Source organism: Rhinichthys klamathensis, unplaced genomic scaffold (assembly GCF_029890125.1).
Source record: "Rhinichthys klamathensis goyatoka isolate OS25496 unplaced genomic scaffold, OSU_Roscu_1.1 h1tg000111l_1, whole genome shotgun sequence".
NCBI lineage: Eukaryota > Metazoa > Chordata > Actinopteri > Cypriniformes > Leuciscidae > Rhinichthys > Rhinichthys klamathensis.
The window spans coordinates 3568185-3628125 of record NW_026606649.1 but is presented as its reverse complement, the minus strand read 5'-3'; the positions used below and the strand labels follow the sequence as shown (position 1 = coordinate 3628125).

Genomic DNA, 59941 nt, shown 5'->3' with positions numbered 1-59941 from the left:
CCATATCTTGCAGAACCCTAACAGGGTTTCATGACAGATTCCTGTCCTAACTGTACATGTGCATCAGATACCTGTGTGTTTACAGGGGTTTTATGAGAGATTACTGTCCTAACTGTACATGTGCATCAGATACCTGTGTGTTTACAGGGGTTTCATGTGTGAGATTCCTGTCCTAACTGTACATGTGCATCAGATACCTGTGTGTGTTTACAGGGGTTTCATGTGAGATTCCTGTCCTAACTGTACATGTGCATCAGACACCTGTGTGTTTACAGGGGTTTCATGACAGATTCCTGTCCTAACTGTACATGTGCATCAGACACCTGTGTGTGTTTACAGGGGTTTCATGTGAGATTCCTGTCCTAACTGTACATGTGCATCAGACACCTGTGTGTTTACAGGGGTTTCATGTGAGATTCCTGTCCTAACTGTACATGTGCATCAGACACCTGTGTGTGTTTACAGGGGTTTCATGTGAGATTCCTGTCCTAACTGTACATGTGCATCAGACACCTGTTTGTGTTTACAGGGGTTTCATGGGAGATTCCTGTCCTAACTGTACATGTGCATCAGATACCTGTGTGTGTTTACAGGGGTTTCATGAGAGATTCCTGTCCTAACTGTACATGTGCATCAGATACCTGTGTGTGCTTTTATTTTAACTTGTCTAAAGTCTGTGAGCTAATTAAAGCAAGCAACTTTATTTTTATAGTACATTTCCAAACAACAGACGTTGCTCCAAAGTGCTTTACAAAAATAACATTAAAATCATACAACAAAACAAACATAACTTATTTATTTTCTTTAGCTTTTGAATAAGTTTTTAAATAAGACTGAAAAGTGGCAATTGATGGAGCTGACCTCACGTGGAATGGGAGACTATTCCAGAGTTTGGGACTTACCACAGAAAAAGCACAATCTCCTTTTGATTTTAAATGACAACGAGGGACCTTTAAAAGCTGTTGATCGGATGTAAGGAACTTAGCTATAGGAAATATTAATAATCAATAATAACTTGTTATGATTAATTATGAATATTTGGATCAGTTAATTGGATTAACTTGACATGGCTAAATTAATATTACAATCAATTACTCAGTTCGTCCAACAAACTGTTTTGATTATTAATTTATTCTAAGAAAAGGGTATCTTCCATGGTGTCTGATGCACATGTACATGTTCTCACATGAAACCCCTGTAAACACACACAGGTGTCTGATGCACATGTACAGTTAGGACAGGAATCTGTCATGAAACCCCTGTAAACACACACAGGTATCTGATGCACATGTACAGTTAGGACAGGAATCTGTCATGAAACCCCTGTAAACACACACAGGTATCTGATGCACATGTACAGTTAGGACAGGAATCTCTCATGAAACCCCTGTAAACACACACAGGTATCTGATGCACATGTACAGTTAGGACAGGAATCTGTCATGAAACCCCTGTAAACACACACAGGTATCTGATGCACATGTACAGTTAGGACAGGAATCTCTCATGAAACCCCTGTAAACACACACAGGTATCTGATGCACATGTACAGTTAGGACAGGAATCTCTCATGAAACCCCTGTAAACACACACAGGTATCTGATGCACATGTACAGTTAGGACAGGAATCTCTCATGAAACCCCTGTAAACACACACAGGTATCTGATGCACATGTACAGTTAGGACAGGAATCTGTCATGAAACCCCTGTAAACACACACAGGTGTCTGATGCACATGTACAGTTAGGACAGGAATCTCACATGAAACCCCTGTAAACACACACAGGTGTCTGATGCACATGTACAGTTAGGACAGGAATCTCTCATGAAACCCCTGTAAACACACACAGGTATCTGATGCACATGTACAGTTAGGACAGGAATCTCTCATGAAACCCCTGTGCATCAGACACCTGTGTGTGTTTAAAGCTTCCGTAAGCACTGATAAGATTCTTGTAGTTTTCTCCTGGATGGTCTTTGGGATTGCATCACCCAGCTCAACACAGTCTTAATATCAGGGTCAGCATGCTGCATTGACCTAATGTCTGATAAGCTGTGTGACAAAACATTCATGGAAGACATGCAGTCTGAATTGTCATGTGAGTTGACAGCAGTCGCATCTCCTGCCGAATCAGTGACTTCAGAGGAACATGGAATGTTATCTGTTTGACTAGAACTCACCACATTCACTTCCAGTACCTCTTTAACACTGGCCTCTGCCTCGCTAGGGCCAGGTGTCTCAGGGCGGCGAGAAAGCACGTCCGCATTCTGATGTTTTTTTCCTTCTTTGTGTACAATGACCCAATTCAATGGATCGAGCTCCAGAATCCACCTCCCTCTTCTTACTGTTGGATCATCATCAATGGACATACGCCGAAGCGCCAAGAGTGGTCGATGGTCTGTGATAATGGTAAATGAGGCAAGTCCAATGTAATGCTTGAATTCCCTTACTGCCCACACGATAGCCCACAACTCACGATCAAAGGTGGACCAACGCCTTTGTGTGGAATTCAATGCCCGGCTGGCGTATGCGACCACATGTTCGAGTCCATCTCTGTCCTGGGCAAGAACTGCACCGACGGCCAGGTTGGATGCATCAGTGTAGATTTTAAAAGGCACACTGAAGTCAGGCAATACGACTACAGGACCGCATGACAACACACTTTTCAAAAGGTTAAACGATTTGTCGCACTCAGCATTCCACACAAAGGGCACATTTTTCCCGACGAGATGGTTTAGTGGAGCAGCAAGTTTAGAAAAATCCTTGACGAATCGTCTGTAATAGGAACACAGTCCCACAAAGGCTCTCACCTCAGAAGGAGAACAGGGAATTGGCCAGTTCAAGACTTTCTCTGTGTTCTTTGGATCAGGATGAAGACCTTTTCGAGAAACGACATGGCCAAGAAAGACCACGTGATCTCTGGCAAGGTGACATTTGCCTGGATTTAGTCTCAAACCAGCAGATTGTATTCTTGAAAACACCTCTTTCAGGCTAGACAGGTGTTCTTCAAAAGTTTTGTTATAAATTAAAATGTCATCGAGATATACCATGCAGATGTGCCACGGGAGCCCTCTGAGGACAAGCTCCATTAAGCGTTGAAATGTGGCGGGGGCGTTGGATAGGCCCATTGGCATGGACCACCACTGATAGAGGCCCTGTCCTGTGGTAAAGGCCGTCTTTTCTCTGTCCTCTTCAGCAACTTCCACCTGCCAGTAACCATTAGAGAAATCTAGCGTGCTGAACCACACTGCGCCCGATAACGCATCCAGTGTGTCATCCACATGGGGTAGAGGATGAGAGTCTTTAATAGTCGCACTGTTTAATCGCCTGTAGTCTACACAAAAACGCCATGTGCCACACTTCTTTTTCACCAGAACAACTGGTGATGCCCAGGGACTACAGCTCTCCTCAATGACAGGCCAGCCACTTGTTTCTCTATCTCAGCACGTTTTTCAGGGGATGCACGATATGCACGCTGTTTGATAGGCGTCTGCTCACCAGTTCTGATGGATGTTTTACTATTGTACACCTACTGGAATTCCGTTTGGAGGAGCTAAAGATGTCATTGTATTCCAACAGCAATGCTGAAAGCGCAGCTCTCTCAGATTCAGAAATAGGTGACTCATCCAACGACACAGGAGGCTCAACCCTGGAAAAGGTTGCTGCAGCTACGTCAACGGGAGCATGAAACAGCTGAACATCTGAGTCATCAACTGTGTAAAACTCACCCAGGTGCATACCCTGTTTCAATGAAATGTCCTGTCCAGTAGGATTCAAAATCCGAGCTTTTGTCAGTCCGTTGTGAACCATGGCAACTGTGTGAGCAACCACTAGACCGGAAGAATCCGCCACATTGGGTTCCAGATAGCCAACAAAGTCACTCACCAAATGGGCTGCGTTGGGTGTACACACTTTAACTGCCACAACTGACTCACTGAGGGGTGGTAAGTTCATAGCGGTGGCCAGTGACACGTTGCAGCACAGTGGAACAAAATCTTTGCTGGTAAGGAGAGGAACTGAGATGTCCCACAGTTGTAGCTAAGCATGGCCGAGATCCAGTAAAGCATGGTTCCTCAACAGAAAGTCCCAGCCCAGCAACACAGTCTGTGTGGTTTCTCTTAGCACATGAAATACATGCTGCCACGACTCAGTTCCCAGCTGAAATGTTATTGTGATGGTGCCGAGTGTATCTAGCATTTGTCCATTCACAGCACGGGCTGACACATAGTCCTTTTTCAATGGCCGATTACGAAGTGTTGGAATTGACATACGAAAATCGCTACTCATGAGAGATACACTGGAACCAGAGTCCACTAACATCTGAACCTCCACACCTTCAATTACATCTCTCACATACGACACCAGCTCCTGGCCAGCATCCACAATCACATTGATGTCTCTTGAAATTGAGTCACCATCATCAACATTGTCCATTACAGGGCCCGAAGGCAGCATAGCTGGTGTTTGGGCCGCAACATCAGCTAAAGTCTGTTTCCCGGCCCATTGCGGCGCTCCACTCCGCCAGGAGACATGAAACGCACTCCCCGCTTTCTCGAGTCATCCTCATAGCTGTTCCATCTGCGAAGACCGGGGCTAGGGCTGCGTCTCGCAGGGGACTGAGCAGAGTATGAGTCTTTATAACCACGAACATCCATACCTGATGTACGCTCATCAAAATGTTGGAATGATTTCCTCTCAGGTGAACGGCCCCTCCCTGCACTGTCAAAGACACGCGACTGGCATCCACGGCCCCCGCAGACACACTGGCACATTCCACTCGACTGAGAGCGGCCTCCATTCCACTCATCCATTGCTCTAGGACTCACACTGGATTTCAGTCTTAGGTTTTCATCACCCAAGCGCCTCAGTTCCATTCTCATATCTCTCATTTCTTCTGTCAATCTATCCACTGCTCTGTATAGTCCTCCATTATGTCTGCCTCCATTATGCTCCTGTCTGCCTCGCTGCCTGCTGTGTGTTTGTTTGCTTCGAGGTTGTAAGCTCCGCCTGAGCCTCGTATTTCTTTCTGTTTTGAGCCATCATTTATCATTTACTATCATTTTTAGTTGTTTATACTACTAAAATACAGCTTACCCAACATCTGAGATTAACCTTACATCTCTAGCTTCCGTTATTGTTAACACAGCACGCTAACTCGCTAACGTTAGCCTGTTAACGCGCCACCCGTGCGATTTATTTATTTATTTTCTCTCGCGCGCCCGCGCCTTTGAGTTCATAAGTCCAGGTAAGTAAGAATCAGTCAACAAACACGGTGAGTAATGTCTTGTCCTGTTATTGTCACCTGTGTCACGTGTCATATGTTTAGTATAGCCTTCTCCGATGGCAATATAGGATTTATATGTGATAAATGCAAGGAGACAGTCAGGCTGACGGAGAAGATTTCAGAACTAGAGACACGCATCCAAACTTTAATTGAGGATGGTAAGAATGCTAGATCTTTAGATAGTGTTTTGGATGCGCCTAGCATAGTGAACTCTTTACATGATTCGGTTCCGGCTGAAGTAGAGCCCGTGCAGCAGGGCAGATGGGTGACTGTGAGAGATCGCCGCTCTAGTCGCGGATCAAAGAACCACTCTTCCGTTCCGATTCCCATAACAAATCGATTTGCCCCACTCAGTGAAAAACCCACTGAGAATTCTGTTGATTGTGCCCTGGTAATTGGTGATTCGATCACACGGAACGTGAAAATAGAGACACCAGCCACCATAGTCACATGTTTGCCGGGAGCCAGAGCGCCTGACATAAAAGCAAATTTAAAAGTGCTGGCTAATGCCAATTGTAATTTCTCTAAGATCATTATTCATGTCGGCACTAATGATGTTCGACTCCGCCAGTCGGAGATCACCAAAATTAATATTAAAGAGGTGTGTGAACTCGCAAGTATGATGTCAGGCACTGTAATTTGCTCTGGCCCTCTTCCTGTTCGCAGGAGTGATGAGATAGTTAGTAGATTGGCCTCACTGAATCGTTGGCTGTCTGAGTGGTGTCCGCAAAATAATGTAGAATTCATAGACAATTGGAAAAGTTTTTGGGGCAAGCCTGACCTGTTGAAAAGAGATGGTATTCATCCCTCCTGGGATGGTGCTGCTCTTCTCTCTAGTAATTTGGCTCATAGTCTTAGAGCTAAAACATGACAATCTGGGGCTCAGGTCAGGAAGCAGACAGACTGGCTAAACCGACCGTCTGCTAGCGGCCTCACGTCACCAAGGTCAGATAAATCCCATCACATAGAGCCTCTTTCACCTAGATATCATCATATGGAGACTGTGTCTGTTCCCCGAATTTGGAAATCCAAAAAACGTCAGGTTAAAAATTTAATTGATGTTCAACAAATAAAAAACAGATATAATACAGATGAGCAAATGATAAAGCTTGGGTTGCTGAATATTCGATCCCTTACTCCAAAATCACTCATAGTTAATGATATGATTTCAGATTATAATCTAGATGTGCTGTGTTTGACAGAAACCTGGTTAAAACCAAATGATTATATTACTTTAAATGAGTCAACCCCACAAGATTACAGTTATAAACATGAACCTCGTCTGAAAGGCAAAGGGGGAGGTGTTGCTGTAATTTATAGTAATATTTTCAAAACCACTAAGAAATCTAGTTTTAAATATACTTCTTTTGAAGTGTTGGTTCTTAATGTAAAAATATATAGTGTAAACGATAAATCACATTTGAGAATTCTGCTGGCTACTGTATACAGGCCACCAGGGCACCATAAAGATTTTATCAAAGAATTTGCGGACTTTCTATCAGAATTAGTATTGGCTGCAGATAAAGTACTAATTGTTGGTGATTTTAATATACATGTAGATAATGAAAAAGATGCATTGGGATTGGCATTTAAAGATATTGTAAACTCAATTGGAGTTAGACAACACGTGTCGGGACCTACTCATTGTCGTAATCATACTCTAGATCTAATTCTATCACATGGAATAGATATTGATGCCATTGAAATTCTGCAGCAGAGCGATGACATCTCAGATCATTATCTAGTCTCATGTAAATTACATTTAGCCAAGGCTGCAAAGCCGACTCCGTGTTATAAATACGTTAGACATATAACTTCCGCCACTAAAGATTGCTTTATCAAAAATCTTCCTAATCAGTTTCATCATCTCAGCATCCCAGATAGCTTAGAAGAACTCGATATTGCAACAGAAACTTTTAACTCTCTCTTTTCCAGCACTTTAGACGCAGTTGCTCCATTGCGCTTAAAGAAGATTAAAGAAAATAGTCCAACTCCGTGGTACAACGAGCACACCCAGGCCCTTAAGAGAGCAGCCAGAAAAATGGAGCGCAACTGGAAGAAAACTAAACTAGAGGTATTTCGGAATTCATGGAAAGAGAGCTCGATTGCTTACAGAGAGGCTTTAAACGCTGTTAGATCTGCTTATTTTTCAACCCTATTAGAAGTAAATAAACGTAATCCTAGGTATTGATTTGAAACAGTAGATAAACTAACGAAAAAGAAAGCTTCAACCCCAGAAGTGTCCAAGCAACACAGCAGTAATGACTTTATGAACTTCTTCACTTATAAGATCGATAATATCAGGGACAAAATTATAACTATGCAACCGTCTACCACAGTATCGCATCAGACAGTGCATTGTAGTCTCCATGAGGAAAAATTTGATTCATTTGTTGCCATAGGAGAGGACGAATTTTCTAAACTTGTTAAATCATCTAAATCGACAACATGTATGTTAGACCCTATACCGACTAAGCTACTGAAAGAGATGCTTCCATAGGTCATAGATCCTCTTCTTACTATTATTAATTCGTCTTTGTCTCTAGGATACGTACCAAAAACCTTTAAGCTGGCTATGATAAAACCGCTTGTTAAAAAACCGCAACTTGATCATACAAAATTAGTCAATTACAGGCCGATCTCGAATCTACCTTTTCTATCAAAGATATTAGAAAAAGCAGTATCCTCACAACTGTGTTCCTTTCTAGAAAGAAATGATATCTGCGAGGATTTTCAGTCAGGATTCAGACCGTACCATAGTACCGAGACAGCTCTCATCAGAGTCACAAATGATTTGCTCTTATCATCTGATCGTGGTTGTATCTCTCTATTAGTGTTACTTGATCTTAGTGCTGCATTTGATACTATTGACCACAACATTCTTTTAAATAGACTCGAAAATTATGTTGGCATTAGTGGAGTTGCACTAGCATGGTTTAAATCATACTTATCTGACCGTTATCAGTTTGTAGCAATAAATGAAGATATGTCTTTTTGATCACAAGTTCAGTATGGCGTACCACAAGGCTCAGTACTAGGACCGTTGCTGTTCACTCTGTACATGCTACCATTAGGAGATATCATTAGGGAACATGGAATTAGTTTTCACTGTTATGCCGATGATACTCAGCTGTATATTTCTTCACGCCCCGACGAGACTTACCAATTCACGAAAATTAACGGAATGCATAGCCGATATAAAAAATTGGATGACTAGTAATTTCCTACTACTAAATTCTGAAAAAACAGAGATTCTAATTATTGGACAAAAAACTTCCACACGTAATAACCTAGAATACTGTCTAACACTTGATGGCTGCTCTGTTAAGTCTTCGTCGTCGGTTAGGAACCTGGGTGTGCTCTTTGATACCAATCTCTCATTTGAAAGTCACGTGTCTAATATCTGTAAAACCGCATTTTTCCATCTTAAAAACATATCTAAATTATGCCATATGCTCTCATTAACAAATGCAGAACTATTAGTTCATGCGTTCATGACATCAAGGCTAGATTATTGTAATGCTCTACTGGGTGGTTGCCCTGCACGCTTAATAAATAAACTACAGCTAGTTCAAAACGCAGCAGCTCGAATTCTTAACAGAACCAGGAAATATGACCATATTAGCCCGGTTTTGTCAACACTGCATTGGTTGCCTATTAAACATCGTATAAATTTTAAAATATTGTTGATTACTTACAAAGCACTAAATGGTTTAGCTCCGCAGTACTTGAGTGAGCTTTTAAAGCATTATAGTCCTTCACGTCTATTGCGATCTCAAAATTCCGGCCAGTTGATAATACCTAGAATATCAAAATCGACTGCAGGCGGTAGATCATTTTCCTATTTAGCACCAAAACTTTGGAACAGTCTTCCTACCATTGTCCGGGAAGCAGACACTCTGTCAGTTCAAAGCTAGACTAAAAACACATCTCTTTGACCTAGCATACACATAATACATTATAGACTTCGATAATTCAATGTTAGGCTGCATAGATTAGGTCAGCCGGAACTGGGAACACTTCCCTTAAATCCAGATGTACTCGTTACATCATAAGAAGAATGGCATCTACGCTAACTTTAGTGTCTTTGTTTATCCCGAGGTTTTCCTGCAGCCTGCCGGATCCAGGCCGTATCCAGATCTGACGAAGGAGATTCGCCTGGACCCGATGACAATGCAGTGCTGAAGTGTCAACTATCCTCTCCCTATGGAGGATCCCTTTCCCACTCTACAGATAAAGCGTTGTTGAAAATCCGGTTCACGTACCCCGAAGTGATAAAATAAAACTCTGTATCAAATTTATAGGCAAGATAAGTAGTTTGTTTAGGCATGGTTTGTAGGGAAATTACAAACCTGCGCACACATATTCAAACGAATATAACTATAGAATCAATTTTTAATGCGCATGTGAACGCCATCAGGTCACAGGTTCGCGTTTAAAGTCTGTTTAGAGAGAACGCCGTCGTCTTAGTGGCCCCTAATGTAATAACAAATGATAATTTTGCTGGAAGTGAATCAATCAAAACCAACTTAAGCTGGAAATAACATTATTCAAAAATCGCTATAAAGCCAAAGCAATCTCTGTTACCGTAAATTGTATGTTTATCTCTGTAAAGCTGCTTTGAAACAATCTCCATTGTTAAAAGCGCTATATAAATGAAGATGACTTGACTTGACTTGACATTATCAGTCACAGAGTGAACAGCAGCCACTGCACCACCATCATTATTACCATAGGCAGCATTAACAGGCATGTAATCAGTCTTTATTGAGTCCCTGGCATTTTCGCACCGACCTGCAATTATCACGGCCTCCTCCAAATCTGTTGCTCCCTGTTCATGGCATTTAGCTCCGAGCACAGGATCCAAACCGGCCAAGAAACGACGAAACTTTTCCTCTCTTTGGGCCTTGTCGCCATATTCAGGAAAAGCCTCGTCCACTAACCTGCTCATCTCCGCCGCATACACCCCAAACTTTCCCGCGGAGCACGAGGGCGGGCTGATAAACTGGCTCTGAAGCGATCCATAAACTGCCTCTGCCCGAAAGCCTCCTTTTTAGGAAGGCTGTCCCACAGAAGAAATGCCGCGTTGCTTAAACGTGTCGGCAGAATCCTCACTAGCTCATAATTAACCGACGCAGGGCTGTAATGGAAATTTTTATATTCTTATTGATTTTAGCTCCTTATTCCTTTTATTCCTGAGTTACGAGAACAGAGAATCTTGTTTTTCTAGTATCACGTTTACACAGCTGAAAAACCCACGAGAAGAGATCTAATCGGGAGAATACAGGGCGATCCCACACCTTCTGCCCCAGGGGAGCAGGAGGTAATTTAGGTTGTAAATGAAGACCTTTTGACTTTTCAAGAACAAAGGACAATTTGACCTCCTGAGGAAGAGGAGGGGTATACGGCTTCTCAAGAAAAACTGTATAAAATGTGCTGTTTGTGGAAATCAAGCGGGTCTCCTTTTTTTCAAAGCTGGGTGGCTGCGGCTTTGAAAAGGGTCCTCAGAGAATAAAACCTTTTCTCTTTATTACAATTTGCCTCTTGAAAGTTTCTTGACCTTTTTGATGCTGTTTTTTGTTAACCTCTGAAAATTGCTCTTACAAGTGGTGTCAGAAGTGGGATCCCGTGCGGAATCATCTTCTCCTGGTCCTGAGCGGATTTGACGGAAAGTGCACAAAACCCCGGAAGCAACAGGCGGCCGGTCTTATACCTCGACGGTTTGAGATAGAACTCAACAAATTAAGGGAGAGAGAGATAATTCCCGCACTCAGGACGAGAGGAAGAAATCCCACTAGGATCAAAAAGAATCCGTGGCAATTACAGAAAAGAAAAGGCATCTCTGGGTAAGAAAATGCAAATTGGTTTATTGATGTTAAGTGTAAATTGATAATTGTGAGTGAACATGAACCATATTGGCTGAGTTTGTCTCTTTGGTACGAGCAGAGTAAGTTTTGAGGGAGATTGATCTGACAGAATCAGACCGGTCTCTACAAAAAAACTAAGCTCCTGTAGGTGGGAACGGAAGTACCATAATTGCTCGTAGGTGTACAGGAAGAGACACCCAGTGTCCGGAAGAGACACGACTGAAGTATTGGTTTACTAAAAAAAATCTTTGATTGTAACTTAATTAATTCTAGTAAAAGCGCTTGAGTTAATTGTAAAACAGCGGGCGGAAGAACCGCGCTTGAAATTAATTTTTGTGCACGCTTGATTGATTGGATGCGTGGAAAGATTGAGTAAACCATAATTACAGAGCAAATTTGCTACCCTTGTCGGTCCAAGGTGACAGAACCGGGTCTGTTGAAGACGTTTGACAGATTGTTGACGCGCGTTGAAAGAAAAAATCCAAGAGAGGAGATTCAGCCAAAATGGGGTCATCTAACAAAAAACGAGGTAATTTTTACACACCAGTTTTCCAAAATGAAACCGAGATTGTCTTTGTACTGAGAGCCCTGAAACTGGAGCACGATCTCGACTGCTCTCCATTCCGAAGACCAGCACAGAAAGCAGCATGAGACGCACAAGCGCGAGCAGCGGCAGAAGCAGCAAAACAAACCTCAGACCGAAAACAACCCGAAATGGCAGTTGTGCAACGTGAAACAAACAAGCCTTAAACTAAACAAAAGAAGGGAAAGAAATGACGGTGCTTTGTGTGTGCTACAAACAACCATACAGTCAGAGACTGTACCGTATGCAGATTGTGCAAGAGAGACGGGCATTGGAGCAATGCGTGTCCGAATTTGAAGTCGGATTGAAACGGGAGGAACAGAGAGCAGGAGAGGGTCTGGTTCGGCACGGAAAGCGAGTGTCCGCAAGACAGGGAAGTGAAATTATTTTTTTCTAACACACACACACACATACACTGATTTACTTTCTACTATCTGCAAAGAATCTGTTTGTAAATCTTTGTGTGTTTTGAGTTATGTTGTGAATGATGAATTTTTTAGCAGTGTTTTCCGATGAATGTTTGAAAAAGTGAAAAGCAGTTATTGTGGTTGTATTCGTAATGCATATAAAAAGTGTGAGTAGACTGTAAGTGAGAGATTTGGTGGAAGAAGGAAGTGAAAAACCAAAGGTTATTGTGTGAGAAATGTGTCTGTGGGGATTGTATGCAAACAATCATGTACTGGTTAGATAATGAAGGAACTGGCATGTAGAGAAAGAAAGTAGAAGAAAAGAAAGAATTAGCATGTAGAAAATTCATGAAAACCATTGATAAAGGCCTGTTAAGGATAAGAGTTCTGCCAGTCCTGTTCTCCCTATTGTAAGTTAAATGAATCAATTGGACTGATTGAATTATCATCAAGATGTGAATGACACTGTTATGCTAATGAGATCAGGACGGGGGAGATAGGCTGACTCCGGATACTTCATGCATTTACATGCTGAGGGGGAAGACGAAGTTGAAAAGGTTTTATCAAGTAGAATGGGGAAAATTCTACACGTTTAGTTATAAAATAATGATGTGAATGCGTTTTATTGTATTAATGTTATGAAAACAAGGGTATTGAAGATTGCCATATTTTTAGAGTTGAAGGTGCAAGCAGCTATGTTAGCGGTCTGTGTAATTTAGGGACTGAGATATGAGTAGTATAATCCTGTGGTTTCTGTGAAACGGTAAAGGTAAGTGGGAGGAATAATGATAATGTTAAGTTGAATCGGCAGACTTACCATTTGATAGAAGAATAAGCTTTCAAAACAGTGTTAATGAAATTGATGACATGCTAAATTTCTTTATACTGTATGAATAGTAACTGAACAGTCATGATGCAAATAGTGGGACAGAAGAGAACAAATGCTGTAAGCATGTCTGCTCTGAAACTCTCACTTTAAAGAGATTTGCAGGTGATGTTTAGTTTTAGTTTGAATAACCATTGTGTTTTTCTTGAACCTAAAGGGTCTGTAATTAGTGTTAATGATAGAGACAGTTATGTCTAAAGATTCTGGAAATCAATAAGATTGATATTAAGTCATTGAAGGGAAAAAGATATTGTCTGTTTTATAAAGGAAATTATGGGTCAGGGATAATTTCCCTGGACAAGCAACTAAAGTTAAACAGAAACTTTGTGAAAACAACTTAGAATATTTTGAGCATTTCGATGCAACTTATGAAAATTCATTTTTCATTTTCTCTTTTATTCTTTTCATGAAAATGCATTATTTATACCAATCACATACAATTCATTTGAAATTTCCTTTACATTTCCATGATCAGAAAGGAGCAGATGGAAGAATAATATTCTTATATTTATCTGCCCCCTTTATAGACATCAATAGTAGATGGCATTAACATTGTTCCCTCCACCATCACCTAAAATGTATTAACATACATAATAGATATCATTAGCACTGTTCCCTCCACCATCACCCAATCTCCAACATATCTGATATTTATTTAAACTTTTATACATTGACCACATGCAGTCCAATTCAAAATTCAGTTTGATATAATTCAAGTTGTTTCTTTTTATAACTCTTTTTAAATTCCAAAATATTTTTACAACTTTTTAAGTCTTTCCTTAGAAGATTCCATGCTTTTACTCCAGCAACAGACAAACACATTTGTTTCAGGTTTGTTCGTGCTATTAGATGTTTAAAGTCATACGGCTGTCTGTGATTTCCATCTTCCGAAGTAAAAACAAATAACTTTTGTAAGTCACGTGGAAGAGCTTTGCTTCTAGCTTTAAACATCACTAATAAAGTTTGTAATTCTACAATGTCTTTAAGTTTTAACAATCCTGACCTAATAAAGAGTGGATTTGTGTGGTCTCTATATCCTGCTTTGAAAATAATGTGAATGGCTCTTTTCTGTAAAATAAATAAAGGCATGTTACTATGATATGTATTTCCCCATATTTCTACACAATAGTTTAAATAAGGCAAAATCATTGAACAATATAACATTTTCATTGTATTATACGGTAAGCTGTATTTAACCTTATTCAAAATAAAAAGGCTTTTTGCCATCTTATTTTTAACATGCATAATATGACTTTTCCACGTCAATTTTTCATCTAAGGTGACTCCTAAAAATCTAATTTCAGACACCTTCTCAATATTTACATTATTTATAGATAAGCTGACTTCCTCTTTTCTTTTATTGTTGAATATCATAAACTTCGTCTTATTCAAATTTAAAGATAATTTATTTACATCAAACCACAATTTTAGTTTAACCATTTCATCTTCAATATTATTAGCTAAAGTTTTCAAGTCATTTCCTGAACTGTTTAAATTAGTATCATCTGCAAATAATACGTAGTGTAATTTTTTTGAAACCTCACAAATCTCATTTATATATAAAATAAAAAGTTTGGGTCCTAAAACTGAGCCTTGTGTAAGTCCACATTCAATATTCCAACATTCTGACCTATGACCATCAAACTCAACATATTGTTGTCGTTGTTGTAAATAGCTGGTTAACCAATCCAGTACAACTCTATCCATAAGTATATAATTTAGAAATAAGAATTTGATGATCTATAGTGTCAAATGCCTTCTTTAAATCAATGAACCCTCCTATTGTGTATTTATTTCTGTCTATTGCGGTTGTTATGTCTTCAATAATTTTCGCGATAGCCAAGCCTGTAGACCTATTTGACCTAAATCCGTACTGATTTTCATTTAATAATTCATGTTTTTCAATAAAGTTATCTAATTTATTAACAAAGAGTTTTTCAAGCATTTTGGAAAATTGAGGTAGGAGAGATACTGGTCTATAGTTATTAAAAATATGTTTGTCTCCAGTTTTAAAAAAAGGTATTACCTTAGCTATTTTCATACTGGAAAAACTTCTTCTGTAAAATAATAATTAATTATATAATGTAATGGTTTTATAATGCAATCAATTGTGTTTTTTCTTATTTTCATGTCAATACCATTACTATCCGTTGAGGTCTTATTTTTTAGCTTCTGAACCACAGATAATAATTCATTTTCAGTCACCTCACCTAGATACATTGACTGCATGATCCTATTTTCCCTTTTCCAGACTCCCCCTAACTGATCATTTGATATTGGTATTTCGTTTGCTAAGCTAGATCCTACTTTTACAAAGAATTGATTTAGTTCATGGACCATTTCATCTTTTTTATCTATTACCCTATAATCCTTTTCAAAATATTTAGGTAGTTCCATTCGTCCAGTCTTATTCCCAATTACCTTATTCAGAATATAATCATAATCCTTTAATTTCAGATTAACCCCCTTGTCTGTCTTTATCCATGTTTCAGATAAAGCAATTAACTTAAATCTTCCTTTAAGTGTCTCCAAAAAATGTTTGATTTCAGAAAAATGTTTCGATAAACTTCTACAATTGAAATGAATAAAAGAAAATGCCTGTTCTATTTGTACCTCCTCAAATTGTTCTTCAGTGTAATACTGACAAGAGTTCCTAATATTATTAAACAAATTAGTCTCTGGATCCACATTATTTTCAAAATCATATGTATCACGTTCTATATAATCAACACTTGCCGCAAAGGCTTCAGTCTTATATGAAAGAGTCAGGAGTTCTTTATAAAAGATCCAATAATCAAGCCGAAAGAAAAAAACAAAAAAAACTTACTCACTATTGTCATTTGTACAGATCCAAGTCCTTCATTTTTCTCACCACCATCACCTTAACTTGTTCTGGAGGTCCATTCGTCCGGACGAAAACCTTTCCATTCCTGGTCCAGGTTGATTGAATTTTGTTTTCCTTTTTCAGGGTACGGCTGGTCCATGCAATTTCTGCATTTTTTTTTTTGTCAAGTGCTCATTTATATACACTCCGGTGCCTTTAAGTTTCTTAGCTTCCTTCAGGATTTCCACCTTGTGCCTTCTGCTTGCAATCTTGACAATAATTTTAGGTTTATTTTTTTTGTCCTTACTTGGAAGAATGTAAATTACTGAAATTTGCTGTTTGTCCAGAGGAATGATTTTACTCTTCATGAAGCGCACCACTTGTTGCTCCAGGGTTTCCAGCTCCTCAGATGGTGCATCCTCACCTTGTTGATAACCAGATAGGCCTGTAGCCCGGGCGTAACTTTGATGCCTAGTCTCTAGACCGGTGATTACAAGGTCATCAGCTCTGGAATATTGTTCCAAGTCATCCACCCTTTGTTCCAGGAGTTCGATACATTCATCCTTCTGTTGGATAATAGTTTTTAGTTGCCTGATCTCCTCCATAAGGCCTGTCAGTTTTCTTTGTTGCTCCACCACTTCACTTATTTCCCTTGACATAAAATTCAGGGAATTTTTTATTTCCGCCATTTCAGCTACTATTTTAGCAGTAGTGGCCATTGTACTCCAAGCAGTCTTGACTTTTGTTGGATGTCAGTGCAATTTGATGATTTTAATGGATTTCATCAGGCCTTTGAGCAGAGAGAAACTGATGCAGCCATCTTACTCCAAGCGGAATGATATGTGCTGCCACATTAAAATTAATGTGCTGCCAATGATAATGATGAAGATTATGATTTGGCTATTGTAAGTGAATCCACCATCGGTGGACTGTAAGAAGAATAAAGAGAACTGCTTATCAGTGGCTCTGTTTGCATTCCTGATTGGGACACACTGCTTCGGGGGTGTGCAGTGAGTTGGAGTCGTTTGGAAGCTCAAAGTGACCAAACATTGGGCAGGGTCATTTAACATGTAGCTGTGGATGCCTACTGAGAAGGTGTTTTAAAAATGTGATACAAATTTGAAGAAAATTCTGTGTTACAGTTTTTCTCGATTGTTTAAACACTATAACCAGGCTTTTGAACTAAAATTTCAAAACTATAATGGCATTTATCAAAAAGCACACCCATTTCACTGAACTATGAACACTATTCCCCTGTTTTGACACATTAGTCAGATTTGTTGAACTGTCACAGCAAAACTCTACACACAAATCCCTTCATTTCTCATTGCCTACACCACGTGGTCATTTAGAAAGCACTAGCATTCAATATTGTTCACTCAAGTCAGCACAGCTTCAGCTCAGTTAGCACACAATTACCCAGGTGAAAACACTAAGAGTCAAAATTGAACACACATCAGTCAGATCCTTCAATAGATAGATAAAAGGTTATACAATATTTTATAAAAGATAATCAGTTTACTGAGTTTTGGAACAATGGATCCACAGAGAAATTAAGCAATAGGTCGAGGAGGAAGAGGAAGAGGAGGAGGAAGAGGAGGAGGGAGAGGAAGAGGAGGAGGGAGAGGAGGGGGAGGAGAAGGAGGAGGAAGGGCAAGGGCAAGAAGACAAGCAGTCTCAGATGAAATTCAAGCCACTTTAGTTGGCCATGTACTTGTCCATGGTATGACTATGAAGGAGGCTGGGCAACGAGTACAGCTAAATTTGAGTCGCTTCACCGTCGCCTTCATCATCAGAACCTTCAGGAAGGTGTGGTGGCAAACAAATTTCTATCACTGAATAAGAGACAAACATTTCCAATTGTCTTTGATGAGGTTTATGTTCTTGCAAGAAAAGGCCAGCAGTCGTACAGTCACGCAGAGTGGCTGCAGAGTGTGACAGTGAAGGGAGGGCATCCTTTCTCCTTTATAGTCTTGACTCCCAGAATGTTATCTTTCTAGGCCAATGATGGTATTTCAACCATATGTGGAACATTCTTAGACTTGTTCATCATATTGTATCCTTGAGTGGAGGCATGTACCAACACTCTTTACCATTCCAATACAATTCCAGATTTGAATAAGGTTTGTGTGTGCTCTTTTACTGTCATATGATGCTCACACACATCTTACGTAAGAGTAGGAGAGAGTAAAAAAAAAAGATGGGGGGATGGGGCGGGAGGGGGGACCACAAGCAACATGACTTACCAGTTTTGGAAATGTTGTTTTGAATTTATAGCACCAGTGTGTAAGACTATGTTGTAGTGTGTGTATTTTTGAGGGCTTGTGTGTCCTGTCTGAGGGCAAAGTTTGGTTTTTCAGCAAGAGTGAATGGTTTTGAGTGTAAAGCTTCATTTTGACCTGAAAATAGGATGTTTGGGGAATTGGGTGAGACGTTATGGATTTGTGTTTACTGTTTTGAGAATACGAGGCATAGTTTCAAGAAATGTGTTTAAGCAATCGAGAAAAACTGTAATATGTGTTAGAAAGCAGATTGATGTTAATATGATGAAATTGAAGGTTTAATTTAAGAATTTACAGAAGATAAAACAATGTCATAAGATTGCACACAGTGAAGGCCAGGGGGGGGTCAGAAGGATTATGTATTGTTTTGACTTCACAGGGGTGAGGACAGTAAAACGCCCAGGAAGGGGGGTTAAAGGGTGCCTCTAACCCCCACTGTTTAAATTGCATTTCTAAAACCTGATAGATCTGATTTTTAGTGGGAAAATTACAGATAAAGAAATGAGTTGAAAATACTTTTAAAAGTATTGCTAATTGCTTAGAAAAGAAAACATGAAAGTCAGATATTAAACTATAGTAATTGAGAACCTGACAACTAAAATTTAGATGAAATTTGAAACATCATTATTTTTCTAAAGATAAAATAGGCTAAGCATAAGTAGTGTTAGGGGATTAACAGTTGCTAAATGTAAATGACATTTGATTAAACAAAAGCTTGTTAGTTTTGACCATGAAAGAACTAGAAGCTGATGTGTTGATTTTAGAAGATTTTAGCTTGTGATTTGGCTGAAACAATTTGATTATCTGAATCTGATGTGTGCTGGGGCTGAAACTGCCAGTATGACAGAGACTCAATCTGAGTTGAAATTTGTAATGTCTAATGTCCCTGTATGGGCAAAAGAAAACTAAAAAATTGTGCCTGTATTGAAAACACATGCAACTTATGGAAAAGATGCTTTAAGCTGGGCTAAAGTTAAAAGATGGCAGATAAAGTCTGAAATTCTTAATGTCTCAGGAGTCTCTCTCTCTCTCATTCAATGTCAGCTAAAAGCTGTTACCTGAGCCTGTGTCATTGATAAGCTATTGATAGTAAAGCACAGTGTTTCAGTTGAAAATCAAAGACACAGAGATGATAAAAGAAATCATTGCCATTCAGAGGGCAACTTGTATTTTAAATGTTTTAAAAGTAAAACTGAATGACTTCAAAGAAGTCTTTAAAATAATAATACAGACCTCAAACGATAGAGGTGACATTTTGATTAACTTATTTTAGAACCAGTAACTCCTTTGTCTCACTTTAGCCTCCACCATTCAGGGCCGATTACCCAGACTACAGATGAAGTACACTGAATGTACATTGTGATCTAAATTCACTGAGTATAATCTAAGCATTGCGATTTTGCTGAGGATGTTTAATAGATTGATTTGATTAAACGCTGTTGTTATTGTTTAGGACACTCCTACTGACTGTGATGGTTCTTGAATGTCTTCTCACTCACACCCAAGAAAAAGTTTGTATATCATATTGTCAAATTTTAGAAAAGGTTCTCTTTGATAATTCTGCCCAATTGGATGGAGATGTACCAGTGTGCATGAGATGTCTGTGCCGACGACGGGTACGACTTTCTGATGGCCATAAGAGAACAACCTAAGCCAGGGCGGCATCGCCACTGGGCACCTGCCCACCAGGCTGCGGAGGTGTAATCTGTGCGAAGGGAGTGGATTGATGCTACTTTGGGCCAAGAGCATCAGAGAGGGGACTGTAAGGAATTTTAGTCTGCCTCGACCCCACTCCCAAATATACTTTAGAATGAACTCATCCTCCAAAATGGCTTAATTATCATAGAGATAAAAGAAGTGAAGTTATTCTGTTTCTTCACCATTGGGATTCAACACATTCTGAGCAAATGGTAGACAATTGTAGAATGGGGCCGGTGTGAGACACAGGGAACCATATCAGACAATGGGGTGTTTCAACGTCATTAACATACAGACCACAAGTGAATGCAATTATATGATGTTAGTTGCCTTAAGGGCAAGGAAAATGCATAGATGTCAGGGTATCGGGACAAAGGCATGGTGGTGGCTTAAGATGAAGACAACTCAAAAGTCTGAATAACAATGGTCAAAGGTTAGTGTAAGGAATTTACATTCTGTCTAAATTACAGTCATAGGAGGCCGTTGAAAAGATTATTTGTTTAAGGTGAGAGACTGCTTGAGTGGAGGAAGGGATGGTAACTCTGTCTGTCTTTCTGTTATCAGTCAGCCAAAGCAAGCTGAAGCAAAGTAATGAATAATGATCCAAACCAACACAGCTTTTCTAAAATCAAATGAATAATGAACAGAAATGTTTTGAAACTGGTTAAGAGGCTATTTAAAAAAAAAGTAGATAAAAGATAGAGGAAAAAGTAAGGTTTTTAAATATAATTTAAAATTTAAATATTTTTAGAGAAAAGATATGAATAAGAAATACGAGCAGTTCATAGATGTGTGCATGTTTGATGATGACTGCATTTTATGTCATGGTAAGTGCGAGTTTAGAGAAGTTATTCCGTCTGAATAGTGTGTGTGTCATTAATGAAAGAAAAAATATGCATGCACTAAGCCATATGCATGCACAACCCAAATGTTACTTTTTGAAAATGTTCAACAATCAAAGCCACATACACTGAAGAAAATAAATTACTGAAATTTAATACTGGCAACTTTTTTGTTAAACATTTTTTTGTTATAGTGGATTTCAAGTATTCATGGATGCAGAAAGTACCTTTCAGAATACATTTTAAAAATGCTAACAGATTTGTTCTTCAAAACACAAACTAATGCATCAAAACAAAACTATTAAATTGGCAATTATATTATTAGAATTTTGGCACATAATTCATAATTTTTTCCTCTACAAAATTTGCCATTGTCATAGATCTTATGAGATTTCATTACACAGATATCAAGTATGAGAGAAAATCAAGTGCCAAATATTTCCTGAGTCTTAGCAACTGACTCTTTTTTTAATTTCTAATTTGAACTCAAAGGAAATTCTTACTATAAAATGATTTTGATCTGTTAACATCCTTCATCATAACTTCATTGAGCTGCACAGTAATGTAATTAACATGCACAATTTCAGTGACATGACAAAAAATAGGACAACACAGCATGTTTGTTTAAATATAATTATACACAAACCTTGTCAGTAATTATTTCGATATTGACTCAACATTGCTTAAGTGACGTCCTTTTTTAATGGTCTCTCTCATAGTGGTAAAAAAAAAATCAAAGGCTGAAACTATGCAGTAGTGCAACTTCTATCTAGCTGGGCCACAGTGTTTTGGACTAGATAACTTGATGTGCACAGTATTTTTTTCAACAATATGACAAACTTTTCCAACAGACAAAATGCAAATGAAATAGTAAAAGAGGAAAGAAGTCACATTATTTACATGAGATTGTATGGTTCCCTTGCTGTTTATACACATAACATCATAATACATTATAAAGTGCACTAAAACGGTCTCCTGAATAGGTTTCATAAGTAACTAAATTAATATTATATCTTGCTCTTTCAAACTTCAAAATAAATGTCACAACCATGCAGACACACACTTTTATGACTGTTATGTCTCGTTTCCACTGAGCGGTACGGTACACAATTATTTGCGTTTCCACTGTCAAAAGTTGTGAATGGTACCAAAAAGCCGAACCGTACCGTACCACTTTTTGGGTACCCTTCCGTTGGGGTACCTAGCACAGTGGTAAGGTACTAAAAGGTGGAGCTAGACTCACTGCAGAACGCTGATTGGTTGACAGAGTATCGTCACTTGCGCGTGCTACAAGGGCATTAGAAGCGCCATTTTTTATATACAGTTGAAATATAATACTACTGTTATTGTGTCACGAAATGTAGTTTTAAGAGTTTTTAAGGCGAGAATGTAGTTTTTTAAAGCTCAAATCTTGGGTTTATTTATAGATTTATGATAATTTGACTGAGATCCATTCCAAGCAATCACCGGGTGCTCGGCGCTCAAGTACCCCGCCTGGAACAGCCTTTCCTCGGCCAGTCGTTCTGATGTTTGCCGCTGACTCTGACGTCTCTGTCTGTAGTGGTTAAACATGCGATATAATTCATCTTGTATAGACCTAACAGGCGATCTTTGGTCTCGTGAATCTATAATTCGTTCCCTGGCCAATAGTTTTGGCAGAAGGCTAAGTGAAGTTTCATATATTTGAGCGCTGAATTTGTATATTTGACTGAATTGTTTGCTTTATGTTATTAAAGCTTTACTGTATAGCTTTTTGTACCTTTTACTTATACTTTTATAATGGCTATTATTGATAAAACTGAAATTTAACAAAAAGAGATAGGGTTGAGTTTTGTCATTTTTTATTTTATTACAAGACAATCTGTAATGTTGTTTATTGCAACATTTGTACCAATGCACATATTGCCTGGAATATGTTTAATATTTTTAAATTTAAACGAAGAGGCAGGGTTGTGTTTTATATTTAGTTTTGTTATAAATATAGGCTACATGCAGTGAATATAATCGATATACCCAGCCGCGTTGCCTGAACCACATTTGTGTGCTTATAATCTTTAAAATGTATTTAAATGAAATCGAAAAGAAGCAGAGTGGTGTTTTTATAACATATTTCGTTTTATTCTTGCCTAAAAATGTACATACAGAGATAACCGGAGTAGCAGAGCGAGCTGAGTGGCGCTTTCAAGAACGCGCTGTTCCATCAGCAGAATTACTGGACTCGCGTCCTCGGGAGTCATTCTCCTGAGTCGGACTTTGCGCAGGCTACTTGGTATTGAGAAACGCCTAATGCCGGCGCTTGTTTCTTGTGACAAACATGCCGAGAAGCAAGAACAAGATCTGCAGTATGTCATCCATAGTTGTTTACTATGTCGCTTTCTTCTTCGCGCGAAAATGACGTCGATCGCTTCTTTCCGGCTAACACCACGCCTATCAAGTAAGGGTACTGTTGGCAGTGGAAACGCTAGCCGGATCATGGTTTTACAGACCCGAACCGTACTGTACTGTACCGTACCGTACCGTACCGCTCAGTGGAAACGAGCCGTGCCATTAAAAAAAATTAAATTTGACAAAGATTGATTAGCACAACTGAGAGGTGCTACCCATCAATGAAAATTTCAATAGAATTTACTGTACAGACAAAATGCTAGAAACACTGAGCCACAGCAACTTCCTTCTAGTGAACAGTGTGGGAATACTACAGTAATATGTCATCATATCAAATATGTTCAATAAAACTTTCTGCTACAAAGCCAGAAAAGTCTTCATGTATAATTTGGAGGCTCTATGTCTGCAGGAAACATTAACAACCTCTATTTCAGTTGGAATGTCTTTAGACGGGGGTGTAATCTGCCAAAGCCACAGCACATCTAGAGTTTGAAGGGATAAGCCACGGACCCTCTTTTGTTCTTCTGACTTTGTCTCCTATCTTCTGAAATATGGAAGTGTTCAATTTTACTTCTGCCCTGCTTTAGTGAGAGAGAGAGAAAAAAAATTAGAACAGCAGGAACTATGTTTTGCTTAACCGATGAGCAGAAAGTGTCTATGTTTTTCAGCATGCTTGGTAATTTTGAAGATAGCGTGACACGTGACAGGGATGACCGGAGACTGTGAAGAAGTAATAGTGACAGTAAAAGCACATTTGGGGCAGACAGGGAGATTCCTAGAACAGGTACCTTTTTCCATCACCAAATTCACCAAACCAAACTACATATTTACAGCCATCAGCAACATGGCACTCTCACTCCAATTAATAAAAAAATGAGAACTGTGGAATGATTATTTTCCGGCTGCCATGAGTACATCTCATCACAAAGGACCTGTTCTATAATTTCCTCCTTACAGACCCACATGAATTGAAATGCTAGTCTATGACATTCATTCATACTACAAGACATCTACTTGCATCATATAAAGAGAACTAATGTGTGGTGGTTATCCTGAAATGTTGCCATGTGAGTATGCTCACGTTCACCGCTCTCTCTCAGGCCGATGGACTTCAAGCAGAAGGACACACATACAAAAACATGCATTTATCTTTTTCACCATCTCACAGTCACTCCCACACACTCACTCGCTCTCACACTGACCTGCAATGTACTTTGCTCCAATTAACATAAACATGCTACCCAGAATGTAAAAGCCCAAGGGTACACTACTGAAGATACTAGTCTCCTCTGTTGGTTGTCCAGAACACAGGTCCATGTTATGCAAGGCAGTGAAAAGAAAGAGAAAAGAAGTGGGACAATTAAGTAACTACCGATTTTGTGAAACCGAAAAACTAGTCACTTCTCCTGGAGGTTTGCTTTACTGGAGAGTTTAGTTCTAACTGAACCAGGTAATCAATAACTTTGCAGAAAAGTAGATCACCAGAAGGAAGACTTTGACCCCTGATAAAAACAAAAAACAAACAAGCTTTGTGTTGTTCCAAAGTTCTGAACATCCATTCTCCCTGACTTTAGACATTCTGGGTCAATACCTCTGGTTATTTATTACTACAAACCCTAAATCAATCTTTGACTACTGTTGTGGGCCTGGTTGTATTTTTTGGTGTGTATTTTTCCTTTTGGAAAAAACATTGAAATAATTTGAGCAAAAGAGATCAGATAATTTTCCAGATTTTTTCTTTTTTTACTCATTTAGATATAATATGCAATTACTGAATTACTTGTATTTGCAGAGTGTTTCTTTGATTAGTTGATTGATAAAATTTACAATCGAGTCAAAAAAAGAAAGGGAAATCCCACACACACACACACCATTTCCATTGTTGACTGGCTCAGTGGTTTCCCAGTTCATAGCCCTCTGTACAGCTTTCTTCCAGCGAGCATATCGCAGTTCGCTCTCTGCGTGTATAAAAAAAAATGAAAGTTTCATCTACAACTAGAGTGCTAATCAACAGTTAGTTATTACACACATTACAACACAATGTTATGGCCTGGAAGGTTCCAAAAAGTTTGTCAGTATTACATTGAACAAGGTTACAAATTAAATAAACAATTATTTTAATGCAAAAACTATATATTGTACATACAATTTACATTAGTTATGAGCTGTAGGGTGTTGGATTTTAGATTCCTTTACCCTCTGGGTTGATCTGAGGTTCAAATTTTTCTGAAGTGACCTCTGTGAGATCTTCTGGGTTCAGGCTCCACACACTGACCCCCTCAGCTGCTCCTGCTGCCATGGCAGCACCCAGAGCTGTGGTTTCAGGCATGGATGGTTTTACTGTAAATAAATACAATTTACATCACATATCTGCCCATTTCTAAGCATTTATGTACATCCTCATATAAAGATGTACAAGTAAATCAATAATACTTCATCCTTTCAAAAAGTGATGCACTTTTTCAGACCCTTTGTATGAAAATGTGTATCTTACCAACTGGGATACACAGTATGTCGGCCTGCAGCTGCATCAGTAACCGGTTGGATGTCATCCCTCCATCAACCTGGAGCTGAGCCAGATGAATACCACTGTCCAGGTTCATTGCATCCAGAATCTGAAACAAATTTTAGCATCCTTTAACATCCTACAAAAACAGTTTTTATAGTCACTTATTTATTCAGGACATACAGTACTCAATTTTAGAAATACACATCCAGCCTTAAGACTGTAAAAAAAAGAAAAGAAAAAGGGATAAATGTACAATAAAATAGACGCTGCAAAATAAACCACAACAGGGTGATCAGGACATGAAGTCTGTGGCTGACTAAATTGTCCTGCTTATTACATGTTCATTTGCAAATCAAATGAACATTAAATGAAGATTTGAGTTGAAATTATTTTACTAGTTTGTAGAGACCACAGAAACGCTTTGGACAACGTTTAATATTCATCTGTCAGAAATTATTTTAATTAGGACATTCAATCATGCAGACCCATGCCAATTCATGGAAGATACCTCTCGTGTCTGGAAGCAGACAGCTTCGAGTGCTGCAAAAGCCAAATGACTCCTATTGGTGAACTGTGTTAGACCACAGATGATTCTGTTGTAAGCAAGAGGCAGATGTTCAATGTTGTACTCATTTCATATAATAACACAGCACTGAAACTGGACTTAAAAGGAAGAAAGAAAATGCATTAATATCACAAGTATTCTCGCATGATAAAATGTGCTATAAGATTTACATTTATAATTAAAATATAGTGCCTTATGCTCATTGCACTCGGGCTTTAGAGTTTTTATGTCACTTACAGAGATCAGCCGAAAATGATCTTTTAAATGGACGGATCAGTTACTTACCCTCTGGCACTTGGTTCCCAGTATGGCGCATATAATCCAGAGAATGCAGGGACAAAGTAACAGCCGTATGATGTGCCAACATCAGCAGCTAATTTTTCTGAGGTGAAAAGTGAAGTGTTTATACTGAAATATTCCCAAACTGGGTTGAATGCTTTTATATTGGGTATAAATATAATTTCTATAAAAACACACCAAGTTCTGAAGAGGTTTGTATAATTCCAAGGTTATCCTTTAGCCAACGCACAACTGCTCCAGCAATGGCAACAGAACCCTATAAATAAGCATTGCAGATGAATAAGGTTAAAGGATTGGCTATATCACTTTAAATTACAAAGTGATTGTGAGAAATGAATAGATTTAAAAAATATATATTTTTAGAAGTGGTTTTGAAAAAGTTGCCAGTTCTAATAAATGTAAACAATAGGGATGCAACGACCCGATATCCAGTATCGGTCAAGTCTAGTCACCTTTATTTATATAGCGCTTTATAATACAGATTGTTTCAAAGCAGCTTTACAGGGATAACAGGAAAAAAATTAAATGATGCAAACTGTTCATTTCGACTGTACAGCACCTCTAAAAGAAAATAGTGTCATTGTTCAGCTGAAGTCAGTTTAGGGTTGATTCAGTTCCGTTGTAAAGATCATCAATTATTAAATGGGTTCATTTTATCTATAAAGCAGTTCTGCAGGAAAAGAGTAATGTTGTTGTCCAGCTCAGTTCGCACACAACAGCGCAAGTACAGTCAGATCAATAATATTGTTGAATATTAAGTGTCCCCAACTAAGCAAGCCAGAGGCGACAGTGGCAAGGAACCCAAACTCCATCAGGTGACAGAATGGAGAAAAAAGCTTTGGGACAAACCAGGCTCAGTCGGGCAGCCAAGTTCTCCCCTGGCGAATGAACGAACATGGAGTGATTATGATTCCATCTTTACATTCATGAAAACAATTTGTAGAAATTACTTCAGTTTTCTATAAAGAATAAAAATTCAGTTTTTTATTAACAATTTATCAGATTTAGCACTACACTTAAATCCACCTGTTTTTTTCACCACTGTTTTTTTTCCACTAAACGTTTAGATTTGATAAAATTATTGTGCATTTTTCAATAAATAATTTTGCTGCTGAATGATCCACGCACTAAGTTTATAATTTATTTTTGCAATAGATTACAATTATATATTTTTAATCATTTGTTGTCTTTCTCTATAATGAACTAGTGTGTATTTAGAGGGCTGTGTTTAACACATAAGACTGATTATCAGTTTCACACAGATATATAGATATTCTACAATGATCAAGAAAACAAAATGCATTGGTAATGGATCGTTATCATTTAAAATTACCTCTAGTGCGTAGTAGGCTGGCTTGTCACGCCCTAGTTTATATGCGACTGTTGTCAGAAGTCCATGGTCCGACATTACAGGCTTCAGAAAAAAAACAAAAGAAAAAAAAAAACATAGGAAGATTAAATGAAAAAAAAACACAATGCGTTTTAAAAGCTATATGTAAATTGAATACCTTTGTTCCTACATTCTTAAGAAGGAAACAACCAGTCCCATAACTGTAAATATAAAAACATAACATTTACATAATGTGAGAAAATATATACAATCACAAATAACATCATTCAATCTCAAACATTTTTGCATGTTGACACATTAGTGATCAGTGATCCTGCTGGATATGAAACAAAAGACAGATTAACAAAACTAAGTCATACGTATTTTTGGCTTGTCCGTCTTTGAAGCACATCTGTCCAACCAGCGCAGCAGACTGGTCACCAAGACACTGTAAATAGATGTAAAGTTACTTTAAAGGACTACAGAAAGGATTGTGAATAAAAAAAAAAAAAACAATGTATACAATCAAAAGTTGGCTAAATAAGAGGAAGACAGAAAGAAACAGTTATTGTTCTAATAGTAATCTAATAATCTTACCCCTGATATGGGGACACCAGTTAAAGGGCCAGATTTCTGTAAGAAAAAAATAGAATATTAAAAAGTAAAACAACAGGGGAAGAATTTAATACAGTAATATACTGTATTATACAAATTAATTTAATAATTAACATGCATTACACCACTCCCTGCTTAATGCCAAAACTCAAACACTTGAGCTAGGTTAAAAATGATAGTCTACTTTTAGAGCATTTTTGCATGTCAAAATCATCTGCTGCTGTGTGTTGTAAAGTTTCTTCTCTAGACATACCCCACAAATTGGTAAAACCACACAGAGGAAACAGTGACTCTACAAGTATGTGTTGCAAACTGAGTAATTGAGCAGCTTCATTTTTATTACTGCAACTCAAGATGGTGCGTCCTAAGCCATAGAGAAAGAATGAAGAAGAAAAAAAAGAAAAAAAGAAGGCAACATTGAAGAGGACCACAACCAGAACACTAAAGGAAAAAGTTTCTAAATTGGATAAAAACTTCAAGAGCTGTTGGAAAGGATAAGCAGTGCACCTGGCATCAAGCCAAAACACAGTGGAAAAACAATGACATGATCAAAATCCGGTACATTTCCAATAAGACCCCTACAAAGTATAAATTGCATTTATAACCAATAGGAAAAACATGTTTGCGCCATATTGGAAATGCACGAACTTCTGTGATGACAGGACACAGCAAAGTTGTCTCAGACATGACAGTGTGTAGACAGCTAGAGAAATACTCACCAGATTAGAGCTGATTTTCTATCAGTCAGCCCAAAGAGATCACAGGACACAAAATATAATCATGATAAAGAGGGAGATACTAAACTATCCAAAGGGTGAAATGACTGCTCCAAAGCAAAGTTCAAATTTGGATGGAAACCATTTTTCGGGCTTGTGGATTTTGTGTATGTACAGTTAAAGTACAAAGGGAAAACAGTTGCTGTTTGACAAGCAATGCTCTGGAGCAAAGATCATCTCTCTGTTGCACAGCATGCAAATAAATATTTTTATTTCACCCTGAGTAGGACACATTTTAAAGCAGTGTGACAATTTGATTTCTGTACTTGTGTTACATAATGCATGATTAATTATCTCTTTGGTGTCAAACACTTACCATCAAACCATAAATCTCTGAAGAACTTCTCACTTTTGGCAGAATTTCCATTGGTATATCAAAATATCTATTTAAGAAATATATATTATAAATAAATCTTAAAGGCTGGAATCGGTGAAGGCTGTAATACACTACACTGTTTTGCCCAGACTTCTGCATTGTTTGCAGTCTGGATGCATCAATGCTAATTGCCAAAAGACAGAGCCAACCTGCAGATTTGGTTTTATTTGATTTTTTACAGATTTTGCAGAAAACTCAGTAATACTCAGTTTTACTGTATGATAGCCAGTTTTTCCTCTGTAACCATTTACAAGTCAACAAGCGTTCAGATTTTAAAGTTGTGTAGTCTAGTGTACTCCAGCCTGAAAGGGATACTTCACACAAACATTTACATTCTCTCATCATTTACTTACCCTCATGTCTTCCCTGAACTTTTTCAACTATAAACTATGGACGCACCACTTTTCCCAGAATGAGTACAATACTTTTATTTTTAATACTTGCCGAATCAGAGTACTGATACCTGTATTTTCATTGCATTTTTTATTTTTTTTAAAATATTGGGCAGGGAAAGCAAAAGAATATGAAACAAATTAGTTGGCTTAGCAAATAGACATTTCCTTCAGTTAATTTCATGCCTAATTATGCCTGTTAAAATGTATTGTAGGAACTACTGTCACTTTCACTGTTCATATTATTGCTCTATCATATTTTATCTTTAATTTAATAGCACAGTGAATATTTAGAGCAGCTCCAAAAGGCCTCAACCAGTCAAGGGAAGCGAGTGGTTTTCTGTCTTTCGTTGTTAGATTAACATTAAAGACAAAGACAGCAGTAGGTTTATTAGGCTGATGTCACGCGTTTTTTTTTCAACTGTTTACATTCACTTAAGACCAAACCAACTATGTTACACAAGGATACTTGCCTATACGGGCATTTTTACATAATTTTTTGTGAATTTGTTAAAGAACAAGATGACATGAAATAGAACTATTTAATAGGCTATTCGTGCTAAGAGGGAGCACTCTGGGTGCGTGCTTCGGATGTTTGTCCACGGAAAACTTCTTGAAAACGTCATGTGATTACTGTACCGCCTTCCTGTAATAATGTTGGGAACCCCTCGTTATACATAAATCACGTAACAGTTCATGTTTTTACTTCGTTTTAATTCAAATGGTGCATGTGTGCTGAGTGAACGATCAACAGTTAAGAGCATGCAACAGTGCACTCTCTCTCTTTACGTCAGTTAATGTTAGTAATATGCATCTCATTTTATTTTATTTGCTATTGCCATATCCAACCGAACTACAAACTTTTCAGTGATGTCTATGAAAAAGGGATGTCAGCTCAACAATCTTCCGCGTCTGTGCCGCTGCAGCTATATAGGCGTAAATATTTAATTTGTTTAACATTCTATTAATTCTATAAATTTACTTCATAGACATCCTTCTCTGATTTATCCATTCTGCTTTCTGTTTGCTCTGTTGTCTGTGTTTCTTTGTCACAAGCACTGTAAACGCTGCATGGTATTGGTGCGTTTTAATGAGTACGAGTACATCAATGCAGTATTGGTATCGTTGCATCCCTACTATAAACCTAGCTTCCAACAAACTGTCATATGCGGGTTCATGAGAGTGTCGTAAAGTGCTACGTAAGCACACTGTGAAGTGTGACGTAAATGTGTTCTGAAGCTCAAGCGAGAACCACAGAGGACATCACTTCTTTCAGAGTTTCACAGCGCACTAAAATCAAACTTCACAATATGCGGACATTTATGTCAAGCGTAAACTCATGAACCCGTGTAGCCAGAAACTATGTTTTATAGTAAAAAAAAAAAAAAAAAGGATTTCTGTCATGTCAACTATGGGGTACACTTGTATTATTTGTACTCACAGAGAATGTGATCAGAGATTATTTTTCTAAAAATCTTTTGTTCATCTGATGAAAGAAAGTTATATACATCTGTGATGGCATTAGGGTGAGTAAATGATAAGAGGATTTAATTTTTTTTGTGGATTATCCCTTTAAGTCACATTCTTTTTGACTAGCTACTGCATATGCAAGTTAGCTTTACTCCAGAAAGATTTATAAAAAGAACTATGTAAGCAAATGTATAATTACGTGCAGAGCTCTGGATCCCAGTCCATTGTGTGAATATTGAAGAGCATGGTCCGGCTGGCATTGGTCACATCTGTGCAGTGAACACCTCCCTTCTTCCCCCCTGTCAAGCACTGAAAGTAAGGGGTTATAACCTATTATTTTAACAAGCTTAAATATTTACATCATGATCACTTCATACTGATCAGAGCCAGTATCAGCAAGCACGAGTTTATTTTGCAGTATCAGCAAGCACGAGTTTATTTTGCACTATGCAAGCATGAGCATTATTATTTAGAAGCCTGATGGCATTGGACTGCCACAAAGCCATGCACTGATTTCTTTTACACTTTAAAGGATTAGTTCACCTCAAAATGAAAATTTCCTGATAATTTACTCGCCTCAATGTTCATGAACCAAGATGTTCATGTCTTTCTTTCTTCAGTGGAAAAGAAATTACGTTTTTTGAAGAAAACATTTCAGGATTTTTCTCCACACAATGGACTTCAACGGTAACCAAATTGTTGAAGTCCAAATCAATGCAGTTTCAAAGGGCTTTGAAGTGCTTCAAAGGGCTCTGCACGATCCCAGCTGAGGAATAGGGTCTTATCTAGCAAACCGATCAGTCATTTTCTAAAAAAAATATAAATATATATACTTTTTAACCACAATTGTTCATCTTGTGCTGGTCTGCGATGCGCCAAGCATTACGTAATCACGTTGGAAAGGTCACGCTGGACGTAGACTGAAGTACCGCCCCATTGTTTACAAGCGTGGAGAAGGAGGATCGTTCAAATTTGATTGTATGTTGAATTACCTATTTATGTCTTTGTGTCAGTTTATTGTTTAAAATGGTCCTTTCGTGTGCACATCCTGGATGTTTAAAACAATGGGGCGGTACTTCCGCCTACATCCAGCGTGACCTTTCCAACGTGATTACGTAATGCCTGGCAGACCAGCACAAGACGAACAATTGTGGTTAAAAAGTATATACATTTTTTTTTTTTTTTTTTGAAAATAACCAATCGTTTCGCTAGATAAGACCCTATTCCTCAGCTGGGATCGTGCAGAGCCCTTTGAAACTGCATTGATTTGGACTTCAACTATTTGGTTACCGTTGAAGTCCATTGTGTGGAGAAAAAACCTGAAATGTTTTCCTCAAAAAACATAATTTCTTTTCCACTGAAGAAAGACAGACATGAACATCTTGGTTCATGAACATTGAGGCGAGTAAATTATCAGGAAATTTTCATTTTGAGGTGTGAACTAATCCTTTAACCCCAAACTCATATACACAGTCCCTATATATCACATAAGAGATACCTCACTGCCACTGCTCTTACCCAGATAAGCCAGGAGTCAACAGTTCCAAACATTGCCTTGTGGGAGAGCACAGCTTCATGGATCTTTTCCACATTATCCATCAACCAGCGTAACTTTACTGCACTGAAGTATGTGCTGATGGGAAGGCCAGTCTTGTGCTTTAGAAGGCAAGAGAAGTAACAATAATTATTCAATTTTGTCAACTTTGAGTATGATATGACATATAACTTGAGCACAATTATGAATAAACTTAAAAGTCCAGTGATGAGCAGTTTTTCCTCACAGCTTTGACAATTCCATTTGAAACAAAAAAAAATCAGCGTGGGGCATATTGAAGTGCTAGTCCATGTGACAGCTTAGTGCTGTCAAAATATTCGGTACTTCGGTACCAAGTCGGTACTAAAAAAATTTCAACATCACGGTACCAAGTACCGGTGGTACCGAGTACCCGGTCAAACCCGGTTCTGGACATGCATGCATGCACGAAGGGCGTGAAGTTGCGTCCTCTTCATGAAAGCGCTGAGACATGGCGACCAGCGGCGCTGCTGATGTGGTGGCTGGAAATCCACTTGTTGATAAGAAAGGAGGAAAGAGCCATGTGTGGAAATTAGTGTTGTCAAAGTACCGGTACTGTAGACTATTTAAATATTAACCCTGCATGTTCTGCTTGTCTCTGTGTGAATGAATGGCGCAGACGCGCTGTTTCATTTAACGTTACCTCACACACACACACACACACACACACACAAACTGAAGCACGAGTGACGCTTGCGCTGTTTTCAGTCTCTGCTGCCTTACGATATGATGACATGATTCATGATTCAATTCATCTCTGACTGTACGTTCACACCGCCGCCGACTTGAGCGTCAAAGAAGCTCTGGCCGCCTTGTCAAGGACTCTTGTCAAAAAGTACGGGGAAGCTTGTTGACGCTTTGGACGATTTGAACGCTCTGACGTTGCAGGGAGAATAGAAGTGTCACAACATGAAATGTAATAAACAGAAAAAAACAAGCAATACATTAAAGAAACCTTTTATAATGGCAGCATTTTTATAAACGTTTGTCACATTTGGTCGGGAAAAAAAGAATAGTTAGCTATTATTATTATTATTTGCATTAGGCTATAAATGCAATTGGTCAAATCGGTGTTCCCGCTTTAAAACGAGTGTTCGTAAATATTTCAAATAAAAGTTGCGCTCATGCGGTCCCTATAAGCAAACAACGTCATGTCATAAATGATAGGAAACCCAGCAACGGCGATTATTAGCTTCTCTTCCATTTTCTCGGAACTAATGTTTTGGTAGGAACGAAAGTTTACATTGTATGTTTCTCCGGAATCAGCCAGTGCGAAGGACGTCTATATTCCGATTGGTTGCTGGCGTTTTGCCGCTGCACCGCGTCATAGCTCATTACCATAAAGTTGAGCTTCTTTCAACTTTCTGATTGACGCTCAAAACGCCCAAAACGCGACGCCGATGGATTTGACGCTCCTTGCAGCTGAGAAAAGCCAGCTTCCATTGAAAATGAATGACTTCCGGCCGCTTTGGAAGCTCAAGTCGGCGGCGGTGTGAACGTACAGTGAGAGTCACTTGCTCACTTCATGAGCATTTTACCGTTTCATTTGAGAAAAACTATCGTCATATCATACTCGCACAGAAACTCAAAGGTCTTCACGGCAACCCGTCAAAATAAAAGTTCGGTTTAACTTAAAGAAATTGACAGAAATAATTATATTAGGCTACTGTACAATAGATTTAACTACGTCTCCATTAATTAAAAATACTACTACTAATAATAATAATGTGTGCATAGAAGGTTGCTTATTTTTCACTTTTTCATTTCTCAATATCATCAATATTTTCGTTTAAACAGCATGTAGCCTTCAATGCTTTCATAAATTTACCGCCATAAATGATAAAGTCATTGAATTGAATTTAATATTTCTTTTCAAATAGTTAAATAAATTGGAAAAATAGTTCAAACAGATTTTGCTGTGGTACCGAGAACCGTAAAATTTTAATGGTATCGGTACAGACTACTGGAATTTTGGTACCGTGACATCCCTATGACAGCTTTTGACAAACACAGTTGTATTAAAAATTAAGTCTAATCGATTCCCCCTTTAGATTTAATATGAAACTAACTAACTTTTAACTAATTTTTAGTAATCAAATTTCATCATATAAAAAAAAAAAATAGTTTCAAAAGTGATCTACTTCAGATGCACTGAAGCAGCTTTAGCGTGTTTTTATGTTGGGGATGCTTCAGATTCTAGAGAGCATTTGATTGGACAGAAAAAAGTGCATAATGGTGTAATCAAAATGTACATTCAGAATGTATCTTCTAAATGTTAATTTGTCATGTTTTGGAGCACGCCAGCTTATAGATATTCATACTAAAAGCCACAAAACTTCCATCTTGATTTCATGGGGATTTAAAAAATAAAGACTTCCTGACAGATATTTTGAAAATTATTTTATATAATAATGGATTGTGTATGTAGTAGGGATGCACGATATAGGATTTTGGCCGATATTCGATATGCCGATATTTTCAAACTAATTTTGCCCGATGCCGATATCGATATATTTGTATTTTTTTTAAGTGCAAAAAAAGCTTATTAAAGCTTCTATTAATGTTCTCAGTCAAGAGCAGTGAGTGATTTCCTCTGTGTTTTGTTGTTTTATTAACATTAACGGGATAGTTCTCCCAAAAATTTAAATTGTCATAATTTACTCTCTCAAGTTTCTTTCTTCTGTTGAAATTATAAAAGTTATTTGGAAGAATGTCCAGGATATGTATTCTTGATATCAACAATTGCATTCTTGATATCAACAATTGCATTCTTGATATCAACAATTGAATTCTTGATATCAACAATTGAAATCTTGATATAAACAATTGAATTCTTGATATCAAAAATGTAATTGTTGATATCAACAATTGAATTCTTGATATCTGTAATTGTATTTTCACTAGTGAAATGTCACCATAGGCTGCCATTCAAAATCAATTGTTGATATCAAGAATGCAATTGTTACTAGTAAAAATGCGAATTCCTGATATCAATAATTAAATTGTTACTAGTTGAAATGTCTATTCTTGATATCAACAATTGAATTGCTACTAGTAAGAATGTTCATTTTTGATATCAATAATTACATTTTCACTAGTGACAATGTTCATTTCTGATATCATGAATGTGATTGTTACTAGTAAGAAAGCCATTTTAGATATCTGAAATAATATTGATATCAATAATACATTTTCAGATATCAAGAATAAACATTTTTACTAGTAGCAATTCAATTGTTGATATCAGGAATTCGCATTTTTACTAGTAACAATCTAATTCTTGATATCAGGAATATAATTATTGATATCAACAATTGAATTCTTGATATCAAAAATGTAATTGTTGATATCAAAAATGTAATTGTTGATATCAAAAATGTAATTGTTGATATCAAAAATGTAATTGTTGATATCAAAAATGTAATTCTTGATATCAACAATTGATTTTGAATGGCAGCCTATGGTGACATTTCACTAGTGAAAATACAATTGTTGATATCAAGATTTCAATTGTTGATATCAAGAATTCAATTGTTGATATCAAGAATTCAATTGTTGATATCAAGAATGCAATTGTTGATATCAAGAATGCAATTGTTGATATCAAGAATGCAATTGTTGATATCAACAATTGTATTCTTGATATCAAAAATTTAATTGTTGATATCAATAATTATAATTTTAACTAGTGAAAATTGAATTGTTGATATCAAGGATTCATATCCTGAAAATGAATAAAAGTTAAAACGGCTTGCCATACCATAGTATATTTAAGCACAAGAAAGAAATGAATCCAGGTTTGAAACAACATTAGATAGACAGAATTTTTATTTCTGGGTGCAGTATCTCTTTAAAGACAAGCGGCAGAATATTATTACTGTCTCTTTAAGAACTGCACGCGAGTAACGCGACGCGTCTAATATACACGCATTTGACAAGCAGATTTTCTCTGTTTGCTTTCACTTTAGACATAACCAACTTTGTTTATGTAAACCTTGTGTGTATTTGACAGTATCAGCGCAATAAGACTCGAAAGATTAGTCCAGTATGCAGGCGCTGTGACAGGCTTTTAGTTCCTGTGAGCGTCGCGTCTACCCGCTCAGAAAAGCGGATGTTAGAACAGCGCATCAGCACGTGAATGACATGTTTACCTAGCAAGACTTTGACGCACATGCAAACAATGAACTTTTGTGAATTGCAGTGTCCCGTGAGTGTAACTCTACCTCTGCGTTTACATGTGATGTGAATGTACGTCGCGTTGTACAGTGTATGTTGAGATGAAGGCGCCAGAATTGAACTGATAGAATGCACGATACTATGATTTTTCTTCAAAAGCAGATCGTGGAGACATTTTAATCATCCACGATCAAAAACCGTGAGACGCGCACCCCTAGTTGGAAGTTTAAGTTGCTGGCGCTCATGCTTCGTTCACGGTCGTCACGTGCGCATAGGAAACACGCCACCCTATCGGCAAGACTCATCGGCAGAAATATTCATATCGGCCGATGCCGATGATGGTCATTTTAAGCTTTTATCGGCCGATACCGATGTTGTCCCGATAGCATCGTGCATCCCTAGTATGTAGCTGTTCAAGATAATTTCAGTCTTGTTTACAAGGGAACACTGGCACTCTCACCTTGAGGTGGTTTTTGTTCCTGCCAGGAGTTTTGTTGATAAGTCTTTCTACTGTGGACTGGGTCCGCAGATCAAGCCAAACTAAACATCAAAATAAATTAGTAATTATTATTATTATTTTTTAATAGATTCTGAACTGTAAAACAATGGATACAATGTCTGAAAAAAGTGGTATTTATAAATAAAAGTGAGGCAATGTTACTTACCTATAGCATTGTAAAGTGGTTCCCCCGTTTCCTTGTCCCAAACAATGGTGGTTTCCCTCTGATTTGTCACCCCAATGGCTACACGGATTAAAATAAGGGAAGAAATTAAAATATTACACAACTGGTGTGCACATCCCAAACTCCCAGAGTTGGGCGCAGGTGCAGGACAACTGAGTAATACAAATGAAAAAAAGAAGTGTGAAGTCCGCACACTGAAAAAGCTGCTCCAAAGAATTTATTAGCAAGGCAACGTTTCGACCATCAGGTCTTCATCAGGCACAATAATCACTGTAGAGTAAGTTTAGCATTAAATAGACACAGGTGATCACCATTAATATAATCACCTTGATTATGCACACATAAGGGATCATGTGACAGATACGTGACAAATACAAAGCACGTGACCATAACATTTCACGCGAGAAAAAAAAACAAAAAAAAAACATACATACCTACATACATACCCATACATATATACATATACACATACATATACATGCATACACATATAAACACATATACATAAACACATACACAATAATAATAATACTATAAAAAAGGCTTGATATCAAACTCCTCATTCAACCCTAATGGTGACAGAGTGCTTAAAGTATAAATCCAAAAACATTCCCTCTGTAATAATTTTTTCTCATAATCTCCTCCTCTTGAGGGTTTTGTTACTTTTTCTATGCCAATATACTGCAAGGCGCTGACATTATGGCCTACTTTTCTAAAAATGAGCCGCTATAGGGCTGCGCATATCACCAGTCCTAATGGTACTGCGATGTTCACTAATACGGGTACGCAATTGTCTAAATGTTTTTCCCACGTATGCAAGACCGCAAGGACACCGAATTAGATAAATCACATGAGTGGAAGAACAAGTAATAGTACCCCGTATCGGAATATCATGACCAGTACGTGGATGACTAAAAGACTTACATTTGTGTGTAAAAGCACACTGGGCGCAATTACCACACCTGTAATTCCCTGGGGGAAGAGTTGGAATACCATGTTTCGTGCGTGAAGGATATTCAGATTTCACAAGCAAGTCACGAAGATTATTTTGGCGTTTAAAGACTAGTTTTGGACCATTTTTAAAAACACCTGATAATTTAGGATCACTTGAAATGATATGCCAATGTTTATTTAAAATGCTACGAAACTCCGCACCCAATGCTGAGTACTTTATCGTACAAATGGGAGCATTGAGAACTTGCGTATTCTTATCACGTTTTTTTCGCAAACACTGCATTTGAGAGGTCTCATTGATTTTTTTTTGGCATTTTCCATCCATTCTATACGGTAACCACGATTCAAGAATCTTTTAGTTAAAACATTGGATTGGTGAGTATATGATTCATCCGTGCTACAGATTCTACGCACACGCTTAAATTGACTGATAGGTAAACTCTTAATTAAAGGTCTAGGATGGAAACTATCGCCTCTTAAAATAGTGTTGCGATCCGTTGATTTTCGGTATAGATCGGTATGGAGTTTCCCGTCATTTATATATACTCGAACATCAAGGAAACTAATGCTTACTGGATCGCATTCCATAGTGAAATTCACATGCTCAGTCCTTGAGTTAAGATAATTCAAAAACATCAACATCTCTGCAGGCGTGGCCTTAGTGATCATAAAAATGTCATCAATGTACCGCTTGTAAAGCAAAATCTTAGGAAAAAAGGAATTTGACTCATTTAGAATAAAGTCATTTTCAAAAACTCCCATATACAAGCAAGCATAATTAGGTGCCATCTTACTACCCATTGCAGTACCTTTCACTTGTAAGTAAAAGTCGTCCTGAAAACGAAAAAAATTGTTAGTTAGGACAATACTTGCTAAGTCCAATAGACATGCTGTACTAGGTTTTTCGTCCACAGATCTTTGTGTTAAAAATTGTTCTAAAGCAGATAAACCCTCAGTATGAGGGATGTTGGTATATAAACTCTGAACATCAAAAGTGGCAAGAAGGACAGCATCAACAGCAAAGTCAACATTATATAATGATTCAATAAAATCCATAGAATCTCTTACATATGACGACAACATGGGTACAAAAGGTTTGATATAAAAATCCACATAAGAGGAAATGTTTTCAGTAAGACTACCTATACCGCTCACAATAGGACGACCTTTCAAAGGAGTTTCTAGGCCTTTGTGGACCTTAGGCAAAGTATATAAAATAGATGTAATTGGAAAATCTACTTTCAGAAATTCATATTCATTTTTACTGAACTCCCCATTTTCAAAATGTGACAATAACTTAGAGTCAATGCACGCTTTTAATTTGTTAGTAGGATCAGCAAGTAAGGGTTCATAAAAGACATGATCATTCAATTGTCTGCGGATTTCTTTTTCATTGGTCACGTGCTTTGTATTTGTCACGTATCTGTCACATGATCCCTTATGTGTGCATAATCAAGGTGATTATAATTAATGGTGATCACCTGTGTCTATTTAATGCTAAACTTACTCTACAGTGATTATTGTGCCTGATGAAGACCTGATGGTCGAAACGTTGCCTTGCTAATAAATTCTTTGGAGCAGCTTTTTCAGTGTGCGGACTTCACACTTCTTTTTTTCAAGAAATTAAAATAACCAACCATAAAAGCATAGTGTAAGAACATGTGCATGGAGAAATAGCAGGTGGTCCTGGTACCTTTTATGTTTGAGATATCAATGTTGAGCTGGGTCAGTTTCTCACAGGTCCTGTCCATACACTCATACACAGACTGAAGAATCTCTTTTGGATCTTCCTCCACCCAGCTGGGAACAGACAATAAATCATTTTAATGTTCTCAGTCAGACCTGACACATGAAACCTGCATGAATCCTAAATACAGCACACTACACACAGTTGACACATGACATCATTACCATCCAAGTGAATGGAAAAAATCCTATTCAGCTCATCCAGAATAACAGTATGAACCAATAGTGAACTTGTGATTTGAATCAGAAGTTTTACTATAGCTATATTAATGCATTGCCCCATTGAACCAGCATGCCATCTCATGACAGAAAGGACACAATACTCACCCCTCTTTAGGAAAGCTCTGTTTAATCTCAACCTGATGGTGGCTGAGAAGCTCTGCGGTTTTTGCATTGAAAACCTACAAGTAAAAGAAGAGAGAAAGATGCCAAGTCTGTCAGTTAAATTTCATAACAAGAAAATAAAGAAAACATGAATTAAAGCCACTTATCATGAAACATATTGCATTCAGTAATGTCAGATGAAATGGTTCAAAAGGGCACCCCAAAGGTTAATCTATTTTAAAGCAGAAAATTAACACTTATTTTAATTATTATTTTTTAAATCAAAATTTGCTTAAATTTTTATGACAAGAGTCAGATGGCCTGCCCAATGAAGATTATTCTTCCAAACTGCCTCTGTTCAACTTGGAGAAAGACAGAAATCACAGGTATAAAAACAATGTTTTGGAGAAAGAATGCCAGAATAGCAATTCCCTGACTTGTACCTGCTACATTTCAGTGTGGTATTGCAGTCATTTGTCAGTGATGCTGAAAACTGGAAATTCCAGGTATTACAAAGGCATTAATTACAAAGTTTTATTTCATTCTGAGCTTTTCTATTGAGTAACAATTCCCACCGCAACATTTTTACAATATGAGGAATGTTTTTTTAGGCTGTGGAATTACAAGCACACCCTATTTTAACACGAACACACATTCTTCTGTGTCTTCCTAATGGACAAAACAAAAGCACAAAAAAACAACATATTTTTTGCTTTGTCCACTATTAGTGTCATGACCTTGTCAGATGAGATCTAATGTACGTAACATATTAGGCCCACAGTAGGCAACAGTAACATTTCAGGTCAGAACAACCTGTGAAGAAAGGGGTCTTCAAACATGATCTTCCTCATGAGAGGGACAGGGACCCCAACCTAAAATTTAAAAGGTATATAGTTCCTTGTATAAAGATCAAATATGTACTGTGAAAAAAAAAAAATTCATACTAATAATGTCAAAAATATTTAGTTAAGTAACATTATTAGGGTGAATTTGGACACTTTCTGCCATTCAGATGACTGGGAAAAATGTCCCAATTTTCCTGAATTAGCCTTATATTTTTCCTACTCATTATAGTACTGTACTGTAAGATTTTATTTATTACCTAATTTACTTATTTTAATCTACTTTTTATTTATTTGTGTTTATTATGAACTTTTTTTACATTAATTTAAGACTGTTTTTCTCTAAACATTTCCACAGCCCCCTAGCACTCACTTGCAGATCTATCAGGATCCTTCAACACAACTAAAACAATAGGCAATCTTATACACTGTATGGAGAAACTGTCCAATGTGTGATTGGCTGTCATTTAGTCGTCAAGTTCTAAAAACATCATAATTACAGCTGTCATATTAAAGTGGGAATTGAAACTTAGTTTTAAGCAAAACATTTGAACTTTGTAATGCTGCTCAAATCCAAACATTGTGTAACTGGGTAAAAAGTAGATTATTACCAGTTTAGCAAGTTAAATTTCACAGAGAGCCAGAAATTAACAGCATTTGGGCTGAACGTGTTCACTTGCCTAGTGTCAAAATATCCCTTCGATTGCACAAAATAATTATTTACAGAGACAAGTACCGAGGAAACAGAAAGCTAACTAGAAAGATTCAGCTAATGTTCAATTGTCATCATACGGAAGACTAAGCAGACCCAGACACTAAAAGCAATTCATTTGGCTAACTTCCATGACAGCTGAATCAGAACTCCTGCTGAACCGGCTTCGGCATCTTTATCTGCCGGCACATGTTGGCAAGGGCACGGAGGACTCTCCAATCTCTGTCTGTATGCGAGCCACTTCAGTAAGCTCGACCACAACCAGATGACATGTCCTCAAGATGCGACTTACCAGAAAACGTGTGGAACTCGTGCCTTGGTCGATAGCAGCTACGAGGGGGCCTAGCATGATTCTGTTCGACGATGCAGCCATTATACCGTTCATTGAATCAGTGAACGTGAGTGACTACAGCAGCCAGAAATATAACTCTGGACACTCGGCTCTGCGCTCCGCCCTCGCTCCCGCTCAGACTTATCCGCGGCACTGACGCCATGATGATGACGTAAACATGCCCCGTGAGGGAGGAGAGTTTTTCTAATGAAATAGCTATCACTTTGAAATCTACACTTTGGAGTTTATACTTTTAATTATAGTGAAATGTAATAAATTGCACAGACGCAATAAATTATACATACTTATAATATCATAAATTAGAATACAATCAGTGCCTTCGTTTACTGCACTCAAGGCCCGCTGCCCAAGCCTTTATGGGTCCTAAGCAGAATTTTATTTGGGGGCCCCTTTGTGCCGACAATATGACTGACTATATTGTCAATTCTTGATTATTTGCAGACTATTATCAAAAATACCCGGGTGTGGCCATTATCAATTGTATTAGTTGTAACTGTGTTGCTTACTTTAAGTAACTGTATTTGCACTTTAATATTCAAACTCTTACAGTACTAATGTGGTGTACTGAAAGTAGCTAAATAAACCAGCAGACAATGCATACTTTAAACAAGTTAACCACTGTAATTGCTTTTGGTTAAAAAAAATGTGTACGTGCAAAAGTGCAGAACAATTAACTACAAATAAAATAACTTTAGATGGGTCATTCCACGAAATCGGTGCCTTTTCAACTTTAAAAATTTGAAAAATATAATTGTTTTAAACTGATTTTTTTCAGTACCCAATAAATTAAGACATCTTAACATGACAGGAAATTGTGTTGGGCCTTCTCAAGCTATGCCATTTATTATTTTATGACTGTTTATTTATTTCATGTGTTGATATTTTCCTCAGTCCTGTTACCGACTAAAGTGTTACTATAAATAATAATTCCAATTACAAATATGCAACAGTTTGCACATATATTAGTAGTATTTTGTTCCCTCTTTTCATTCAGACGATGTCATATTTAAAACAATTCTGTTTTATATCATAATATCCATTCAGATTACTGAAAATGTCCTATTTCAGGGACGACATCACATTACAATTAAGAAATATGTATACTTTGACAAGATATTTATTTTTAAAAGGGTCTTGTCCAAAATGCAATATAGTGCAGGTTACTATGGTGAGATCTGTTTGACTGTCAAATGTCATTTTTCTTTTAAAATATCACATTAATGACAGTAACAGGACTGAGCTCGAGTGTCTTCAGTCACCTATTGTTTGTCATTGCAGTTAATTGCATGCATTATGGACAAGAGTTATGAACTTATTTACTTCCATACACTGTAAAAAGTAAAACATTGGTGTTTTTCGTTTGATTTTTTTTTTTTCATTCCAATAGCCTAAAATTATTAGATTGTTAAGTAAAATTACATTTTGTGATTTGTATGTGTCTTTCAGTCTATTTTCTTAGATTGGTACAATATAAAATTATAACATTACAATGAATTTTAAATTATACATTCGATCAAACGACTTTTATTAGATAAAGCATGGTTTGCGCATGCGCACACGTGAAAACTCGAGAGAAGGTTCTAGAAGAGACCGAGCGCAGAAGTCGGAGAGTCATCTGTTGAACAACGCGAAGCGAACAGGACACGTTTGTCAGGTAAGGGGGTACCATTCAGCATTTAAATACTTGAAAAGTATTAACGTCATATCATTTTAATGAACAGACACGCAGATTAGAAGTTATTATAACATTCATTTTGACATTATAGTGGTAAGTAGCGTTAACGCGCCATTTTACAGCTAGGTGCTAACGATTTTCCAGGGAAATCCAAGAACTTAAGATTATATACCGTTAGACCGATTGAATGGATATTATGAAAGGAAAAAATGATGAATGTTGTTAAAAAAACGATGTATTCATGACTGAGTTTTGAGTAACGACAATTAGCTGCTAACGTTAAATGAATCACCTCAATATGGGAGTGACGTTTAAGTTAGCTAGCTAACAACTTAACGTTAACGTTTCCCGCCCAGAGTTTAAAGTCAGGCTAACTGCCTCTCCCCCGGCTTTCAATATGAACGCAGATTTTATAACGTTATGTTTTATGTATTAAATTTGCGAAGGCGGAAATTAATGTGAGGAAAATAAATTTACACTTTGAAACTGCAAAACTAAAACGGATTAATGACTGTTTGGATTTGAATTTTAGGAAAGCTGCTGCTTGGTTGGCATGGTTCCTAGTTTTGGGCAGTTTTGGTTGTCTGTCAAGTCTTCACTGACACGGGTAAGTTGTTTTTGCGTTCAATACAGATTGCAGGGCAGGAGCAAATGATTATTGGAGAAGTCAAGGTAACTTTACTGTGTTTCAATAAAAACAGTCTTTTTAATAAACTATATGTACACTTACAAAGTTATCAATGCCTTGTTTCAAATGTTAGAACCTTAATTATACTACCAACGAAGTGTGGGGCTACTTTGAACCTTGTTTATGGTTTATAAAACAGTGATTTATACTGAGCATGATGCCCCTAACACTAACATTGTGAGCTTTTTGCACCTTTAGGCTAAATGTGTTCTAAATGTGTCAGGCAGGCATGGCATTATAAAAAAAAATGCTCCATGATGAATGGTCAAATTTTTTATCATGTTTCATTATACTTTGTCTTTTTCAAACCGTATTTCTACTGTATGTGATAAAAAAGGAGCATGTTATTTTAATGAATGCATTTTGTTCAGGTCGTGGACAACACAAGGAGGGAATCAGTTCTTAAATGTTTATTCATCTGCTTTGGTGAATCTGTTCACCATCTCATCAAGAAAATTCAGGTACGTACATCGCTCAGCAATCCACGCACATACTTCCATACTGTACATACAGTACATACAAAAAATTAGAATGTAGTCTAAGTTCAGTAATTTGAGAAAAAAAAGTTACAAAAAAGTGTAACTCATGCATTATATATATATATATTTCACGCAATTATTTGTGCTACTTCTGTTGATTGCAGCTTATAGCTATGTTCACGTATATGCACTAAATACCTGGTATTTTGGCCTCCTTTTGCTTGAATTGCTGCATCAGTATGGAGGCAATCTGCATGTGGCACAGCTGAATGCCCAGGTTGTTTTAAAGGTTGTATCAGCGATTGCAGGCACAAACATAAATGATCATTCATCCTCATGATCCGCTAACTGCACGCCCCATAAGCAGGCCGTCAAAAAAAAAAAAAAAAAACGCGTCTGTAGGCAGCCTAGGCTACGAGATCTGTACCCAAAAAATAAAAGACGGCAACAGTGCTACCAACCACTCATAGTGGTTCCACAAATAGTGTTCCAAACAATTACTGACGTGGAAAAAATAGTGTTCCAACCAATTACTGACTGAACATGAAAATGCTTTTCTTAAGGCATACATTCTGTATTACAAATCCTTGTTTTTATTGGTTATATGTGATATTTTAATTTTCTGAGATACTCCATCAACTGTTTGGTTAGCACTCTTTATTCATTACTATGTATTGTCTCGCCAGGATATGCCAGGTGATAGCCGGAGCAACCAATGGCCATCTTCATCAGTGAGAGCATTGAGAGCACAGAGGTCCTCAGTAACGTGCCCTCAACTGCAGCTGCTGTAACAGTTTTATTTGGACTGCATGTGCTAAACCTCAAATTTCCAAAAGAACTGAAATTAACTATGTCGCCTCTGCACTCTGCTGCATTGTCAATGAATGACTGACAGCCTCCATTTCAGTACTTTGATGAACACACACACAGGATGGGAGAAACGCCTTTACCCCAGTCTCAACTACATCGTAATAGTAGTTCAGTAGTTGTTTGTTGTTTACTGAATGTGGCAATATCTATGTTTTGTATTTGATTTACATTTATTTCTTCTGACAAAAATTTCTGAGAGAACCAGACCAATTGTTTTTAGGTATTTGTTCTTTTTTCTTATTATTGTTCTTATGATATATTCACATTTTAATACTGCTATATATGAAATTCAATTTGAAATGAACTGATTACTTGAACTGTCTAAGAATTACAAGTGTAAGTTTGTTTTGCCAAAAAAGAGTCTAATCTTAAAAACAGTGATTTTCATTCAAGACTTAATAAATATTTAAAAGAACGTTTGATCTGACTCATTGATGTTATGCCAATTGTGAAGCCTTTTGTATTATTTGGAATGAATATTTCAGATTGAAGAAAACTCAATTTAGATCAAGTCTGCTAAAAACACTTTTTTTTATTTAAGCCAATTTAAAATAATGATTTACACCAAATTCAGAAAAGAGTTTGCATGAAATCAAGTCTGTTAAAAACCTTCTTTTTTCCATTTAAGCCAATTTAAAATATTGATTTACAACAAATTCAGAAAAGAGTTTGCATGAAATGCAGAAAATTAGTTTGAACTGAATGGTTTCTGAACATTAGGCCAATGTAAAATCTTTATTGTGAATGGTTACTTCAATTTTATTAGGTTAATCCAATGTTTCACTTTTTACAGTGTACTAGTTATGGAACATTAGGCCATGATAATCTGCTTCCATATGGGAGGTAATATAGAATTATATAGAAAAATACAATCATATAGAAGAAAATGTATATCTTTATTAAAACAAATCATCTTTGGACATATAAAACATGGTCTGCTCTCCATCTCATCCTCAACACCTTTTCTACCTCATTGCATTCTTCTATGCCTCTATTTTTCTTTTCTTGTTCTCGGTCTCTCTTATAGGCCTTCTTCTTTTTTTCCCATAGAAGATACCGTTCTATCCTCTCTGGATCCTGGTCTCTATGATCGCGATAGCGCCGTTGCTTCTCGGCTGCAGTTAATGGCATGTTACTAACAACTGTAAAAGTGTATAGCAAATTAAATGTGATGTTAATTCTATGCAAATAAGACATAAAAAAGTAAGGAGCATAAGTATACAAATAAAAAACAGATGCATAAACAAACAATGTTAACTAAGCATGTCGATGCTCATATGTCGCTGCTTTTAGCTCAATAACACACAAAATAACCTTTATAAATGTCTATGTCCCTTAGTTGTTGTCCTATTCCTTAAATTGCATTTTAATGTTTTCCCCTGCAAATAACAAATACACCATCTATGACTGAGTTATGCAGCTGGGCTAGAATCTATGCTCCCTTTTGCTCTGGGATAGTAACAGGACTGATGGTAACAGGACTGATAATTTGATGCTAATATGCTAATTTCTAAATAACAGGTCAAGGTCAGAAAGGCACATGGTATGTAATCTGAAAGGTTAATTCTTCTAGATATTGGTAATATTAGGATTAATAAATAATTGTTTATATGTACACTTTAAAAAATGGTAACAGGACTGATGTTGTATGCCGACCCCTCTCTAACAACCATGATAAAACATGAAAAATAGGACAATTAGGAAGAGAGAAACCTATCCTTGCTTACACTGTGGAATCCACTTTATCTAAATGATATCACTTCCTTGAAACGATGTCACTTCTGGTTTGTACCATTATTTTATAGGGGTTTTTTGGTGATAGTAACAGGACTGATATGAAATTAGGGGACAATGATAAAATGACTTATATTTCTAAGAAAATATATCTATTTATGTCAAAACCATTGCTTAACAATGAGATTACACTTTAGACAATATAAAACTGTGAAAATTGGATAATTTTACCAACATTTTACAAATGAGAAGTCCTGTTGAAAAAGAACAACCAAAGCGAGGGACAGGCTAAAATCCTTACCCATAGCATATAATATGTGATTTGAATTATTTAAAATGATATTGTATTGGCTTTTACTTGGTCTTATATTGATGCATATGATCTGTAGTAACATTAACTTTTTTAAATTACACATTTATTTGTTGTTAAACCAACTTTAGAACTGATTATTTGTTAGTGACGCAAAATGCACCGATTTCACAGAATCACCCAGATAAACAGTATCTTCTTATAAAAAATACATTTAATTGTAAAAAAAACTGACAATATTAAACTAAATACTTAAAGCTGCAGTCCGGCGTTTTTCCTCTTTGTCGCCATCTCTGTTCGAAATCTGCAATTGCAGTCATTCGCGGAATTATCAACTTTATGTGAGTTGTAGTTCAACACCCTCGACACGGCACAGCGCAGAAGAACACAATGTTTGAGGAGAGGGTGCAGCTGTCAGTCACCGCGCCGGTGTGGATATGGCATTCAGAATCACAGATTATTCTTTTTGGAAGTATGACCAACATAAGAATTTTCACCGGAAAATGTCATCTGAACTAGTAAGAAACATCCTCCTTTGTTCTGGTTCTGACATTGCAGTAAATCGCGCTGATTAAATCTAACAATCGCTTATAAGTTATCATGCAAAACCGTGCAAATTATACTTTGTTCTCAAATTGTTAATGTTAACAACGTCAGCATTGCGTGACTACATGTAATGTCCTTCCTTGTTTTCGCATGGGTCCGGTTGCCGTCTCTTTTTTTCTGTAGCTACTCCGAAGTCCGAACGAAGTCTTTTGCATTTTACAGCGGGTGAATCTGTTGTCACTGGTGATTGTCGTTTGAACCTTTCTGGATCCGCCATCAAATTGATAAGTTTAATTATTTCAAGTGCTGTGAGAAAAGGCTATAAATCTCCACCTCCAACATCCTCACATGCAATATAGCCTACTAGCCGAGACTCCTTCTTTATGTGTACAGATGTGACGTAATGACGCAAAGACATGCTCGAATCTCCCGCGGAAATCCACCAGTACCACTGAAATTAAAAACAGTATTACAAGCTTACCGCTTTGAATCGAGTTAAGGCAAGCAGATAGTTTTGAACACTGGCTGGTTGTGTATTTTCTCAAATATGTATTTTGGATATTTTTTAACCCCAAAAAAGCTACGGACTGCAGCTTTAAGATACAAAATGAACAGATCAGATGGACCTGTAAAAAGATAACAATAATACATTTATTTGAGAGGTAGTTCACCCATGAAAATTCTGTCATCATTTACTCACTTTCAAATTGTTTTAAAGGTACAATATGTACGAATTTTGTATCAAAATATCCATAAACCACTTGCACAGTGTTATATAGTTCTTTCAATTGTGGAGAGAGAGCAAGCGCAAAATGCGGCATCGGCATCTCGAAGCGGCACTTCCGGTGGCTTCTCCAGCGGCCATCAGTGAGCGGCATCTCCAGCGGCCATCAGTGAGCCAGGACCTCCAGAGGCCAGGACTTTCCGGTGCAGCGGCATCTCCAGCAATCAATATTTTTTATTTTATTAACTGCATTTTAACTAAATAACATTATGTAGCTACCACAGAGTATGTGTAAGCATATCCTTTGTAAATAAAGTTTTGAGTTTCTGATTCCATTACATCAGAGAAAGCTGCAATTGTTCCAAGTAGCCTATTGATACTATGTAACGTTATAGGTTTCCAGCAAGAAGTGTCAATATCACTTTAATGTTTCAGAAAATGCTGTTTATTAAATATTAATTTGACATGTTATTAAATATGAATATAAACGGTTATTCCGTTAATACAGAAATGAGTTCAGTTAATACAGAAATGAGTTTCTGATGTACTGCACAATTCTGATATTAATTCAAAGAAGCTGTAGGCCTACAAAGCTGAAATTGCGGCGGCATCTCAATCTCCAATTCCAGCGGCCATCAGTGCAGCGGCATCTCCAGCGGCCATCAGTGCAGCGGCATCTCCAGCGGCCATCAGTACAGCGGCATCTCCAGCAGCCACCAGTGCAGCGGGAGCGGCATCTCAGCCAGGGACTTTTCTCCGGCAGCAGATGCCGCTGGACATATATTTTGATTTAATAGCCTATTTATTTTAACAATACATTCTTAAATGATTATCAAGTGATATGCTAACATTTTTATGTATGTTTTGTGAATTCCGTTACAAGTAATTTACAAGTGATTAGTAATTGATTAGTTAAAGGTATTGTAGGTAGGAATTTTATAAAAAACTTTTTTCCAAATTTGTTTAAACTTTCTGTATATATCAGTGCACAATTAAAATGTAAGTACTCTGATAAAAAGTGTATAAAAATCGAGTGACTCTAGACCGTTTAATCTGCACTAAACACAGCTCATTATTTCCATCCGGGACGAAACCAAGGATTGGCTTAGGCGACTGTCACTCTCTCGCAACCATGGCAACCACCCTTTTGCCACACAGGACCTGCCCACTTGCACGCGTATCCGTTTGATTTGAGGAATTCAAGAGGCACGGAACCTAGGAACAACAAAACAATGGCAGAGAAAGACCAATCAAAATTCACATATGCAGTTCGCGAAGGCAAACCAGGCAAAAAAAGGAAGACAGTAACGTTACTAGAAAAGGTAATGAACAAAAAGTCTTTGGATAAACAACGAAATAAAATGCGTGTCAATATCGGCGTGGCTTTCCAGCGATGGCGAGAACTGAGAGACCTCAAGGGGCTGAAAAGTGACGCCTTGTGACGACCTCCTTTGCTTCGCCCTCGACCCCGGATCTGTCCTCGAGCTGACGATGCGGTACTTGTCTCTGGAGTGTAGTCCTCATCAGAGTCAACAATGCTTTCATCATGGAAACTCTTACATGCAGAACACCATATATGTTATGAATGTTACACGAAATTCATCTTCATCACAGTGTAAATGATGGCAATGGAAAAACGTGTATCATGCAACCTGTTTTTAGCTTTGTGTCACAAGGTGACAAATCTAGCGGAACTAATTTCCGCTAGGAGTGTGTTTCCCCCGGGACGATTTCACCGGCACACCGTGCTGGTTTGCTGTTGTCAGTTGCCATGACAGCGGCAGCTGATTAGCTAAGCGGTACCAGGTGTGGGTGTTTGGTGTGGGGATCTGTGATTGGGAAACACGGCCCAGAGAAGCAGTTAAAAGGAAAAGGAAAAGGCATTCGAGGGTGGTACTCCCCCGGGAGAGATCGATTCCTTTGGCAGTGGCTTGGGTTTGCTGGGATCTTTGGAGCGGCTGTGAGGATCTGACTGGAAAGGGGTGCAACGGTGATTGAAGGAGTGCCGAAAGCTGGAACGTGAATTTGATGTGAAGTGAGTGAATTGTGGAGATTGAGTCAAGATTGGAGAATGTCATCACTCGAGGGAAAAAGATAAGTAATGAAACACCGGATCCGTGTGAATGCATGTCTTGCACTGAATTGGATAAGGAATTGTGAAGTGTATTGACCACAAATATAATTACCACTAAGAGTGTGAACTGATTAATCTTTGAACCCCTGATATCTTCTTCTGAGTATGAAAGAGTGTTGAAGACGCTGTGTTCCATGCGGTGCGAAATCCTCTGCATCTCACCAGCTTCTGAGTGGCGAATCAGCGCAACAGTGGAGGGATTGAACATTGGGTGAGTGCTGGCCTTATTGCACTGAGATTTGAGAGTGGATTGCGGTGCCTGAATTGAAGTGTCACACAGTATTGGACTTGACGTGAAGTTGCAGTGTGTGGATATACCTGTTTATTTAACCGCCAGTGTTCTCCAGTTTACATTCTCCCCAGTGTTTGCAGAACGAAGCCCTCAGGCTGAACGTGTATGTTCCACTTTCGCCACCAGGTCCTGTGATATGGTAGAGGAGGGTGATTGCCTTGTTCAACTTGTTCTGTCTATTTAAATAGAACGTTTCTCCGCCACCGCCTGCTTGTGTGCTGCCTGTTCGGAGGAAAGACACGCCCCAGCCTTCGTGTTACCGTGGGAGCCACCCAGTCCAGCCGTAAGCCTGATTCCCCTCTATATGAAAGGATCCTGTTCGTTCTTGTATCAAAGGCTTTGCCTATCTAGACAGAAGATTCTTCTGCCTCGGCCTTCTTGTGTGCTGCCTGTTCAGAGGAGAGACACACCCCAGCAGCAGCGCTGCTCGTCCCGAACCACCCGCTCCAGCCGTAAGTCCACCCTTCACCGAAATAGAATTAAACCTGCACACTTGTCTCTGTCCTGGATGATACAGGGTACCCTCGTCTCTGGCTGGAGTCGTCAAGGGCAGAAAGGCACCCGGAGGACCTCGCACCTGTCGAATAGCTGACGCTTGAGAAAACTTACCTGCTACCCACCTGTCCTGTGGAGAGAGTCCTCGCCTGGCCCGTGGTCCCGGCCCGGGTCTGCCCAGACCGTTGTCCGCCTGTAATTCGCCGAAAAGAGCCTTCTTACCACGTTACTTACCTGCACGCCAGACGGGCGTTCGGCTCCCTCCTCCTCAGTGGCTGCCAGTAGTCCGGGCCCTCGCAGCGCACCCCTCGGTCTCCTCCTCCCTGGAAAGAGAGACGAAGCCTATATTAAGACTTTTAATTCCTGCTTTTATTTAAATAAAGATTGTTACTTTTAGAAAATCTTCTTGTCTGTCTGGTCTCTGGTACGCTCCTCGAGGTGGTCCTGGGTTTTGAGGGGTGGGCGCAGTCTGGCTTGGCCCCCCCGACCTGTGACATTTGCCTTATAGATAACTAGCTCGTTAGCGAATCAATAAATATATATTTTAAACTTTACCAATATCAATATGCTAGCTTGATAGTGAGTACTAAAATACATCTTATTTGTTTATCTTCATAATGATAAAGTTAGATTTTTTTATTACATGTGATTCTGACATGATGTCACTACATGCACTGCGCTCCTTCTCCGCTCGTCTCAGGTAAATAATGCGTCTTCAGCTCAGCGGTCAGTCGCGCGTTCATGTGTTTTTGGGGCGTGGCTTTGGAAGGAGCCCAGAAGGGAGGGGGTGGAGTGAATGGAAATAATGAGCTGTCTTTAAAACAGTCGTGAGAGGTCTACAGACACTCGATTTTTATTCTTTCTTTTTCAGAGTACTTACATTTTAATTATGCATTGATTTATACAGAAAGTTTAAACAAATTTAGAAAAAAGTTTTTTTTATAAAATTCCTACCTACAATACCTTTAATGATTTAGTTGATGAATTAGTTATGAAACATGACTATAAACAACAGGACAAAGGTGAGACCGAGAATAAAACACAAGGACAAACAGTAGATAAGTAAATGCTACATTTTAATGAGCAATTACATGATGGGGCCTTTGGGAACAGAAGAATGAACAGGACGCCATATGGGTAACGTTACATATGTACATGAATCATATGAATCGTCTGCCTGATTCCTCGTCTCGTCTGCCTTGTTCCTCATCCTGTCTCCCTGTTCCCAGTCTCTCTGGTTCGTCGTCATCGTCTTCATTCAGATAAGACATTCAGTCAACTCTCCAGTGATTTTCAACCAGTTACCGTTTATATTCATCTATCATTCACCCTGCTTAATCCGTACTGTGCTTGTTCAATAAACCTATTTGTGAATTACCTGTTTGTGTCCTGACATTCCATGAGATGATAATGGCTTCTGTGCATTGGATGGCATGATTAAGATTAATTACACTATCTATGATCCCAGTTTGTGACGAAGTACGACCCTTTTCAGGCAGATAAAACTGGCTGCTTGAGAATCAGCCAATCAGGAGCGTCAATGTGCGAAAGTTTCGGCGCGCGGAAGGAGACAGTTTAAGTTCCGGTTTCGGCGCGCGGAAGGAGACAGTTTAAGTTCCGGTTTCGGCTCGCGGAAGAAGACAGTTTCAGTTTCGAGAAAGTTTGGAAGAGAGCGCTGGCGTCGAAAGACTATATCTATATATTTATATAGATTATTTAAGAGAGTGTTGCTGACTGTACTGATTCACAAGTTCCTAGAATTGTGTGTGTGCAACTATCAAAACACACACACATTTAAAGTTTTTCAATAAAACACCTAACTGAACATCTTGTCTGCATTCTAATCGATGCCCCCTGGTGGCCACAATCATTTAAAGACCAGTCAATTTATAGTCCAAAAAATAATAATTGTATATCCATCCACATAATTTATTTGAATGTATGGATTCAATACATGTGAAATAATCTGCTGCTAACAACTTTCAGTGTGAAGCTTAAAGTATCATAATCTAATATTAATTCAGATTTCAAATTTTTATTATTTATGAGCTGTATAGTTTCCAACATCAGGTGGTCAAATGGTCTTTAAACAGAAAAATAATTGTGTTGGGTAAGAGCAACTATACCAGCCTGTGTCATGTGCCTCTGGCATCAATACCACTGCTTTAATATATTTGAATGAGGTTTTGACTATGTCTTACTTCTTCTGTGCTTCTGGTGTCTCCTGATGTTATGTCTGTAGCACTGGAGAAACAAAATTGGAGGTACATTGTGTGACGGGACGCATCTATCGTCACGGCAGCGATATGCTGCCTATTCTAGTACACAAAGACTGAGTGCAAATGTGACCTGTATGTGTTTGTCTAGGAAGACATCACTAAGGTGTTGAAGATGTCCTTTCCACGACGAACTGTGAATGATGACATCATCAATATAAGCAGCGGCATAGTCCTCAGCGCCCCTCAGCACTTCATCCATGAGACGCTGGAATGCTGCTGCTGCTGCTCCATGAAGGCCAAAGGGCATGACCTTAAACTGGAACAATCCAGATGGAGCTTTGAAGGTGGACAGTTCTCGTGCTTGGGCGTTGAGTGGCACTTGCCAGTACCCTTTACACAAGTCCAAGGTGCTGAGGAACTCAGCCTTTCCCAGGCGCTCCACCAGCTCGTCTACACGAGGCATGGGATATGGATCAAAAGCTGAGATGGTATTCAGCTTCGAAAAGTCTACACAGAAGCGGAGCCCCCCATCCTTTTTTTGGCACCAGGACCACGGGACTGCACCACTCGCTGTGTGATGTCTCGATCACCCCCATTTCCAGCATCGCCACCACCTCCTGCTTCAGCGCGGGGATCAGTCGCGCTGGAACCCTGGTGGTGGTCTGCCGGATAGGACCTGGAGAAGTCAGCCGGATGTCGTGGGTGATGACGTCGGTTCGCCATGGCTGGTCTCGGAACAGGCCTCTTGGGATGATTTTCTTTAGGTCCTCCTGCTGTTCATTTGTCAAATGGGCAACGGAGGGGTAGGTTGACTCGCCGCCCACAGTAGGAAAGTACTGCTCCAACGGCTCTTCTTCCTCTTCCACGGTCCGCGCCCACAGCTGGTCTTGGACAGAAGATGGTCGATCAATCCATTGTTTTAAGAGGTTCACGTGGAAGATCTGTTTAGAGCGACGTCTGTCTGGCATTGAGATTTCATAGGTAACCTCACCGACCTTGCGAAGTACCTTGAAAGGGCCTTGCCACTTCGCCAGCAAACTGCTTTCTGATGAAGGCAACAGCAGCAGCACTTTCTGTCCAGACACAAAGGTGCGACTACGTGCTGTCCGATCATACCACGTTTTCTGCCTCGTTTGAGCCTGAGCCAGATGTTGGTGAGCCCTGGAACTCAGCTGGTCCAGCTTCTCTCGCATTTTCAGGACATAACTCACAATGTTGGTTGGCTGATGTGATATTCCACAATGGCTTTACACAAGGTTTTATTCGCTGATGACACAAATTTATTTATGTCTCATAAGAATCCAGACGAAATGGAAGAAACAATAAATAGAGAGCTAAGAAATGTTGCTATCTGGTTTCGGTGCAATAAATTATCTCTTAACATAAACAAGACTAACTACATCGTGTTTCATTCCAAACAAAATCAATGGGTAAATAAGTATGTCTGTCTTAAAATAAATGAACAAATTATTGAAAGAGTAAACACCATTAAATTTCTCGGAGTCTTTATTGATGAATGTCTACAAATCAAATGTCATATTGACCAGTTAATAACAAAATTATCAAAATATGTTGGACTATTTTTTAAAGTAAGACATTTTCTCCCACAGTCAGCACTTGTCATCTTATATAAAACCTTGTTTGAGTCCCACTTAAATTATTGCAATGTCATATGGTGTAACACTTTTACTAGCTACCTGAAAAAAATACAGTCCTTACAGAAAAAAATCATACAGGTATTGACGTGGTCTGAGCCAAATACCCCCTCGCGTCTATTGTTTCATCGCCTGGGTTTATTAAGACTTACCGAATACAATGCTTTTCATAATGCTTGTATGATATTCCAGGTTGTTCATAAGCTAAATGACCGATTGTGTGAACTTGTCCCAATCAGTCGACCCCAGCATACATATCACACAAGGGAAAAAGAGTTAATTACTGGTAAAATAAGACGTTTGAAATGTACGAGCCTGAGTGTAGTCTGTAGAGGTCCGCAGATTTGGAACAAGCTTGAGGAAAACCTTAAATTGGTGCATTCTGTCTCCGTTTTTAAAAAAAATCTGAAGGAAATTTTGCTTTTAACATATACTCTTTGATCATTTTGGAAGTGTTATATTTGTGCTGGGATCGTATGTTTATTTGTAGTGCTTGTGTTTTGTTGTTTTTACATTTATTTTATGGAGTGAATTTGTTCTTGAATGTTGAATGTTATATGTTGTATGTAGATATTGGGCCCCCTCTTAAAAGCTTTAATAGCTTCTTTGGGGTTCCCCTTTTTCACACAATAACCTTCCTATTACTATTGTAATTTGTTTTGAAATGATGATGTGTGTGTGAAATAAATTCTATATAAGATATAAGATAAGATATAAGGAGCGTCCCCCTCCCAACTCTCTCGGAGAATGTCAAGTGGGCCTCTCACTTCCCGCCCGAACAAGAGTTCGAAGGGGGAGAACCCGGTGGATGCCTGCGGTACCTCTCTGTAGGCAAACAATAGGTAAGGAAGCCACTGGTCCCAGTCAGCTCCTGATTCCGACACAAACTTCCGCAGCATCGACTTCAGGGTCTGATTGAATCTCTCAACCATACCGTTGGTCTGCGGGTGGTAGGGTGTGGTTTTAATGCCCCGAATCCCTAACAGGGAGTACACCTGTCTCAATGCCTTGCTGGTGAAATTAGTTACCTGATCAGTTAAGATTTCTTTGGGGACACCCACACGGGAGAAAAGTTGAATCAAACTATTGGCCATTTGCCTTGCCTTAGTATTTCTGAGGGGGAATGCTTCAGGGTAACGTGTTGCGTAATCGCAAATTACCAAGATATAGCGGTGCCCTGCTCTACTCCTCTCTAAGGGACCAACTACATCCATAGCGATGCGACTAAAAGGCGTGTCAATAATTGGGAGACTGATGAGGGGAGCTTTTAAGCCTCTTTTGGAGCGAGCAGACAACTGGCACTCTGGACAAGACCTAGAGTACTCTGCTATGTCCCTGTTAACACCTGGCCAATAAAATCTTTGCAGGATTCTCTTCTCAGTCTTCTCCCTGCCTAGATGTCCTGACCTTGGAATACTATGACCTAGGTGTAACACTTGGTCCCTAGATTGAGTCTCTGGAACTAGCCACTTCTCCATCAGGTCCTTTAGCCGGGCTTGAAGTTCTTTCGCCGTCTCTCCCTCCTTGATAGACTTGGAACGGAAACGCTGGTGGTAAGTCTCGGTGCTGATGTTGAACTTGTTGAGAATGGCTTGCTTCACTTTCATGTAATCCTGGCTGTCTTCAACACACATGGCTACATAGGCAGATCTGGCCTTACCATTCAACAAGGGCACAAGGTACAATGCCCAAGTCTCATGGGGCCACTGACTTGCTGCTGCGAGCCTTTCGAAGGTGGTCAAATAGTGTTCAATATCTTCATACGAGGACATCCTAGGGGGTTTCCACCCCCGCTGGAGGTTTAGAGGTGTGGCAAGGCCAAGAGCAGTGGAGTTGAGGGAGCTCTGCATCCCTGGTACTGGATGCTGATCTGGATGTGGCTGAGGAGTTGGTACATCCAGAAAAGGCATGTTGAGTGGATCAAAGGCTGTCGCAGGGCGGGAACTGGGCGGATCCATCGGTTGCAGTCCGGTGAGTGGCTGCTTCGTCGCCTGTGTTAATGCTGGGTCGCCTCTCACCAGTTGCTGTAGTTGCTTGAATTGGTGCTCCATACCTTTCGATCTCCGATCTTGTCGAAGCGCCTCTGCCTCTAACTGGTCCTGCTGATGCCGCTGAGACTCCACCATCGTTCTTACAATCCTCTCCAAGTGATCTGTCCTGCCTTCGACAACCGGAGTGGGATGCTTGGATGACTGTGGATTTAGGCCTAGCACCCATAGCTGAACCATCTCTAGGGGGTGTCTAGAGTGTCTAGATTGACCTCTGTCTTGATTGTCCATCTTGACTCCCCGAGTGCTGCTCGGACAGTGTTTACCCGGAAACCGCTGCCACCAAATGTTAAGGGTAGACGTGACTGAATTGTCGTGAGCAGATGAAAGCACTCAGGAGAGGTTGGATGAGTTTGTTCAGATGGGATCTTTTTATTTGTCCCAGTTAAGGCCAATGAAAGGCAATAAAAATTAACAAAAGGAAAAAAAACACACAAAAAAATCACTGTTTGGTAAATAAAGTAAATTGACATGAGAGTAAAACAAAAACAAAAAAACAACAATCAAATGTTTACAGCTGTTTGAAAATTGACCTTGACACAAGTCACTATAATTAGAGCACAGACAGACTTATGTCCTCTCACTCATGCTCCTCCCGACAGAATGACAATACTAGATTTTATAGGCCTGAGGTCACCCCTGGAATTGGAACATACCAACACATGATTATGGTGCAGGGGTGGTTCAGATGACAAAGACATAAATGCTTAAAAACAGCTGAAATACTACTTCTATTAAACTAGAAAATTACAGAATATTATTTCTACATTTTCAGCAAACAATTGACAAGCAACAAGTCCTATTTAACAGCTACAAATAAATAACTCAAATTCCGGGTCATTTGCTATTGACCCGGAAGTCATAGCGTCATTTAAACCCCACAATCGCGGTAAATTTTCCTTTACACAAACAAACCGGAGACGCCAGTACAAAGATGGTATGTCAAAGCTATGTTTCTCTTAAACTAAATAAACGGATACATACTGAAAACATGTGTTGCGTGATTATTGTAACTGATTATGACTGTAACGTAAATGACATGATTTTCTTTAAAACGGCAAGATATGTATTGATAGAAGTAGCTACCCAGATAGCACAAGTCTATTTGATGTAATATTTACATCTGGAAGACGTATTTTTAAGAGTGTTTGCTCATCTGCAATACGTCTATAGGACGTTTCCTGTCAGATGTCAAATAGACGTTTAGAAGATGTCTTTAAGATGTAATGATTTAGAATGCATGTTAAACTGACATCTTCTAAACGTCTATTTGATATCTGACATGAAACGTCCTATAGACGTATTGCAGATGAGCAA

General features: G+C 38.4%; 1 protein-coding gene across 4 annotated transcripts; it reads right to left on the bottom strand.

The window, feature by feature from the left end:
• Window positions 1–23557: 23557 nt before the first annotated feature.
• Window positions 23558–42862, bottom strand: gk (glycerol kinase). 4 transcript variants are annotated; one of them, XM_056254280.1, is made up of 20 exons: window positions 42696–42862; window positions 40853–40926; window positions 40473–40579; window positions 37808–37885; window positions 37603–37682; window positions 32912–33049; window positions 31593–31702; window positions 29472–29538; window positions 28362–28397; window positions 28145–28212; window positions 27943–27985; window positions 27768–27848; window positions 26612–26690; window positions 26420–26516; window positions 26078–26162; window positions 25555–25675; window positions 25257–25400; window positions 24932–25018; window positions 24263–24349; window positions 23558–23641 (listed from the first exon to the last, which is right to left on the bottom strand). In XM_056254280.1, exons 1-20 carry the CDS (start codon window positions 42786–42788, stop codon window positions 23628–23630), a joined length of 1689 nt encoding a protein of 562 aa, XP_056110255.1. In that variant the 5' UTR covers window positions 42789–42862; the 3' UTR covers window positions 23558–23627. The 4 variants fall into 4 exon arrangements, with proteins under 4 accessions (XP_056110255.1, XP_056110256.1, XP_056110257.1 ...); XM_056254281.1 differs by having other exon boundaries at window positions 23558–23638; XM_056254282.1 differs by lacking the exon at window positions 24263–24349.
• Between the last annotated feature and the right edge of the window lie 17079 nt (window positions 42863–59941).

Excerpts from the sequence above, each read along its gene's own strand:
- gk (XM_056254280.1), bottom strand. The coding sequence starts at position 42,788 with ATGAACGGTATAATGGCTGCATCGTCGAACAGAATCATGCTAGGCCCC. Across the intron at positions 27,986-28,144 it reads GACGGACAAGCCAAAAATAC|TTATGGGACTGGTTGTTTCC; the intron begins GTATGACTTAGT and ends TTATATTTACAG. Across the intron at positions 26,163-26,419 it reads TGGGAACCAAGTGCCAGAGG|AATCATCTGTGGTCTAACAC; the intron begins GTAAGTAACTGA and ends TGCTTACAACAG.